Source organism: Medicago sativa, chromosome 2 (genome assembly GCF_051527215.1).
Source record: "Medicago sativa cultivar Bolivia chromosome 2, Bolivia_mono, whole genome shotgun sequence".
Taxonomy (NCBI): Eukaryota; Viridiplantae; Streptophyta; class Magnoliopsida; order Fabales; family Fabaceae; genus Medicago; species Medicago sativa.
This window is the reverse complement of record NC_140750.1, coordinates 77,219,670-77,283,650: the sequence shown is the minus strand read 5'-3', so window position 1 is coordinate 77,283,650 and position 63,981 is coordinate 77,219,670. Positions and strand designations below refer to the sequence as shown.

General features: G+C 32.6%; 4 protein-coding genes and 3 long non-coding RNA genes across 9 annotated transcripts; 3 read left to right on the top strand and 4 right to left on the bottom strand.

Annotated features, from left to right (window-relative positions):
• Positions 1–11,464: 11,464 nt before the first annotated feature.
• Positions 11,465–16,190, bottom strand: LOC146950949 (putative serine/threonine-protein kinase PBL9). Of its 3 annotated transcripts, none has more exons than XM_085746904.1 (7): positions 16,028–16,190; positions 15,867–15,924; positions 13,272–13,558; positions 12,815–12,950; positions 12,577–12,719; positions 12,328–12,454; positions 11,465–12,147 (listed from the first exon to the last, which is right to left on the bottom strand). In XM_085746904.1, the coding sequence occupies exons 2-7, from the start codon at positions 15,916–15,918 to the stop codon at positions 11,825–11,827; spliced, it is 1,068 nt and encodes a 355-aa protein (XP_085603030.1). In that variant the 5' UTR covers positions 15,919–15,924; positions 16,028–16,190; the 3' UTR covers positions 11,465–11,824. The 3 variants fall into 3 exon arrangements, with proteins under 3 accessions (XP_085603030.1, XP_085603031.1, XP_085603029.1); XM_085746905.1 differs by having other exon boundaries at positions 16,061–16,161; XM_085746903.1 differs by lacking the exons at positions 15,867–15,924; positions 16,028–16,190 and adding an exon at positions 13,645–13,903.
• Positions 16,191–28,006: 11,816 nt separating this feature from the next.
• LOC146950948 (putative serine/threonine-protein kinase PBL9) lies at positions 28,007–30,930 on the bottom strand. The gene is made up of 7 exons (XM_085746911.1): positions 30,846–30,930; positions 30,655–30,736; positions 29,922–30,247; positions 29,280–29,415; positions 29,044–29,186; positions 28,806–28,929; positions 28,007–28,720 (listed from the first exon to the last, which is right to left on the bottom strand). The coding sequence occupies exons 2-7, from the start codon at positions 30,704–30,706 to the stop codon at positions 28,278–28,280; spliced, it is 1,224 nt and encodes a 407-aa protein (XP_085603037.1). The 5' UTR covers positions 30,707–30,736; positions 30,846–30,930; the 3' UTR covers positions 28,007–28,277.
• Positions 30,931–40,919: 9,989 nt separating this feature from the next.
• Positions 40,920–42,016, top strand: LOC146950947 (uncharacterized). Its single transcript, XR_015027742.1, has 4 exons — positions 40,920–41,077; positions 41,177–41,256; positions 41,775–41,811; positions 41,956–42,016. It is a non-coding gene; the product is annotated as an uncharacterized LOC146950947 (long non-coding RNA).
• Positions 42,017–42,035: 19 nt separating this feature from the next.
• On the top strand, positions 42,036–44,125 carry LOC146950946 (uncharacterized). Its single transcript, XR_015027741.1, has 3 exons — positions 42,036–42,197; positions 42,270–42,850; positions 44,022–44,125. It is a non-coding gene; the product is annotated as an uncharacterized LOC146950946 (long non-coding RNA).
• Positions 44,126–44,872: 747 nt separating this feature from the next.
• On the bottom strand, positions 44,873–47,490 carry LOC146950945 (uncharacterized). The gene is made up of 3 exons (XR_015027747.1): positions 46,575–47,490; positions 45,584–46,384; positions 44,873–45,507 (listed from the first exon to the last, which is right to left on the bottom strand). It is a non-coding gene; the product is annotated as an uncharacterized LOC146950945 (long non-coding RNA).
• Positions 47,491–52,450: 4,960 nt separating this feature from the next.
• On the bottom strand, positions 52,451–55,337 carry TPI (triosephosphate isomerase). The gene is made up of 7 exons (XM_085746910.1): positions 55,215–55,337; positions 54,601–54,676; positions 53,920–54,043; positions 53,609–53,693; positions 53,341–53,473; positions 53,073–53,167; positions 52,451–52,898 (listed from the first exon to the last, which is right to left on the bottom strand). The coding sequence occupies exons 1-7, from the start codon at positions 55,251–55,253 to the stop codon at positions 52,689–52,691; spliced, it is 762 nt and encodes a 253-aa protein (XP_085603036.1). The 5' UTR covers positions 55,254–55,337; the 3' UTR covers positions 52,451–52,688.
• A 6,032-nt stretch (positions 55,338–61,369) lies between these two features.
• LOC146950943 (outer envelope pore protein 16, chloroplastic) lies at positions 61,370–63,649 on the top strand. The gene is made up of 6 exons (XM_085746909.1): positions 61,370–61,625; positions 61,708–61,759; positions 61,980–62,011; positions 62,823–62,856; positions 62,947–63,014; positions 63,335–63,649. Exons 1-6 carry the CDS (start codon positions 61,512–61,514, stop codon positions 63,473–63,475), a joined length of 441 nt encoding a protein of 146 aa, XP_085603035.1. The 5' UTR covers positions 61,370–61,511; the 3' UTR covers positions 63,476–63,649.
• The last annotated feature ends 332 nt before the right edge of the window (positions 63,650–63,981 follow it).

The window sequence follows — 63,981 nt, the reverse complement described above, 5'->3', positions numbered from 1 at the left end:
TGATTTCATGTGTAAAACATATGAAGATCAGCTCAGGTTCTTATGTCAGAAGCTACAAGAAAATGTAATGAAAAACCTTTAAGTAATCATGAAATTGCTCTTGAAGATTTCATTATATCTGGCATTGACAGAAGCAGAGTAGCTTCTATGATTTATAGCATTTACAAGAACAATGGCAGAGGAATTGGTTTTCCAGAAGTGAAACTTGATAAAACCAATCTAAAGTCTTGTTGTGAATGCATCAAGGAAGGTCTGAAAACATTCTTTGTACCAGAAGGGGCTGAATTGGAAACTGTTGTTCAATCAGAACCTGAAGCTTCTAGTTCTAAGGCTAAGATTACTTCAAAGCCAAAGAACTCTAAGTCAAAGGCTATGATCAAATCTGATTCCAAGACTTCAAAGGTTAGGATCCTGAAAAGATCAGAACCTATTCCTCAGAGTCTGGTGAAACCAAAATCTGGGGTTCTGAAGTCTAAGTTTCAGAAGAAGACAGTTACTGCTTCTGAAGTACCAAAACCTAAGGTGATGGTTAATCAGAAGCAACCCAACTCACAGCACAAGGTACAAGAAGTGAAGAGTAAAGCCTTAAGTACTAACCTTCCAGGACCCATAGAACAATGGGTACCTAAATCTAAAAATGTCAATGATGCAGGTATGTCTAAGAGCAGCGCCAAAGCAAAGATCATGGTACCTAGACATCGGTTGCTCAAGACACATGACAGGAGACAAGTCCATGTTCCTCAGCCTAACAATGAAAGAGGGAGGAAATGTGAAATTTGGAGGCAACCAGTCAGGCAAGATCATAGGTACAGGAACTATTGGTAATTCCTCTACCTCAATTAATAATGTATGGTTGGTAGATGGTCTTGAACATAACCTTTTGAGCATTAGTCAATTTTGTGATAATGGTTATGATGTGCTTTTTGAAAAACCCAACTGTACAGTAATCAACAAGGAAGACAAATCCATTGTGTTCAAGGGAAAGAGAGTTGACAATGTCTATAAAATCAATTTTTCTGAACTGGATGATCAGAAGGTGATTTGCCTACTATCAGTGAATGATAAGAAATGGATGTGGCACAGAAGGTTGGGACATGCTAACTGGAGGTTAATCTCTAAGCTTAGTAAGTTACAACTTGTGAAAGGGCTACCAGACATTGACTATCATTCAGATGCACTCTGTGGTGCATGTCAGAGAGGGAAAATTGTGAAATCATCTTTTAAAACCAAAGACATTGTTTCAACCTCAAGACCTTTAGAATTACTCCATATTGATTTATTTGGACCAGTGAGTACTGCATCCTTATATGGAAGTAGATATGGATTAGTCATTGTTGATGATTACAGCAGATGGACTTGGGTGAAATTCATAAAGAGTAAAGATGTTGCGTGTGATGTATTCAGTAGCTTCTGCACTCAAATTCAATCTGAAAAAGAATCAAAAATTTTGAAAATCAGAAGTGATCATGGTGGAGAATTTGAAAATGAGCCATTTGAAGCTTTTTGTGAAAAACATGGAATTTTCCATGAATTCTCTTCTCCTAGAACACCACAACAAAATGGGGTTGTAGAGAGAAAGAATAGAACTTTACAAGAAATGGCCAGAACCATGATTCATGAAAACAATTTACCAAAACATTTTTGGGCAGAAGCAGTGAATACAGCATGCTATGTTCAAAACAGGATCTATATTAGACCTATTTTGGAGAAAACAGCATATGAACTCTTTAAAGGAAGAAAACCCAATATCTCCTACTTTCATCAATTTGGATGTACATGTTACATTCTGAACAACAAGCTCTACCTAAAGAAATTTGATGCCAAGGCCCAAAGAGGAATCTTTTTAGGTTACTCTGAAAGGTCAAAGGCATACAGAGTGTATAATTCAGAAACACTCTGTGTTGAAGAATCTATGCACGTTAAATTTGATGACAAGGAGCTTGAAGATAAAACTTCAAAGCAAGGTGAAAGTTCTGCAGAGATACAGGTTCCTGAAGCTACTCCAGAACCTGATCAGATAGCTGAGTCTGAAGATAGTCCAGAAGCTGAACCCACATCAGAAGCGCAAGATGAAGCTGCTTCTGATGAAGCACAAGATGACTCACATCAAGAAGATCCTCCCAGAAACACATTCAAACACAAGTCTTCACATCCTGAAGAGCTAATCATTGGAAACAAAGATAGTCCAAGAAGAACAAGATCACATTTCAGACAAGAAGAGTCAATGATTGGACTAATCTCAATGATTGAACCTACAACAGTTGATGAAGCACTTTCAGATGATGGATGGATCCTAGCTATGCAAGAAGAGTTGAATCAATTTCAAAGAAATGATGTGTGGGATCTGGTACCCAAACCTCAGCACAAGAACATTATTGGAACAAAATGGGTATTCAGAAACAAGCTGAATGAGCAAGGTGAAGTAACAAGAAACAAAGCCAGACTTGTTGCACAAGGGTATAGTCAACAAGAAGGCATTGATTACACTGAAACGTTTGCTCCAGTTGCAAGATTGGAAGCAATCAGGTTACTTCTTTCCTATGCAGTTAATCATGGCATAATATTATATCAGATGGATGTCAAGAGTGCATTTCTCAATGGTGTCATAGAAGAAGAAGTGTATGTTAAGCAACCTCCTGGATTTGAGGATATTAAATATCCTGACCATGTTTTTAAATTGAAGAAATCACTATATGGCTTGAAACAAGCTCCCAGAGCTTGGTATGATAGACTAAGTAATTTCTTAATCAAAAATAACTTTAAGAGAGGACAGGTTGACACTACACTCTTCAGAAGGACCCTTGGGAAAGATATTCTTGTTGTGCAAATATATGTTGATGATATAATATTTGGTTCTACTAATGCATCTCTTTGCAAGGAATTTTCTGAGTTAATGCAGGATGAATTTGAAATGAGCATGATGGGAGAGCTGAAGTTCTTCCTGGGCATTCAAATCAATCAATGCAAAGATGGAGTCTATGTTCATCAATCAAAGTACACAAAGGAGCTTCTGAAGAAGTTCAAACTTGAAGATTGTAAAGTGATGAACACTCCAATGCACCCTACGTGCACCTTAAGCAAAGAAGATGAAGGAGCTAAAGTAGATCAGAAGCTGTATAGAGGTATGATTGGTTCTTTGTTATACCTCACTGCATCTAGGCCAGATATTTTATTCAGTGTATGCTTGTGTGCAAGATTCCAATCAGATCCTAGAGAATCTCATATGACTGCTGTCAAGAGAATCTTCAGGTATTTGAAAGGAACAACCAATCTTGGACTCCTTTATAGGAAATCCTTAGATTATAAGCTAATTGGATTCTGTGATGCTGATTATGCTGGTGATAGGATTGAAAGAAAGTCAACCAGTGGCAATTGTCAATTTCTGGGTGATAATCTTATATCCTGGGCTAGCAAAAGACAAACAACTATTGCTATGTCTACAGCAGAAGCAGAATACATTTCAGCTGCAAGTTGTTGTACACAACTACTTTGGATGAAACATCAGTTAGAAGATTATCAGATAACTGCTAACAGTATTCCCATTTATTGTGATAATACTGCTGCTATTTGTTTGTCTAAAAATCCAATTTTGCATTCAAGAGCGAAGCACATTGAAATCAAACACCATTTTATCAGAGATTATGTTCAAAAAGGAATTTTAGATATACAATTCATTGATACTGAAAATCAATGGGCTGATATATTTACTAAGCCTTTAACTGTTGAAAGATTTGATTTTATAAAGAAAAATTTGAACATGCACTTTGTATCTGATTAAATGCTTGCTTGCTCCTGAATAGGATTTTAGGTTCTGAAGTTAGTTCAGAAGCGGTAGTCCATCAGAAGCTCTTTATTGAGGTTCTGAGGAAAACTCGCTTCTGATGATGACGTCAGCATCTGAAGTCCAGAAGCTGGATTTGTTGCTTCTGAATAGTTGAATTAGTGGAAACGTTGGAAGTTACCTTTTAAAAAGTAACTTCTGGCCCACTAACTTGGTAGTTACTCTGTGAACTTCTTACGTGGCCTGTATGTGTTGGTGTATAACTAAAAGGGCAATGATGATTTAATAGCTTTGAAAGTACTTTTCACGCGCCCCCAATTTTGTCATTAATGTTATGTTTGTTTGTCTCTTTTGAATTGCAATCGTTTTACTTCTAACACTTTGTCAATTCACACACTACTCACTCACAACAAACACATTTGCTCTCAAACCTCTTGCGAAGTAAGCGCATTCTCTCAAACTTAAAACCCTAAAATCTTCATCTTCTTCAAATCTTCGTCAATCATCAAATGGCATCATCAAGCTCAAAAGTTTCAGAATCTACTTCACGGATGGTCCCTGAATTTGACTACAAAGGAAGAAGCATGAAATTGGAAGAATGGGAACTACAGGTTCAAATAGAAAATCCGGTGGATTTTGAATCACTCGCTTTCCATGAGTGTTGGATCAGAAGCTACTATGAAGAGCAGGAACTTATTCATTACTTCAAGATGTTGAATGGACCAACATACGAAGCATTGGTAAGACACTTCTGGGTAAGGGCTAAGGTTTATGACAAAGCTGCGTCCATAACTGAAGAAAGTCAAATGGTGTTGATTTATCCCGAACTGGAAGGGAAAACCAGAGAAGAAATGGGACTTGAGCCATTTACAGGTATTGAAATCAGGTCAAGTATTTGTGGTATTCCAGTGAGAATTGCGGAATGGCAGATAGAAGCTGTACTCTGTAGAGAGGCCTCTGGAAAATACTCTGGAATTGATCTCTCAAATACAACTGAAGAACGCCTCTGGAAGGAAAAAGTAAACTTGGCACTGTACAACTCAACGCAAGCAGGAAAGTATGCTGATCTAAGCATGGATAAGAAGCTGCTTCTGAAGATTCAGAATGAGGACTTACTTCCATGTGGTGGTAGTGAGAAACCCAATTTGGCACAAAAAGTCTTTCTTCAACACTTCATTAAGAAGGAGTAAGTGAACGTGCCAAAATATATGTTCAAATACTTGATAGAGTGTCTGAAACAGAGTCAGCTGCAGAATAGAACCTGGGTACCTTATGGAAGACTCTTGTCAGAAATATTCTATCAAGGAGGAGTCTTGGACAAGCTAAGCAGTGCTGAAGCCTTCACAGATGAGCTGCTTGATACTAAAACTGGAAAGTTCATTAATGCACAAACCCTCAAGAATATGAAGTTGATCCCTGCTGTCACCAAGCTTCATACAGATTTGAGTGAATCACTTGTTAAGTCTGATCTTATGAAGGACTTTCCACCCATCTGCAAGAAGGATCCCATTGAAGTGCAGATGTACTATATCAAAGAACATTTTGAGGCAACCAATGAGAGAATCAGATTGGAAGATATTCCAGAGGAAATGTATGGTGGTGCTCTGCCACGAGCCAGAGGCAGAAAGTCAAAAAGGAAGATGACTGCAGAGCAATATCTAGAGGTTGAACAATCTGTTAAAAAGGCAAAAGTTGCTACTAACAAGCTCAAAATTGGTAGTTCATCAGTACCTTCTATTGAAGAAGCCATTGAAGACATGGATTCCAGGATGATCATGGATGTTGGCATTACTCTTGATCAACCTGCAATACCAAAGAAGAAAAGGAAGCAAGCAGTAAGGAGGACCAAGAACTTCCCTCATGTTCCTAAGAAGACTGAAGCTGCTACTATTGTGTCAGAAGCTATTGGAAAAGCTATGGAGATTGCTGCTGAGCTACAAGAGTCTGTAGTTTCAGAAGCCAAGCAACTGTTGCTGATGACCAGTGAGTCTGTTAAAGAGAATTCTGATCCTGAATCAGAGAAGGTAATTAATATATCATCAGATTCCGCATCCACACCATTATCAGATTCTGATGATTCTGATGATGATATACCCTTAACCCAACTCTTTCAAAAACCAGTAAAAAGCAAGCCAACATCAACCAAAACCAACAAAAAGCCCTCTCAGTCAACTACTTATGAGCCAGTTGGTCACATAATTAATGAGAAGTTGGCTGAAATAGCTGTGCAGAGAGAAAAAGTCATTGAGACTATCTTTCGCCTTAACCCTCAACCCCTTAACATTCCACCTCTCAACATGATTCCTCCAGAAAATGTTGAATCTACTTCAGAAAAGGCCTCTGAAACAACTCCAGAAGCAGCTGCTTCTGAAAATGTTGTTTCAGAAAACCCCCATCAACAAACACCTGAACCACAAAAACCCACAACACCCCCACAATCACCAATAGCCATCATTGACCCCCAACTCAACAATCAAACATCAACTTCACCACAACAACCATCAACTGAAACTGCCTTTCAACCTTTACCTGAACAATCTCCAGAACCAACTCCCATGGATGTTGACATCTCTCTAGTCAATGTTCAAGCCTCAACCTCTACCACTCACATTGCCTCTGACCAGCCTTCATCTTCAAACACACAAACACACCTTACCTTTCCAATTCCTAACCCCATTCAAGATTTAGAAATCAGTGATTCTGATCTTGAAACCCTTGATCATCCACCCACAAACATCCTGGAATCTGGATATATCAATACTGAGCTTCTCACAATCCTGAGTCAGATGCATAATCTGGTGGATCAAAGAAGGACAATTGATCTCACAGGTGCATATGAAGACTCCTGGGCATCTCTTCAAAACCGGGCAGCTGCGGTTATTGAAGAAATCAAGGCTAAATGCATCAGAGTCAAGCAAGCTTCAGTCAGAAGGCTAATGGAGCAAGTGAATCAGAGTCTTAGAGTAAGAAGTTCTACACTGCTTCTGGCAAACCAGCCTTTCTTCTTTGAATCGGATTACTTGACCAGAGAAGCAAGGCTGTGTAAGCTTCTGAAGAAACAGATGGCACAGCAGCAGCAAGAAGCTAGAGAAAGGGAACAAGCTCTTCTTCAGAGGCAACAACAACTTGAAGAACTGTTGAAGAAGAAGATTGAAGAAATGGAAGAGATGAAGAAACAACAACAAACCAACCCTTAGTTGCACACCCTTGTGTTTTTTTTTTCTTTGTTTGTTGTCTGTTTTAAAATTTCTTAGTCCTTGCTTCTGAAACCATCTTGTCTTATTTCTCTTGCTTCTGAATGCTTACTGATTCTGACTGTTTAGCTGCTTCTGACAATTGATATACATGTTCATATATTTTGCTCTGATTTATTTAGTTCACTTTCTTTTATACTCTCTCCTGTTTGAGTTTTTCTCATATCTTTTTGTCTTTTATGCTTAAATTTTTTTTGATAATGACAAAAGGGGGAGTATATGTGACAAGTATTTAAAGGCTCTGAGCCCCATTAATGGCATTTGAATTTTTTGAAAAACTTTCTATCATTTTTTTTACCTTATTGGTATAAGCTATGAACGAACGAAGGAGTATCAAAATTCAAGTAAAATTAATTGAACCATTCTTCTTATCTATAAGTTAATTCTTTCAATGATTCAATTTTGTTTTTAAGCTCTGATAATTTTATTGCGCGAAAAATGAATTTAATTAACCTGGATAGAACTTAGGGGGAGCTTACAAACCTCACCTTAAAGACTATCAGACTCAGGGGGAGTTTGAGCTTACAAACCTCAGATTCTGAGCTTACAAACCTCAGAACCCCAAAGTCAACTTGTTAATTAGATTAACAACAATTGATCAATTTTAAATATTTTTGTTTGTCATCATCAAAAAGGGGGAGATTGTTGGAACAAAATGTGTTTAACAATGAACCTTAAAGAGTTTTGATGATAACAAGGTATTAAAAATTGTAAATTGGACTAGCTAATATTTGTTCAAGTGTACAGGACCATAATTATAAAGTTACATCATCATTGGTTCTGAATGAGCAAATAAAGAGCTATGGAAACAACAAAAATTTGAAGCTTGGACGCTCCTGAAGGCAACTTGCTACTGAAGAGAAAAAGCGCTCCTGAAGTCAAGCTGCTCCTGAAGAAATAGCGCTCCTGAAGTAGGCTGCTCCTGAAGAATAGTGCTTCTGAAGACAAGAGGTCCAGAAGCCACATCATCAGAAGCTGCAGAAGTCATATCATCAGAAGCTGCATCATCAGAAGCTGCATCATCAGAAGCCATTTCACCAGAAGCTGAATATCAACTGGATTTGCAAAGAATCAAGAATTGAAGAATTATCAATGCAAAAGCTGTCTATTGGATTCGAAAACACAAACAAAGGATTAGTGGAGTTTGCAACGGTCATTTCAAAGGTGTTTGAAGGCGTGTGTTTGCAATTTGGACGAAAGCGTTGACATTGTACTTTGTACGAATTGTACAACCACGTTCTCCACTACTCTGTTTTGTGTCCGCGCTACAGGACAAGAAAACAGCTCCAGAATACGGTTTCGCCTGCATAGATGTTCCTTTGGATAAGGAATGGATTTCAAATTTGTTCTTCATAGGACAACAGCCAAATCAGGCAAAAGATTATTGGTGAAAGATCAAGCTTCAACAACGACTCTTTGGTGTGCTGGCAATTTCACAACGTCTCTCTCACACCTCTATATAAAGGAGTGAAGACCTAGAGAATTGGTAATGCAAGAACGCTGAACGAAAGACTCACAAGATTTTCACAAGTACCAAACCTCTGCTGAAATTGTTCTGCATTCACTTAGAATTTCTGTGTCTCAAAGTCATATCTTAGAAATTCTTAAGTCCATTGAGTCTGTATCTGATTTGTATTGTGAGCACCTCTGATTGTATATCAAGTGTTCAACCTTAAACAATTTTCTGTGTAATTTTGTTTAGTTAGGAAGTCTCTTGCAGTTGTGCTTGAGCAGGAAGTCTCTTGATTGTGTTCTTGAGCAGGAAGTCTCTTGATTGTGTTCTTGAGCAAAGGAAGTCTCTTGCTTGTGTGCTTGAGCATTGGAAGTCTCTTGCTTGTGTGCTTGAGCATTTGTAATCAGATATTACTCATAGTGAAATCTCCTTGGAAGTGCAAGGGGGACTGGACTACTTCCGGATTGTGGAAGGAACCAGTATAATTGCTTTGTGTCGTTCTTCTTCTCTCTCTCTGTTTTATTCCGCTGCATTTAGATTCTGATTATCACTTCAGAAGCTGTCTCGCTTAGCTTCTGATCAGTGTGTTCAGTTTTTAGGAGAAACGAAGAATTTTTCTAAAACACAATTCAACCCCCCTTCTTGTGTTTTTCTCACCTTCAGTGTTGTGCTGACCAAAGACAGAGAACATGGTTCTCACGTCGTCGTCGTTTGTGAGTTTCATCCGGCTGAAGCGAAGAGATCCGGCTGAGTCGGACAATGGACATCGATATTCAACACCGACCACCCTCCTCGTGTCTCTGTGGTTGAGTTGACGGTTGATTTGATCCAACTCATCCTTCAGCCCGGAGAGGGTGACATCATCGCGAATCCTAAACAGATGGGGTGGTGTTCAACCGTTGTAATAGACTGCCGCTAGCTTGGTGTTCGGATCAAAGATAGGGAATTCCATATATTTTTTTCTGGTGTAGTTTACTTGTAATGAAATCAGGGACCCCTATTTATAGAGGTATTTGGGCGCTATGGACCACCAAAATTGTCGGTGCAATGTGGCCCACATAGAAGAATATACAATGCTGAAGCAATCCAGATTATAAAATCCGAACCAACCCTCACCATACACAAAGGCCGAAGTTTCCCTTTGGTACACATCATTATCGTCTTTTTCCGGAATGTATGTGCATTCCGGATTGCACTAGAAGCTTTTGGCCGGTGGTCTGCACCACAGAGAAAACGTTTTTCAAACGTTTTGGGCGGTGGTCAACGTGTAAAAACGTGTTTTTACATGTTTTTTGACAGTAATTATGAACTCCCACACGTTTTTTAACCATACATTCCCTATAAATATGCTTCATTTTCTCAATGCAAGTCACACCTTCTTCTTTCTCCTTTTCTCCTCTTCTACAACGATGTGTTTCCATCGTTGGCCTTTCATAGAAAGAGGCCTCTTTGGAAATCCATCAGGGGTCATATGATCGGTCAATAGGGAAGGGGTCAGTCCATAGTTTTAAAACCCGGCTTGGACCGGCCAGTCCGACCGGTTGGACCGTGAACCGGTGGTGTAACCGGTTCGAGTCTATAATTGGATCGGTTATGCAGTTGACCCGGTGTGAACCGGATGACTCGGCTGGTTTTTTCAAAAAAACCGGTAAACCGGAGGTTACTCAGATAGGACCGGGTCAAGCAATTTCTAAAAAAAAAAAAAAAAAAGCGTAAAACGACGTCTGCACTATATCGCAGCTTCACCTGAGAAGAAAGACAGAAGAGAATATAAAATAACCCAAGCAGAAGAGCAGGAGAGAACGAATTAAAAAGAAGAAATGAGTAACAGCAGCAGCTTCAAGTTTTGGTGTTAGTGATATGAGTGTGATTCATAACTAGGGTTATTATGCATTGGAATGATGGGCTTGGGCTATTTTGTGTTTTCCACTTACTATTTTTCAAACGCCCAACTATATGTATTTTTAGTGCATCATTTATTTATTTGGGTGGTACGGCATCTTTTAACATTTTTAAGTATTTATTCATATATTAAACTAATAAAAGAAAATGTTAATATATATATATATATATATATATATATATATATATATATATATATTAAAAAATACGTCATTTCTTTCAATGGGACATTCGTATATAACATAAATTTGAAACTTTTAAAAGGAAGATGCCAAAAAGAATTTAGAAAATTGGGAATTTTTAATTACATTTAATATTGATATATTGATATATCCAGTTTAATTACATTTAATATTGATATATGCATATAGTATAAAGACCGAGTCATCTAACCGAGTCATCCGATTTAATCCGATTCAGTCATGCGGTTTGACCAATGTCTCAGTGGTTCGACCTGTGACTCAGTGACCCAATGTCCTTACCGAGTCGATGACCGAGCCGGTTTTTAAAACTATGGGTCAGTCTGAGTGTGAGGTTGGTTTGCCTGGGATGTTGACCATCATGGTCTCTTGTTCCCTAGAGGCCCCTGTGCCCCCTCTGTCTCCCCACCAACATCATTTCTTCTTCCCCGCCATCTTCTTTCCTCCCACCCTCTTTCCTCTCCACCAGTGGCTGGAGCTGGAGCCACTGGTATAACTTATGTAATAGGATAGGATTATAAATAGTTTTAGGATGTAATAAGCTTAAAAAACTTGAAAATTATTGTACTGTATTGTTCATATATTAATAAAATGATTTCTTTTTATTCTTATGCCTTTTTTTTGTTTATTATTTTTATTCGCATTTTATTTTACGAACTGTAAAGCTTAAAATTGCAAAACTTCTGGTAAAACATTATTCCGGATTTTAAAATCCGGAAAAATCTGCAAAATTCTAACAATGTAATCCGGAAAACGTAATCCGGATCAGGGGCAAAATTGGAAAAAAAAAATAGGACGCGCGAGGAAAGACATAGGGTGGGAAAAGTAATACTCCACACAACATTCACTGATTACAGTTTCATATGATTATATATCCAAAATTTGTATCATATTCCAAATCAATTTCAACTGTTCTTTCACATAACAATAAGAAGAAGGGAAATCTTCTTTCAAAAAAAAAAAAAGAAGGGAAATCTTGGCCAATGTTTTGGTCTATATACACATGAAAGAAAGCATGAAAGAATCCAGTTACTTTTACTAGTTACAAACACTTGACAGAACTCGGATTACACTCGATATTATTTGTCGCTGACATCGGCAATCTCAGGTAGAAATGTTAAGAGAAGCTTGGTTCTAAATAATATTAGCTACAGCCTACAGAGGTGCGTGTATTCAAGGACAAATTCACGGGCAAATCATGCATGGTACTTTTTATAGTCTGGCCACAGGACAGTCAGTTCTGCCTTGTTTGAAGTTTGTGCACCAGCTGCTCCAAAGTGCCAACAACTTCATCCATGTTAGGCCTGGAAATTTTTTCTGATAGGCATTTCAAAGCAAGGGAGGTTACCTTATAGGCTTCAACTGCCGAACACTGCCCTTCAAGCCGAATGTCTAACACCCTCAAAACCTTGCGTTTGTCAGTGAGATACGGCTTAGCCCATTGGACCAAGTTGTGTTCTCCATCTGGTTTATTCTTGTCAATTACCCTCCTACCACATACCATTTCAAGCAGGACAACTCCAAAACTATAGACATCACTCTTAGCAGTAAGAAGACCTACAGTAACAATGTTTTTAGCTATTAACCTTAATCTTGAAAAAAATTCAAGGCTCACAAAGAATAAAGATAAATTAGTTTTAAGCAAGGCAACTAAGCTGAATCTAGAATAACTTAAAAAATCAGAAAAGGAGAAACGCGAAACAAAAATATGGTTCGGGAACATGAACCGGAAAATACCTGAATCTACATATTCAGGAGCAGCATATCCATTATTTCCCACTAACGTGTTGGTGAAGATGTGACTTTTGTCACCTGTTGGACCATCCCTTGCCAGCCCAAAATATGAAAGCTTTGCATTATAATCCTGCAACCAAATCCAGAAATATGTATAAGACGTGTTATCCAAATAATCTCTTAAATTTATCGATCCTATTTCTTTCTTTATTTACCAAAAGCAAAAGACTAAAAGTTTACAATTCTACATACAGAATCCAACAAGACATTTGAAGTCTTAAAATCTCTATATATCACTTTATTTTCAGCATTGTGCAGAAATGCAAGCCCTTTGGCAGCGTCAAGAGCAACCTTCAGACGGAGGCTCCATGAAAGAGGTTGAAAATATGATCCTCCTGTTTCAAATTTCAATAATATTGCTAATGTTAAACAAACTTCTTCCGAAGTTAAAAACAAAGGGAAAAGATGGGAAAGGAATAATAACACTCACTTCTGAACAAGTGACTCTCCAAGCTTCCACGAGGCATAAACTCATAGACGAGAAGACGATGTTCATTTTCAAGGCAATAACCGATCAATCTCACTAAATGAGGATGAGAAAACCTTCCAAGGTAGTTGACTTCAGCCTAGAAGTGAAAACAGAAACATAGTAAGGCAAACTTGTATTTTCTGCACACCCAAAAATAAACCCTCCAAGTTTTCCAATCATAACTAATCACTAACATAGTAACATAGTATTATTGAAACTGTGGTTTTAAATGTAGGGGTGTATACTAATTCAGCGAGGTTAGAAGAACAAGGATGAAACAAAGCAACTTGAGATTTGCTTCTTTGAGTCATTGATTAACCATAGTACCTTGCCAGCTGACCAAAAAATTGATAATTAAGAAACTATCTGCTTCTTAATTATCAAAAGCAAATGATTTAAACAAGTATATTAAACTAACCAACCACTCCCTGTGACCTTGGAAGCTTTCTTCATTAAAACTTTTGATAGCAATAACAATGCCAGTGCCAGGTTTGGCAGCAACCAATGAATTCTCATCAATCCAACCCTTAAAAACTGCTCCAAAACTACCTTCTCCTAACACATTATCTGGACGAAAATTTCCAGTGGCTGTCGAGAGTTCTGCATAGGTATAGCTCTTTAAAGTGGATGACGGCAAGATCTCACCCTCACTTTGAGCGGTCTGAGGTACTGATACAGCGGAAACCTTATTGTTTGAATTTAACCCTGCCAGTTAAAACTTCCATGAATATCACATGAAAAGTAATATACATTATTGAGCTATCAAACTAGATCTTCAAGTGTGTTCATACAATGAAATACATCGAATTTGGCGTCTTGAGGGAGAAAAGATTCAACGTTAAGCCTCATGAACACCACGTTATGAAAGTACTATTACTATTGGAGCCAATATCTTTAGACAAAACAAATTAGCATCAAACTTAACAAGGTAAAGGAGGAATGATCAAACTTGGAGAAAATAAAAGGAAATGAGTGGTGATACTTTGACTCTAGGAATAACTTACATGAATCACTCAACAAGTCATTATAAACAACTATGAAGCACAAACTTTGACACAACACGACACATCGACACCCCTAATGTATAAAGCAGAAGACAACGACACCGCTACATACAAATTGATCAAAATAAGATATACATCTCTATTACAAACATGTTGATTTTTCTGTTTTTTAGTTATCTACACCTCAAAGGATGCAGCAACAACAAATGATTTTATTTATTATATTATATTTTTTCTTCAACAACTGTGATTTCTTTGATTAACCGGTCGAACACTTCCTTCACTGAAGACAATATGTCCCTGTTCAAGGATGTTTCCCATTGAACTTGAAGGAATATAATTAGATGACACAAGCGAAGGATCAATATGCAAAACAGCAGATTTCTCCATGACATTGTCCTGAGATGCTATGTTGCGTGCTCTATGCTTCTTGATGTCTATGTAGTATCACTTGAATAGGATTTACCCCTAGAATAAGTAAAAAAACAGTTAAATATAACAAGTATAAGGTTTGTAAAAACAAGTCTTTCGGATACTTGTCTTAGTTTGACCGACACGTGCCGTACGTGTGTCATGCATGTTTCAGACACTGATTGAAAGAGAGTGTGAAAAGGAAGAAAAAACAAATTTTGTTGGGACACTTGTCTCAAATTTCTAACAAATGTCGGACATATATCATACGACTCGGACACCGACACGTGTCAGACAATATGACAAGCCTGATCCTTAAGGTGTTTGTGCATCATAGATAAACAATGAATTTCATTGATCCAACAGTTTATTATTGTCACAACATATTAATACTCAAATACACTGTTGTGAATTCAGACTGAAAACTCACACCAATAAACTTAGATGAGTGGAGCAAAATGAAGTACTAACCGATATCAAAGTAGCCTCAAGCAACAACAACAATAGCAATAGCAGACCTATATCTAATCTAGTAACCAAGTGTAAAACACAAACCATAAGAAAAAGATAAAGAGAGAGGAGAAATCAACACACAAAGATTTGGTCATCTAGTTCGTCCCCACAATGACCTACGTCTTATCTTGCGTAGGTACGAATACGGTACCTGGTACGATACGGGTACCGGTACTAGAATACGGCAATTTTAGAAAAAGTAAGGTACCGGTACGTCAGCAAAACCATAAGTTTTGTTATAGAATATAACATGAAAGAGTTAAATTCTTCGATTTACAACAAAAAAATCACAATAGAAGTTTAAATAGTCGAAATTTAAAGTTGGTTACAGTAACAAAGAAACTCAAACGCACAAATAATATTATATTGCCATATTAATGTATAAGAGAATGTCATAAATTTCACTCACAATACAATAATGCGAAAAAAAAATGAAGTACCACGAGTACCGTACGCGTACCCGATACGGGTACTTCATTGTTTTACAAGTACCTGTGCTTCAAAGCCTACGTTGGGAGGAGAGAGATCTCTCCACTTCACTAGCAATGAGTTCTTTACAAAGATATACAAAAGGGTTGCTAGAAATTGGCTTCAACAAGCTCTCAAAAAAACAAACCTAATTTCTACCATTTTCCCGAATCTTTGCCCATGATCAAGATATTCAATGAATTTTACTCACTAAGGTGTTGACAATTATTTCCCAACCCAAGAATCTCACTCAAAACACTCAATTCTTAGCTTCTAAGTTTCCTAAATAAACACTAAAATTTTAAATAAAAATATTACTTTCGTAATTTTTTTTTTTAAAAAGGCCTCATTTTCGAATTTGCCTAAAGCCTCAATATCTATTGGGCCGGCCTCGACAACATGCTCCCAACATCACCAAATCGTGACACGATTGCTTCAAATCACGCCACAATTTTCCAGAACTTCCAACATCAATTTTGAGTCACTTTTCTAACTCATACAAAATTTTATATAAATAAATATGAAATTGGATTGAAACACAATTAAATGGTACACAGCAAATGAGAATGGAAGGGAAGGAAGCACACAAGAGGAAAGAAATGGAAGAACATACATACCAGTGTTACAAGGAAGTTCAGTTTTAACTTGAGCGCTCAAACAAACTCCCATGTTTAACTGCAAAAACCATGAAAGTTGAATCGAATAAATGAAAATAAGAAGCAAAATGATAAGGAGTTAAAAGGTAAAATATGCATGCATGAAGGAAAAGGGTATGAACATTTTTATTGCAGTCTGTGGAGAAGCAACTAACAGAGAGATGTGAAGATGAAGATTGCTTCTGGGCTAAGTAAATAAATAAACAGAGAGATAGAATTATTAGGTAATGCCTTCACGCGGGAATGACTTTGTGGACTTCCAACATTTTGCTCCATTATTTGATACACCCTCCGAGATCACCGTTGTAAACAAAATTTAACATTTGCGATCTATATTAAAAACTACGTACATTATTTATTGAATAAATGAATTTTTACTTATAATAATGACAAGAGGTGTACTAATTTTGTCTTGCCTCACCACCTTCTTTTTAATTAATAATGACATATTTAATATTAAATGCACATGTTTTTATACAAATTTTTTTTTGAACTTTTTAATATATGAAAATTTGGACGTGATAGATAAACTCTTAATAATAATAATAATAATAATAGAACTCTCATGAACTCTTCTATAATATAGTAATAGATTAATATTCTCGACTTGTTGAGTCTAACAAAAATTGATGTAAAATCCTAATTTTAAATCAAATATATCAAATTTTATTCAAACTTTTTTTATATATACTCCATCCGTTTCAAAATGAGTGTCGTTTTAGGTGTTTACACACATATTAAGAAATGCAATGATTAAAAGAAAGAGAATGGTTATTTTACCAAATTATCCTTATTAACTACAGTAGAAACTCTTTGAATTAATACTCGGTAAATTAATAAACTCTCTAAAATAACTAGTTTAGAGACCCGGCGTTGCCCGGGTTAGATATTAAATAAGTTTTATAAGTAGAGACCTAGCGTTGCCCGAGTTAGATATTAAATAAGTTTTATAAGTTTGTGTGCACGAATACACGTGTCAGTATATTAGATTGAATTTCTTTAAATTTAAAATTATAATAATATCATAAAAATAAATATAAATGATGAGATGAATGTCCAATGCAAGAATAAAAAGTGTAACAAAATCAATAATGAATTAATCCAAGTGGTAAGAGTTTTGGGTCTCATTAAACATGTGGTCATGGGTTTGTTTCGTGGCTCATGCGTATGAGGGAGAAAAATCAATTGAAAGGGAAGAAAGTGATTGATATATATATATATATATATATATATATATATATATATATATATATGAGAAATAATAAAATTGGTGTTTGGCAAACCTGAAGAAGGAAAAATGTTAGATGAAAAGAAGGTTTGGGGTTTCTGCTTGTGCTCAAAATATGTAAATATGTGATTAACGAAAATTTATTTATTTATAGTTAACATTTGCATTAGAATATGCTGCTAAAAGATAACATAATAACTAATCGAACCTTTTTTTTTCCTCAAACATAAAAACTAATTGAATGATATAGTGCTAAAAGATTAGTAATAACTAATTGAAGCTTCTTTTCCTAAAAACAAATAAACAAATTGGAGCTTTTTAATCATAAAATAAGATCGTATATGTAAACTTTGTTGAAAGTATTATGTGTAGTTTGTTGAGATATTTCTGCTACATAAAATATTAGAAATTCAATAAAAATTTAAAGAAAATATTGAATGGATAAGATCAAAATGTTGTTGAGATATTTATGTTAAATAAAATATTGGTTTATAAAAATAGAAAAAATAATAAAAATATTGAGAATGAATGTGGAAGTGACACGTGGCATAAAAAACCTTACTTTATATATATACTACTAGTTTAGAGACCCGGCGTTGCCCGGGTTAGATATTAAATAGTAAGTTTTATAAGTTGTGTGCACGAATACAAATGTAAGTATATTAGATTGAATTTATTTAAATTTACAATTATAATAATATCTTAAAAATAAATATAAATGATGAGATGAATGTCCAACGCAAGAATGAAAAGTGTAACAAAATCAATAATGAATTAGTCCAAGTGGTAAGAGTTTTAAGTCCCTTTAAACATGTGGTCATGGGTTTGTTTCGTGGCCCATGCGTATGAGAGAAAAAAATATATTGAAAGGGAATAAAATTGGTGTTTGGCAAACCTGAAAAAGGAAAAATGTTAGATGAAAAGAAGATTTGGGGTTTCTGCTTGTGCTCAAAATATGTAAATATGCGATTAAAAAAATTTATTTATTTATAATTAACATTTGCATTAGAATATGCTACTAAAAGATAACATAATAACTAATCGAACCTTTTTTTTTTTATCAAAAATAAAAATTAATCGAACCCTTTTTTCCTCAAACATAAAAACTAATTGAATGATATGGTGCTAAAAGATTATATAATAACTAATTGAAACTTCTTCTCCTAAAAAAAAAAAAAAAGAAGAAAAAAGGAAGATTTAATGGATAATATTGAAAGTATTATATATAGTTTGTTGAGATATTTTGGTACATAAAATATTAGAAATTAAATATAAAATTAAATAAAATATTTAGTGGATAAGATCAAAAGTTTGTTGAGATATTTATGTCAAATAAAATATAAAAAAAATAATAAAAATATTGAAAAATAAACGTGGAAGTGACACATGGCATAAAAAACCTTACTTTATATATATATATATACTATACTATTGATTGATTGATATTGATAATTATTTAGAAATACAAACGACTGTGATTGGTTTGTTATTTAGAAACGACTATGTATTCCTATACACTATTGGGTTCACGGTGTCCGCTATATTGGCATGCACCAGTTATGAATGGATGCCAATATCTATTGCTATAACGGCACACACCAATTATGAATGTCCGCTATACTGGGTTCATGCACAAAACAACATAAAAGTTCGTATATGTAAACTTTGTTGAAAGTATTATGTGTAGTTTGTTGAGATATTTCTGCTACATAAAATATTAGAAATTCAATAAAAATTGGAGCTTTTTAATCATAAAATAAGATCGTATATGTAAACTTTGTTGAAAGTATTATGTGTAGTTTGTTGAGATATTTCTGCTACATAAAATATTAGAAATTCAATAAAAATTTAAAGAAAATATTGAATGGATAAGATCAAAATGTTGTTGAGATATTTATGTTAAATAAAATATTGGTTTATAAAAATAGAAAAAATAATAAAAATATTGAGAATGAATGTGGAAGTGACACGTGGCATAAAAAACCTTACTTTATATATATACTACTAGTTTAGAGACCCGGCGTTGCCCGGGTTAGATATTAAATAGTAAGTTTTATAAGTTGTGTGCACGAATACAAATGTAAGTATATTAGATTGAATTTATTTAAATTTACAATTATAATAATATCTTAAAAATAAATATAAATGATGAGATGAATGTCCAACGCAAGAATGAAAAGTGTAACAAAATCAATAATGAATTAGTCCAAGTGGTAAGAGTTTTAAGTCCCTTTAAACATGTGGTCATGGGTTTGTTTCGTGGCCCATGCGTATGAGAGAAAAAAATATATTGAAAGGGAATAAAATTGGTGTTTGGCAAACCTGAAAAAGGAAAAATGTTAGATGAAAAGAAGATTTGGGGTTTCTGCTTGTGCTCAAAATATGTAAATATGCGATTAAAAAAATTTATTTATTTATAATTAACATTTGCATTAGAATATGCTACTAAAAGATAACATAATAACTAATCGAACCTTTTTTTTTTATCAAAAATAAAAATTAATCGAACCCTTTTTTCCTCAAACATAAAAACTAATTGAATGATATGGTGCTAAAAGATTATATAATAACTAATTGAAACTTCTTCTCCTAAAAAAAAAAAAAGAAGAAAAAAGGAAGATTTAATGGATAATATTGAAAGTATTATATATAGTTTGTTGAGATATTTTGGTACATAAAATATTAGAAATTAAATATAAAATTAAATAAAATATTTAGTGGATAAGATCAAAAGTTTGTTGAGATATTTATGTCAAATAAAATATAAAAAAAATAATAAAAATATTGAAAAATAAACGTGGAAGTGACACATGGCATAAAAAACCTTACTTATATATATATATATATATATATATATATATATATATATATATATATATATATATATATATACACTATACTATTGATTGATTGATATTGATAATTATTTAGAAATACAAACGACTGTGATTGGTTTGTTATTTAGAAACGACTGTGTATTCCTATACACTATTGGGTTCACGGTGTCCGCTATATTGGCATGCACCAGTTATGAATGGATGCCAATATCTATTGCTATAACGGCACACACCAATTATGAATGTCCGCTATACTGGGTTCATGCACAAAACAACATAAAAGATCAACATATGCAAAAATACCTATTGCTAAACTACGGAACTGGTGAAATAATAATAATAATAATAATAATATTAATAATAATAATAATAATAATAATAATAATAATAATACAAAATAGGAATGGATGCCACAAACTCAATTATGAATTATGAATAAGAATGGAGAGAAGAGCGGTACTGTTGAATCGGAAAAAGAAAAAAAAAATAGTATATGTGTTAGTTCAAGGACCTGAAACAGAAACAATAGTATAGGTGTTAGTTCAAGGACCTGAAATTCGTAGGTGTTTGTAATGGATACCATAAACAATAGTTCAAGGACCTGAAAGGAAAAAGAAAAAAAAAACAATCTAAGCATAAGTAGAAGAAACGATAGTATAGGTGTTTGTCAAATATGAAGGAAAAAAAAGCTTAGATCAAAAGAAGGTTTGAGTTTCGGTTTCTGCTCAAAATATGTGATTTTGGTGATTAACAAAATCTCATTTATTTATAGCTAAAAAAAAACAAACCGAAACCTTTTTTTCCACAATGAAAAAACTAATTGAATAATATGGTGCTAAAAGATTATATAATAACTAATTGAAACTTCTTTTCCTAAAAAAAAGAAGAAGAAGAAGGAAGATTTAATGGATAATATTGAAAGTATTATATATAGTTTGTTGAGATATTTTGGCTACATAAAATATTAGAAATTAAATATAAAATTAAATAAAATATTCAGTGGAAAAGATCAAAAGTTTGTTGAGATATTTATGTCAAATAAAATATAAAAAAATAATAAAAATATTGAGAATAAACGTGGAAGTGACACATGGCATAAAAAACCTTACTTTATATATATACTATTGATTGATTGATTGATGTGTAGTTTGTTGAGATAAAAAATACTGAGTGCATAAGATCAAAAGTTTGTTGAGATATTTATGTTAAATAAAATATTGGTTTTTAATAATAGAAAAAATAATAAAAATATTGAGAATGAATGTGGAAGTGACACGTGACATAAAAAACCTTACTTTATTTATATACTATTGATACTATTGATTGATTGATTGATGTGTAGTTTGTTGAGATAAAAAATACTGAGTGCATAAGATCAAAAGTTTGTTGAGATATTTATGTTAAATAAAATAGAAAAAATAATAAAAATATTGAGAATGAATGTGGAAGTGACACGTGGCATAAAAAACCTTACTTTATATATATACTATTGATTGATTGATGTGTAGTTTGTTGAGATAAAAAATACTGAGTGCATAAGATCAAAAGTTTGTTGAGATATTTATGTTAAATAAAATAGAAAAAATAATAAAAATATTGAGAATGAATGTGGAAGTGACACGTGGCATAAAAAACCTTACTTTATATATATACTATTGATTGATTGATGTGTAGTTTGTTGAGATAAAAAATACTGAGTGCATAAGATCAAAAGTTTGTTGAGATATTTATGTTAAATAAAATAGAAAAAATAATAAAAATATTGAGAATGAATGTGGAAGTGACACGTGGCATAAAAAACCTTACTTTATATATATACTATTGATTGATTGATGTGTAGTTTGTTGAGATAAAAAATACTGAGTGCATAAGATCAAAAGTTTGTTGAGATATTTATGTTAAATAAAATAGAAAAAATAATAAAAATATTGAGAATGAATGTGGAAGTGACACGTGGCATAAAAAACCTTACTTTATATATATACTATTGATTGATTGATGTGTAGTTTGTTGAGATAAAAAATACTGAGTGCATAAGATCAAAAGTTTGTTGAGATATTTATGTTAAATAAAATAGAAAAAATAATAAAAATATTGAGAATGAATGTGGAAGTGACACGTGGCATAAAAAACCTTACTTTATATATATACTATTGATTGATTGATGTGTAGTTTGTTGAGATAAAAAATACCGAGTGCATAAGATCAAAAGTTTGTTGAGATATTTATGTTAAATAAAATAGAAAAAATAATAAAAATATTGAGAATGAATGTGGAAGTGACACGTGGCATAAAAAACCTTACTTTATATATATACTATTGATTGATTGATTGATTGATGTGTAGTTTGTTAAGATATTTCTTCTACATAAAATATTAGAAATTCAATAAAAATTTAAAGAAAATACTGAGTGCATAAGATCAAAAGTTTGTTGAGATATTTATGTTAAATAAAATATTGGTTTTTAAAAATAGAAAAAATAATAAAAATATTGAGAATGAATGTGGAAGTGACACGTGGCATAAAAAACATTACTTTATATATATACTATTGATAAATTTGTCCGGTCCCAACTTGGGCCAATGTAAAAAATTGAAAAACTCGATAAAATAATAAGATAATAATTTTTCGGGAGATCCCTTTATAATTTTCGGTCCCAAGAAAATCATAAATTAATAATTCATAGAAAATGAAAAAAAAATATATTAAGAATACATTGAACACATTTGTTCCTCTTGTTTACATTTACTGTACTTCAAAAGTCATTATTGATTTCCAATGCATATGAACACAGTAGTTACTAATTTACGTTGAGTCTCAAGGTTCGCTGCAACGTAATTCTAAGAGACATAGACTAATTTGCCTTTTTGTTTGGTATGTATAGTATAATTACTTAAAAACTCTTTAAATTAATAATTATTAATTTATCGATAAATTAATAACTCTCTAAATTAATAAATTTCTCCGGTCCTGACATTATTAATTTATACAGTTTTAACTGTATTGGTTAGTTTTAAAAGTAATACTTTGGAAGTAGTGTGGAGAGTATTAATTGGAGGGTACAATTGAAAAGAAAAAGTTATTATTGCATTGGAAACTGAAAGCGACACTCATTTTGAAACAATTTTTTTTGGCTAAAGCGACACTCATTTTGAAACGGATGGAGTATCTTTTATGGTAGTCGGGTTTGAGAGAGTGGGGCTTTAAACAAAAAGAGAAAGTGAGAGGGTCGTGTTTTTGGGGTTAAATTCATAAAAGGTTAAGATTAGAAAAAGAGTTGGAAAGGTACGAGGAAGGTGAGTGTGGTGCTGTGACATGCAGATTTAAATCATAGTAGCTAGCATTCATGAAATGGGTAGAAAAGCTACTACGAACCTGCTTGGTGGTGTTGGAGAAACTATACTCTGATGTGCAAAACCTTTAACTTTAAGACTAATTTCCACTGTTTCACTATGCTGACATACTTGGACCCCATTAATATTATTTTGAAAATTGCTTTTTTGACATTGAATATTTAGTATTGACACAAGTAAATGATAGTTAACTGTCTCTCTCTGGTATATGCGTCGGCAGTTAACTGCCGCTGGCTCCTCCAGAGGGCTTTGCTGCTTTTTATTGTAATTTTACTCGTTTCGGTCAAATAATCAAAATAAATCGAAACTTATTCAGAATTCTACAAAACTTTACAGACCCTCTATATATTTTTTTTAGAGTTGTCTGTAAAAAACCAGATCAAAATTCAATTGCTAGGTCGACGTTTTGGTTTCTTGAGTTATTGGCGCATTAAAAATTCATATTTAATCCATCCGTTGTCGAAAAATTCTAATTCTTTACGAGAAATGTTTTTTTTTTTATGTTCTTAATATGTGTACAAAAAATAATGAAAAAATTCAACCTCTATATAACTTATCAGGACGCGCAATTGGAAAAATATTGCAATTTTACGCGTTTCAGTAAAAAAATTCAAAATAAATTGAGGATTACTCGAAATACTAAGAAAATTTGCAGATCCTCTATATGTATTTTTATAGAGGTGTCTGCAAAAAAAACAGCTCAAAATTCAATTTTTAGGTTGATGTTTTCGTGTCTTAAATTTTAGGCGCGTTAAAAATTCATATTTAATCGGTCCCGTTGTCGAAAAATTCAAATTTTTTGTGGGAGATGTTATTTTTTTTGTTCTAAACATGAGTGCAAAAAAGCGTGAAAATGTTCAACCTCTAGGACACTTTTTCGGACTCAAACTTGAAAAAAAATTGCAATTTTGCATGGTTCGGTCGAAAAATCAAAATAAATCGAGACTTAGTCGAAATGCTACGAAACTTTATAGACACCTCTATAAAAATACAAATAGATGATGTGCAAAATTTCGTAACATTCCGAATGTGTCGATTTTTTTTATTTTTTCAATTGTGATTTTGCGCGTTTCGGTCGAAAAATAAAAAAAATCGAGACTTATTCGGAATATTACAAAACTTTTCACATCATCTATATATATTTTTATAGAGGTGTCTGTAAAGTTTCGTAGAATTCTGAATAGGTTTCGATTTATTTTAATTTTTCGACCGAAACGCGTAAAATCATAATAAAAAGCAGCAAAGCCAACAGCAGTTACGAAGAATTCTGTAAAGTTTCGTAGAATTCTGAATAAGTTTCGATTTATTTTGATTTTTCGACCGAAACGCGTAAAATCATAATAAAAAGCAACAAAGCCAGCGACAATTAACTGCCTCTGAAGGAGCCAGCGACAGTTAAGTGTCGGCGCATATGCCCGAGACAGTTAACTACCGTTGTGGGTAATTTGGTCATTTACTTGTGTCAATAGGAATTATTCAATGTCAAAAAAGCAATTTTCTATTATTTTTCGTTGAGTCTTAAAATATTGCTTGTGATGGTTAAGATCTAAGGAGAGGATTGCTTCTTCAAGCTCCATAACTTATTTTCAAACAATCTCAAACTCCACATCAGCACACTCCCATGATAAAAAACTTATTATAAGGGACCAACTACGATAATTCTGCTTGGAAGATGCTCTAACATTCTTCTTAAATACGGCAGACTTCAATATTAGTATGGATCTTGTTAACGAGTGTCTTCGAGGCATTCTTTAAACAACCCAAATTTAGAAAGGCAAATGTTAACTTGTGCCTTCAAGGCACAAGTTAATGATTCAAATATAGAAAAAATTTATTGGAATGTGTGCATTGCATTTAATAATTAATGATAAGTCATAAGTTACTTGTACTAGCTTAGAGAAAAAGCTATAAACTAGTAAAAATAAGTTATAAGTTCGTGACAAAGTGACAATTACTAAATGGTTTTTTCTAGTCAAATAAACTTACAAGACATAACTATAAGTTATAAGCTCAAAATTATGTGTTATCAAACATATCGTATGAATATCTAAGTACTTTTGTTAAAAAAAAACAAAAAAAAACTAAGTACCGGTATATGTTATCCTCAATTTTAACCATAATAAATAAATAAATACATGGTAAAACTGAGGAGATCAAAATTGTTGATCGATCAAAATAGAGGGACAAGAACATAGTGTATTATATGAAATGTGATTCAAATAGGACAAGAACATAGTGTACTAGTACTGGTATTTGTTATCCTCAATTAAGCCTAAAATCAATGAAATATGATTGAAGTATTATATATATGACCAATTATCATATGTAGCTCGGTTAGCAAGGGACGTTGAAAGAGTCTTAAGAATGAGGTTTTAGACTCCTTCATCGGAAACAAACATTCCCCCCTCCCCTCTATCAAATATATTTTAAAATATAGACTTAACCTTCCAAAATTTTCCAAAATTATAGCCCCAACATACCCTAAGTGCTGTGCATCTATATTTTATTTTTATTTTTTATAAGAAATGATTTCAAATTATTTCATTCATAATTATTGACGCACTACCAAGTGGACTCTTTTCACCAAAAGAAATAACATAAGAATTTGATAAAAAACACAAGACCAGAATTGAAAGTTGTGTTTCTAGCTAGAAAATGACCTACACCATTTGCTTGTGTCGGAACACAACTTACACTAAAGTTGGGAAAAAGATAAGATCTCCAAGCACAACTTAATGATTGCACCAAACGCATAAATCTTATTCGTTGGCTTGTTGATATGGTCGACTACTACCTTCCTACCAATCTAAAAAAATGACTTGTTTCCCAAGTCTCTCACAAGTCGAGAGCACCAAGAGGACATGAGGCCTCGCCTTCCGATGCTGTAGAATTATACGGAAGAAAGTTCATTCTAGCAGTGATAAATCTGCTTAAATGATCTTTAGAACACATACCGAAAGAAGTTTTACCATCTTGATGGAAAACCCTGCATCCACATTGCATTTGTATGAACTTGGAGGTGGAGGAACCCAGTTTTGAACATTATGATGCCATGCCTCATGCAACCTTGTCATGTATAATTTCCCACAAACATGTAGCTCTTCAACTTGCTTCACTAAAAGTGCAAAGCACAAGGACATGCACAATGGTTGGATGAATATTCATCCATTGAAAAGTTAATAATAGATGGATTATATGATATTTATGTTTAACGGATGAATTTGATTCAATTGATTTTTTTTAATAACTTTTATTTGATTATAAATGGATTAATTGATTGTTTTGATCCATCAATTACAATGAAGTTCAAATCCATCTATTTTACCACCCATATTCAATAATTTGAGTGGTATAATATAAGCCTTGTAATTCAGAAACGATATCTATTAAAAGTGATTGGAAGAAAAGCTGCATGTACCTACAAAATAACCAAACCCTTTTCTCACATAAATTTGTATTAGTCTCAAGCTAATTCGTGAGAATTGATGTTTTTCCAAAATTGTCGATGCCTAAAGACGCTAGGAAAAAAATACTTATTGCTGATAAACCAAAAGAAGCTTAAAAAAATGGTGTTGTGATCATGGAGACGCAATGTAGTATACTTTGACTTAAGCCTGCTAGAAAGATGCTTAAAACTGTTTTAACTCTTTCTCCCCTTGTTACTTCTTCCATCTTCAGAACTGTATAGTAAAAAAAAAAATCTCTCATCTCTCTTTTGATATCTCCCAAGAGTAATGCTAGCAACACTCTCTTTTGAACAATCTATCTAATACTGACTCTCTTATTATACTTCTATCTCTCTTTTTAGTTTTTGTGTTATAATATCAGCCGCTTTTCATGATAATTATTTCAGTGTCTGAAATGTCAAAATTTTAAATTATCTTGGAATGTATGGCCACCACCACTATCAAGTAAAGACGAGTTTGACAATTTCATTGGCATTTGTCAAAGAGAGAAAGGTGTACGGCTTGACAAATCTCAAAAGGGTCCAAATTAATAAATAACAAAGAGAATCATGTGGAGTGGGAGTACTATCCAAAGTCAAAAGATTTTGCAACCACATAATTATCTGGTAGGGCAAAGGTTCTTGACTTAACCGTCACTCACTGTACTTGAAACACAACATACAGTGAACTACAGTTACATATGTTTTTTCTCTCGTAAAAGTTACATATGATTATCTATCCAAAGTGTGTATCGTTCCAAATCAATTTTAACAGTTCCTTCACATAATGATGCAAAGAATTCTTGGCCAATGTATTCATTTATATTCAGTATTATGCATACATCGAAGCATGCATGGAAGAATCAATGCAAATAGAATATAGCATCAGCCCTTAGATGTTTAGTACTATGAGGCTGTTTGGTACAACGTTTAAAGGCTATTTCTCGCGTCCCGAGGCAACTTTGAAGTGAAAATAAAGAAGCTACAAAAGGCAGCTTCACACAAAACGTGGTTTTCTTTGTTTTCTACCGCTTCAACAAACACACTATATATCTACCATGGCAACCATGTGTTACAAAATAGACAAGGAAAAACGACACCACCCCAATACAGACACCAACAAAAATGAGCTAACCATAGCAATGATACAAAAGTACCTACATACCCAAAACCTAGGAAGGAAGCATCGATGACACAGACAGACACAGATAATATTAGAAAATGGAAAGAAAAAAAATGAAAGTAACCACATGCCGGATAGCCTTTAATGCAAAGTGTCAATGCTACATAGGTCAAAATACACTATTAATTGCTGAACATCAACAATCTCACCTAGAAATGTTAAGAGAAGCTTGGTTTTGAATATATTAGCTGGAATATGATATGTACAGTATAGAGGTGCTGGTATTCATGACAAGATCACCGCCAAATCATGCATGGTGCTTTCCCTAGCTTGGCCACAGGACATTCAATTCTGCTAAGTTGAAAGGTTATGTGTATCTGCAATTTCAAGTATAGAGAGGAGACAACGTGATACGTGGATAAGATGAGTGAGTCTTGGCACTAGCACAAGATGTGTGAGTCCTCACACGGGTAACATCATCAGCACTTTTTCTCCGAGCACGCTTACGATTTACATTCACATCAGGAACCTTGAGCTGCTCCAAAATTCTAACAACTTCATCCATGTTAGGCCTGTACCTGGATTCTGTTGATAGGCATCGCAAAGCAAGTGTGGCTACCCTGTAGGACTCATCTGATGAATACTGTCCTTCGAGCCGACTGTCTAACACACTGAAAACCTTACGTTTGTTAGCGAGATAGGGTTTCGCCCATTCCACCAAGCTGTGTTGTCCAGATGGTCTATTCTTGTCAACTGCCCTCTTACCGGATAACATTTCAAGCAGGACAACTCCATAACTATAGACATCGCTCTTAGTAGTAAGATGACCTACAGAAACAATGTTTTCAGCTATTAACCAAAATAGCTAAAAACCTGAAACATAAATGGTTCAGCAACAAGAACTCAAAAATACCTGTAGCTAGATATTCAGGAGCTGCATATCCATAGGTTCCCATTACCCTGGTGGAGACGTGGCTTTTATCACCTGTTGGACCATCCTTTGCCAGCCCGAAATCAGAAAGCTTTGCATTATAATCCTGCAATCAAATCAAGAAATGTGTTTCAAACATGTTTTCCGAATTATCTCTTACAGTTATCAACCCTATTTCTTTTATTAATGATTGAAAGTAAAAGACTAAAAGTCTACATACGGAATCCAACAAGATATTTGAAGTCTTAAAATCTCTATATATCACTTTATTTTCAGCACTGTGCAGAAATGCAAGCCCTTTGGCAGCGTCAAGAGCAACCTTCAGACGGAGGCTCCATGAAAGAGGCTGAAAATATGATCCTCCTGTTTCAAATTTCAATAATATTGCTAATGTTAAACAAACTCCTTCCGAAGTTAAAAACTAAGGGAAAAGATGGGAAAGAAATAATAACTCACTCCTGAACAAGTGATTCTCCAAGCTTCCACGAGGCATAAACTCGTAGACGAGAAGACGGTGTTCATCTTCAAGGCAGTAGCCGATCAATCTCACTAAATGAGGATGAGAAAATTGTCCGAGATAGTTGACTTCAGCCTAAAAGTTAAAACAAAAACATATTAAGGCAAACATGTATTGTCTGCAATCCCAAACATAAACACCTTTGTTTTTCCATCATATATAATCACTAACATAAGCACATGCGATTGTTGCAATCATCTTATGACATATATATAAGCTTATAGAAACAACTGTTTTCAATTTATTTCCATAAACATTCCTGGATAGCTCATGAAGACGACTTATAGCTTATATGAAAATAGTTTGACTTTATTTTATCTTTTTTTCTTAAAATAGCTAATACATAAGCTCTTATAGATTAGAGTTTATGCTATAAGTGCTAAATTAAATTGTTTATCCAAACAGACCTAATGCGGAGAGCTTAGACGAACAAGGATGAGACAAAATAACTTGAGATTTGTTTCTTTGAATCATTAATTAACCATAGTACCTTGCCAGTTGATCAAACAATTGATAATTATGAAACTATCTGCTTCTTAATTATCAAAAGCAAATAATTTAAACAAGTAGATTAAACTCACCAACCACTCCCTGTGACCCTGGAAGCTTTCTTGATTAAGTCTTTTAACAGCAATAACTATGCCAGTACCCGGTTTGGCAGCAACCAATGTATTCTCATCAATCCAACCCTTGAAAACTGATCCAAAACCACCTTCTCCTAACACACTATCCGGTCGAAAATTTCTAGTAGCCGACTTAAGTTCAGCTAAGGTATAGCTCTTTAAATTTGATGACTGCAAGATTTCTCCCTCACTTCGAGGAGTCGGAGGCACTGATGCAGCTGAAACCTTACTGTTTCTGCTGCTCAGATCATTTCCAGCTGAATTTGAGTTCTTCGAATTGAACCCTGCCAAACCGATCCATGTTCATATATTACAATTAAACCTTTATGAATATCACATGAAATGTAACATACATTGAGCTATCAAACCGGATCTTCAATTGTGTTTATACAATGAAATGAAATGGATCAAATTTGGCACCTTTATGGAGAAAATATTCAAGTTTGAGCATCAACTACACCACTTTATCAAAGTACTATTACTATATAAGTCAATATCTTTTAACAAAACAAATTATCATTAAAACAAAGCAAATGAACTTTTTTAATATTGAAACTGAGAAACTAAGGTAAAATTCTCCATGTCTTTTTTAGAAAACACATAAAGGTTCAAACTTTGAAGAAATAAAAGGAAATTAAGAATACCTAAAAGCAATAAACATCAAAAGGATGAAAATTGAAGAACATTATACCAGTGTTAAAAGGACTTTCAGCTTTGATTTGAGCACTTAAACAAACTCCCATGTTCTCTGAAGATTGCAATATTAAGCAAAACTGCAGAAACAACGAAACTTGAGTTGAATAAATGGAAATAAAAGGAAAGTGAAAAATCTAAGGTTTTAAACTAAAAGGGGAAATATGCATGAGGGAAAAAGCAAAAAACCTGTTTATTTTAGTGGTGGAGAGAGAGAGAGAGAGAGAGGTCAGGTGAGATTGTTTTTGGGGTAAGTAAATAGAAAGTTGGGACTAGAAAGAAATGGAAAGGAACAAGAGAGGTGGGTATGGTATGGTGACAGACTCACATCACAGTGACATTCATCAAAGGAAATTGCGCCATTGGTTATTCATTATTTGGTTAAAAACCTCTATTTTTGGAGTATCTATCTTGTAGGATTAAGGCAGAATCGTATACTCTTTTCCGTCTTATTCTTTTTTTAGATTTATTGAATAAATAATGTATTTATTTTACATTATAGTTCAGATACATTATTAATTTAATGAATTTAAAAAAATATTATTCTCTTATATTTAGGATTGAATGGTGTATTTTGATAACATAAACCTATCAAAAAGTATTTTTCGATCGGTTTATTTTTAGAGTTGAGTAACTTGAAAAGTAAATCATTAAATTGGTCTTTATATATTTTTAAATTAGTCATTGACTCTATTAATACTTCAAACAATTTGTAAAAAGTTTCTCTCAATTAGGTCTTTATCTTTATATTTTTGTCACATGAAGAAAAACCTAATTGAAAAACTTTTTACAAAATCAAGAATTAATTTAAAATATTAATAAAATTATAGACTAATTTAAAAATGACTTACAATAATAAATGATCAATTTGATAGTTTACTTTTTCAAGCAACCTTCATCTTGAAATGATAAAATGAAAAGGACCCCCTCTTTTTTATTGAGTTGTGATATTTGTACAACTATATCTAACAACTTTGATGACAACTTTTATTTACTCTCTTCCTGTTGGTCCAAAACAATAGAGAAAAAAAACGAATAGATAGATTAAGAATATAATGTAAGTATGAGAGGAAAAGTTATCAAAAAATGGATGTACATATATCATTTCTCTTTTTATTTGTCCTCCTATAGACCTATAACATTTACTCTCTTCATGGCCCCTCTACAACTAAAACTCTCTTCATCAAAGTCACCCAACAAGTCTAAAGGCAGACAATCTTGGTCCCACAATCTTATCTTGTAGCATTAATCTATATAAAGTGTACTACCTCCGTCCCAATTTAATTGACACAATTTTGTTTTTCACACATATTAAGAAAAATGTATAAATAAAGGGGAAAGTGGAATATATTGTATTGGGAATGATAAAAGTAGTACTCCCTCCGTCCCGGAATGACTGACCCATTTTCTAAAAAAAAGTGTCCCAAAATAACTGACCCATTTCAATTTTCAATACAACTTTCATCATTCCCAATACAATATAACACTAAATAATAGTACTACTTTTATCATTCTCAATACAATATATTCCACTTTCCCCTTTATTTATACATTTTTCTTAATATGTGTGAAAAACAAAATTGTGTCAATTAAATTGGGACGGAGGTAGTATTATTTAGTGTTATATTGTATTGGAAATGATGAAAGTTGTATTGAAAATTGAAATGGGTCAGTTATTTTCGGACACTTTTTTTTAAAAAATGGGTCAGTTATTCCGGGACGGAGGGAGTATTGTTTAAACACAAGAAACCAACATCGTACACATATACCGTATACAATGTAACCTACATAAGTGTTTGATGTTAGGTTGAAAGAGAGAAATAAATAATTTAAAAAGGGAAACTGTATGTCTATATGATATATGTGTTGGTTTATGTTTGAAAAATAGTTTCATAATTTATATTAGGCTTAATTGCACTTTTCCCCCTATCTTTTGCTAATTGTGCGATTTTGCATCCCCTCTTTTTTTTTGAGCGATTTTGCACCCCATCTTTTTGCCCCCTTTTTGATTTTGCACCCTATTTTTGTGTTCAATTGCACTTTTGCCCCCTATCTTTTTGCTAATTGTGCGATTTTGCACCCCCTCTTATTTTTTTGAGCGATTTTGCACCCTATCTTTTGCCCCTTTTCCCCTCTTTTAATGATGATTTTGAACAAAACACAATTGGCAAAAGATGGGGTGCAAAATCGCTCATAAAAAAAGAGGGGATGCAAAATCTCACAATTAGCAAAAGATAGGGGGGAAAGTGCAATTAAGCTTTTATATTAATGTAGTCTAGGTTAGATAAATGGTTAGACATTTCGTTTACGCTTAATTAAGATCTAAAATATTGCAGTCAATACATTATATATAGATTATATCGTAAATCTTCAACAAATTTGTTAGTTATCACCGATAAGATTTGAGTTTAATAGAAAAATTAGATATTCAAAACGCGATGATTCAAAGTTTAAATTTCAACAAAAGATTTATGTTTAGTATCCGACAATATCTCTAATATAATTACCCTAAGTTGATAATTTTGTCCGACCTTTTATAGAGATGATGTGCCTCTGATACTTTCCCATAAAAAAAAAAAATACCAACTTCCTTTTGAATATTGCACTTATGCTGGGCATTTGGTGTTTGGTATTCTTTCTATTTGTTGCTTTTATATGCAATTGTTGCTCCTTGGCATTTTTACACTAAGACATTAGCTAGCAGCTAACTACCAACTTTATGGTCCCTCCCTATGTATTCGTCATATATTATGTTATTTTCATTTCTACTTTACTACTAGTATTATTTAGTATTTATTATTACCACTGCACCTCTATCTTGTCCTTTTCTTTTTAATGTTTTCTTGTTCACACCTTATCCTTATTCTTTTTTTTTCTTTTTTTTGAAAGACCTTATCCTTATTCTGTGTCTTGTCTTTGCTCTATATGTAAGTGTGTGTGATGTGCCTTTCCTATTTCCCATTTTTGTACTTGAATAAAGATAAAAGTTAGATTTCTATATTAGCAGCGTCAATAATAAAACAAGGAGTCAAGGATATAAAAAAAAGGGTTTGACACCTTTAATTTTCTAATATTTGTTGAATATTTGAATACATGATGCTATCATTATTTAATTTAATACTGTATGGCAAACGATTATTCTCTTGCTTTTAATATGATTTGTATATGTCTATGATATGATTCGAATGACGGCATACGCACACCGACAAATTTCAATTCAGAAGAGATGGAATTTGACTATCTTACGTATGTCTTTCTGAACCTCCCTCATTGTTGAGATACAAAATAATTTAGCATTTCCCGATCAGTCTTCACAAAAAATACTCCATATTATTAAAATTAAAAAATAAGAAATTAATATTAAAAAAATAAAATATTAGCAATAAAAAACCAATTTCACTCTATAAAAAACTGAGTGTTCAAGATAATATTAAAAAGATAGTATTTCAAGCACTTCTATTTTTACAAACACAGACTCATTTAAATACCCACTATATTAGATGATTTTTAAACAAGAGTGAAAAATCGCTAAAAATTGTCTTATAAATTATTATAAAAACCGGAGTTTGTATATAAAATTTAATTTTTGGATAAAACTTTTTCAACAAGATAGACAATATATTATATGTAGATCTAAAACAGTTAAATAAGATGTTGAGAGGTCTCTTTTAGTTTAATTTGAAGCTATATGGATTTGAATTTAGCCCTTAAAATACTGCAACGTTGATCTTTTGAGAGTAAGAACATTGTCACTCATGCCGTCCTACTCTTACCCAAGTCGAGAGATTATTTATTTGCCATTGTGCATTGAGCACAAAGTTCATGCCAAAAAAATTGTTCTACTCCCTCCATCTCATTTAAATTGTCACTTTTGCAAAAAAAAAAATCTCAAAATAATAGTCAATTTAGAATATTGATACAACATTTTTATTTTTTCTATTAATACTTAACAATTCTACCAACTACAATTAAAATAGGGTCATGCTAGCTTTTTAAATTAAAGTTATAAATTAAAAATGATAGTTTTCAAACTTTTAATAGGATCATATTACAATTCTTTAACTGGTGTTTTTTAGCATCTCCAATGAAAAGTCTTTTACTTAACAAAGATCAAAAAAAAAAAGATAGGTACACATTAGTTACCGACAACTATATAATAACTCTATTTCTCCTCAACAACTAACAGATCTTACAATCAAAATAAGAAATAAAATATGTATATGTTAGTCCTACCTTTCAAATTTATGTTATTCTTGCTATCTACTCCCTCCGTTTCAAAATGAGTGTCGTTTTAGGTGTTTACACACATATTAAGAAATGCAATGATTAAGAGAAAGAGAATGGTTATTTTACCAAATTATCCTTATTAACTATTGGTTAGTTTTAAAAGTAATACTTTGGAAGTAGTGTGCAGAGTATTAATTGGAGGGTACAATTGAAAAGAAAAAGTTATTATTGCATTGGTAACTGAAAGCGACACTCATTTTGAAACAATTTTTTTTTGCTAAAGCGACACTCATTTTGAAACGGAAGGAGTATAATTTATTTTTAAACTTTTTTTTAAATGCACACATAAATTACACAATACATATGGACTTGGTGGAATCTAGTTAAGAACTCTCCATTAAAGTCTCTATTAGTGTATTATCATTAAAGTCATTATAATTAATAAGTATTTTTATTAAAAAATTATAATTAAATAATGTGTACCTATCTCCATATTAATTTACTACGATGTTCTTAGCATTTTTTATTAAAATAGTAAGACAGAGAGAATATGTCGTGTCACGCCTCACGTATGCAGCATGACCTGCGCATTGATGTAGCGGGGTCCAACAAGGTGCAAGTTGGATTTAATCAGTTCGAAGGTATCTTGTAGACTTGTACTATTCGTGAACCTTCTTATTAATTTCACGTGACATTAATTTCTTGTATACCAGCAGTACTTGATTCTTTTTAGGGGATCACTTCATGATTATCTGATAATTTATGGACTACATTACATTGCATGCCTTTTGTTTTACCCAATTTAGTATGGATTACATGCTGTTCGTTCAAAATATTATGCTTTTTTTTGTTAAGAAAAGTTTATATAGTACATAAAGAAGATAAATCTTATATCATGCACAAGTTTGTTTCAATCATTATATCAATAACTCTTACCATTAAATAAAATGAAATTGAAATACGAATATATTTATTTATCAAACAGTAAAAAATAGACCTATGCATAATACAAGAGTAACTTACTTGTATATTTAGACAAAAAATCACAAAATATTACTCCCTCCGTCCCGGAATATCTGACCTATTTTCTAAAAAAAAGTGTCCCAAAATAACTGAGTCATTTTAATTTTCAATACAACTTTCATCATTTTCAATACAATATAACTCTAATTAATACTACTTTCATCATTCCCAATACAATATATTCCACTTTCCCCTTTATTTATACATTTTTCTTAATATGTGTGAAAAACCAAACTGGCTCAGATAAAACGGGACGGAGGGAGTAGGCTCTTGCATAGAAGCAAAATTGTGTATGCATTTATTCAACCAAAAAAAATCACGAGAAAAAAAGAGTGTGACAGGATCCATCTTTTCCGTTTACAAACCTGCGTACGAGAAACAATAAGGTAGCTGTCCAACTTTTCATTGCCATCATGTGTGTGTGTGAAAGGAACGGTAGCGTTTGGTATGGACAAATGCAATATTTGTGCACCATGCACAAGTTGTGCATTTTAAACCTAAAAGCAATTTTGAACCATTGATATATTAATATTATAAGCCAACGGTTCAGATCTGTTGCTTTAATTGGACAAGTTACCTGCTGTTGCAATGCTGGTTTGGTACATGCGGCCCCCACCATATGAATAAATCATAATATTTTAATGGTTTTTTTTTGTAAGCTTTTGATTGGGCTTATATGTATCAACAAGGTCCAAGATGTTGGTCTGATTGGTATACAAATGATAGTGATTAGATTTTAGAACATAAATCATAATATAAATTCAATCGAATTTTTTTTGACAATCCTTAAATCATAGTTTTTTTTTTACAATCCTGAAATCATAATATCAATTAAATATACAATAGATCATATTTATTCATTAAATCGAAAATGAATAAAAATTTAGTAAAAGTTGTTGAAGTAAATTGAACGGTTTAGAATACGAATAATTTGTTTTTTTTTTATTTTCGAAATCATATTTAATTATTTCATTAAATCGAAATCATATTTATACAATAATTGGATTTTTTTATTTTTCGAAAATTTAGAATATGAATAAATTGGGTGTAATAGTTGGGTAATAAATAGACAGTTTAGTCACTGTTGTAAAGAAAATATAACATGTTAGGTTTATTTAATAAATAATGTGTGATGTATGTTAAGGACCACATAGATTAATTATTGAATAAATATAAAATGTCAAGTTTTGCTTATTTTGGTGACCAAGGTGTGTACATTATTGTTGGATGGGTCAAAGTAAATGGACATTAAAATACGCAAAACATTTTTTTTTTGTATTTTTATTCTTGAGTTTATTTAATTAATGTAGTATTATGTTATTTTCATTACAATGTTAAAAATTTGTTTAAATAATAATAACGATGAAAATAATTAATTACAATGAACGTAGTGAATATCTTGATTAGTCAATTAACATTTACCCAAGTACTTTCCCTATAAGATTATTCTTGTTAGAGTAAGAGTTGTGGGTTTGATTAGTCGTTGTGACCTCTTGATCTAACTATTAGAAGTCTTCCAAACAGTTTAGGTCGAAGACTATTGTCGTGAGGGTTAGAGTTACAAGCTTGATTAGGCGTTAAAAAGTATGATTAGTCATTGAAAGTTCATGTAAATACTTTGACTCCAAGATTCTTTCAGTTAGGGTAAGAGTTGTGAGTTTGATCAGTAGTTTTGAAATCTTGGAAGTAGTTCAGGTGGAAGAATCTTGTCATTAGGGTTAGAGTTGTCATTAGGGTCATAGTTGTAAGCTTGGTTAGTCGATAACAAAAGTTTGATTAGTCAGTGAACGTTCATCCAAGTACTTTGACTCCAAGATTCTTTCAGTTAGGGTAAGAGTTGTGAGTTTGATCAGTAGTTTTGAAATCTTGGAAGTAGTTTAGGTGGAAGAATCTTGTCATTAGGGTTATAGTTTTCATTAGTGTGAGAGGTGTAAGCTTGGTTAGTCGATAACAAGAGTTTGATTAGTCAGTGAACGTTCATCAAAGTACTTTGACTCCATGATTCTTTCAGTTAGGGTAAGAGTTGTGAGTTTGATAAGTCGTTTTGAAATCTTGGACGTAGTTTAGGATGAAGAATCTTGTCATTAGGGTGAGAGTTGTAATTAGGGTTAGAGTTGTAACTTTGGTTAGTCGATAACAAGAGTTTGATTAGTCAGTGAACGTTCATCAAAGTACTTTGACTCCAAGATTCTTTCAGTTAGAATAGGAGTTGTGAGTTTGATCAGTCGTTCTGAAATATTGGAAGTAGTTTAGGTCGAAGAATCTTGTCATTAGGGTGAGAGTTGTAATTAGGGTTAGAGTTGTAAGCTTGGTTAGTCGATAACAAGAGTTTGATTAGTCAGTGAACGTTTATCAAAGTACTTTGACTCCATGATTCTTTCAGTTAGGGTAAGAGTTGCGAGTTTGATAAGTCGTTTTGAAATCTTGGAAGTAGTTTAGAACGAAGAATCTTGTCATTAGGGTGAGAGTTGTATTTGTGTTTAGAGTTGTAAGCTTGGTTAGTCGATAACAAGAGTTTGATTAGTCAGTGAACGTTCATCAAAGTACTTTGACTCCATGATTCTTTAAGTTAGGGTAAGAGTTGTGAGTTTGATAAGTCGTTTTGAAATCTTGGAAGTAGTTTAGGACGAAGAATCTTGTCATTAGGGTGAGAGTTGTATTTGTGTTTAGAGTTGTAAGCTTGGTTAGTCGATACCAAGAGTTTGATTAGTCAGTGAACGTTCATCAAAGTACTTTGACTCCATGATTCTTTCAGTTGGGGTAAAAGTTGTGAGTTTGATAAGTCGTTTTGAAATCTTGGAAGTAGTTTAGGACGAAGAATCTTGTCATTAGGGTGAGAGTTGTATTTATGGTTAGAGTTGTAAGCTTGGTTAGTGGATAACAAGAGTTTGATTAGTCATTGAACTTTCATCCAAGTACTTTAATTACAAGATTCTTTTCGTTAGCGTAAGAGTTGTGAGTTTGATGAGTCGTTCTGAAATCTTGGAAGTATTTTAGGTCGAAGAATCTTGTCATTAGGGTTAGAGTTGTAAGCTTGGTTAGTCGATAACAAGAGTTTGATTAGTCAGTGAACGTTCATCAAAGTACTTTGACTCCATGATTCTTTCAGTTAGGGTAAGAGTTGTGAGTTTGATAGGTCGTTTTGAAATCTTGGAAGTAGTTTAGGACGAAGAATCTTGTCATTAGGGTGAGAGTTGTATTTATGTTTAGAGTTGTAAGCTTGGTTAGTCGATAACAAGAGTTTGATTAGTCAGTGAACGTTCATCAAAGTACTTGGATTCCATGTTAACTGTGTTTCTAATGTGATAGTTTTTCAGATCGACTTACACCGATAATTAGTTAGGCTTCGAAGTGATTAATATGAAAAAATAATGATACATAGGGAATTAGTTAAGTTTGGAAGATAAACAAAAATATATATACTATATAATAATTTTCAAAAAATGAATAAATTAGATTTTTTTTTTTGTAAAATGACGATTGAATCCATAAAATTAAGATTATGAGTTAAATCGAGGATAATTATGAATTTTTACTAGAGTAAGATTTTCTTATTTTATTATTATAGTAGTGGTAATTGTAGATTAGTTTAAAATTAAAATTATTCCAAAGATTAGGGTTGGAATTTATTAGATCTTCCTTTTCAAATTCATTACTTTTTTAAATTCTATAATTTTACTCCTTCTACCAGGGTTGGACTTTATTAGATCTTCCTTTTCAAATACTTCATTTTTCTACTTTTCAAAATTTCATTCCTTCTAATAGGTTTGGACTTTATTTTATCTTCTTTTTTAAATTTATCATTTTTTTCACATTTCATTCCTTTTACTAGGGTTGAACTTTATTTGATATTCCTTTTCCAATTCATGATTTTTCTAAATTCCACAATTTTATTCCCTTCTATTAAGGTTGGACTTTATTAGATCTTCCTTTTCATATTCATCATTTTTCCTAATTCTACAATTTTACTCCTTCTACTAAGGTTGGAGTTTATTTGATCTTACTTTTTTAAATTCATCATTTTTCTATTTTTCACAATTTCATTCCTTCTACTAGGGTTGGACTTTATTTGATCTTCCATTTTAAATTCATCATTTTTCTAAATTCCATAATTTTATTCCTTTTATTAGGGTTGGACTTTATTAGATCTTCATTTTCCAACGAGTTAGAGATTAATTTTGTCCGCAATAAAAAACAAAAGTGATTTCGACATTTAAATAATTTAGAGATTTTATGAAAAATTATAATCTATTTTGCATTTGATTACCGTAGTAAAAATCATTTGATTACATAAAACGATTTTTTATTACAAATAAATTCAATCTATTTTTTGAGAAGTTATTCTTAACAACTTCTCGTTGAAGTTGTTTTTAGTTATTTTTTTAAATGCAGTTTTTTTAAAAAGCAGTAGCAAAAAGGTGTAATATTCTTAAAAATGATAAAAAAAATTTATAATAAACGGGCTCTAGCTTTTTAATACAATGGTTTAGAGATTAATTTATCTTCGATATAATACATTGGAGAACAATTTAAGTTTTATTTTTTGGCAAAGACTAAATTGACCAACAATAAAACTACACAGAAATGAATTGAGTTTTTACTAAAAAAAATAATCTCAATTTCACTTTAACCACTTTTTGTTTGGCAGAATTTTTTCACTTTCCCACTTCTCCCAAAATAATCTAATTTAATTTCCCTCCTAATTTTTGTCAAAAACAACATTTCCCTCATAATTTTTCCCTCCTCTCCATTTCATCTCTAATATGGCTCCAAAATTTGAATGGCTCCAACATTTCACCTCATCTAATTTTCAAGAAATTCCAAATTCAAAGTGACAAGATTTTCCATTATTTTTTATTTTTTCCCGAATCAAACCCTAATACACTCATTTCTCTCCTTTGATCCTTCTCTGTCGTTTCTCCCAAATCTGAAACTTTCTCTCCTTTCTCTTTATATTCACCTCGAAACCACCTCACAAACTCAATCAAACCCATCGATCTCTCAATCAAACCCATCGATCTCTCAATCTCACAAACAATCGAACTCTTAATCTCAAAACACAAAATCAGATATGATTCATTCCCCCAATCGCATCCACCATCGAACCCTTCTCTCAATCCCGTCGATGACGCTAACATTCGATGATGGTTGATTCTTTCAACGATGAACTTGTATGCTGTTTTATTTTTTATTTTTTGGGTAATGGGTGTTGATTGATTTTGTGTTTTTGTTAGTGGTTTTTGATCGATCTTGAGTTATGGGTTTTGCAGGAACGTGAATCGGAGGAACTTCGGAGTATGGAACCTTCGTAGCCTAAATTGGTAAAGCTGTTGGAGAAGACCGTGAATAGGTAAATCATCTCACCATCATCTCACCAGAACCCGTCAAACTCTCACTCTCAACAACTCGTCCTCTCTCCCGTCTAAATCAATGGAACCCAGTACCCATAGAACTCATCAAACCCATAGATTGAACTTAGAAATCCTTAAACCCATTTGAAACCCTAAGATTTGATTGAACCCAGAAAGTGGTAATGCACTAACTCGTTTATTCCTCTTCGTTCATGTTGCTTCTGAAAGTTTATATTTTTCAATGAAATTTAAGGTTGGGTCAAACTCTGATTTATAATTTTTTTTTATTTTGGATTCAAACTTGGATCGATTCAGGTATTGTGTTCATGTGATTTGTGAGTTAGTTTGTACTTATTATGTGTGATTTGTGAGTTAGTTTGAGCCTATTGTGTGTGATTTATGAAGTGTTGTTCTTGTATTATGTTTTATTTTGGCTATTTCTTGAACTTTTTCACGATAAGAGCTTTCTAACATCAATTTTATAACTTCATAACTCTATTTTTTGTTTAAATCTCAGGTGAAGTGTTCAAGAGGGCCTTACAATCACAACAAATGTAAGTCTAATTTTGCTTCAATTTAGTTTTGTGTTGATTCAATTCAGTTTTTGTTTCATTTTTGTTCATACCTTGTGATTTATATTAGGTAAAGTGCCACAAAAAAATGAATTCACTTTCTAAATGTATACAACGTTGATTCAGGGTCACAGTGTAATGTTGATAACATTCTGATTTGTATGTTTTTTCCCCTTCAACTCTGAGCTTTACATTTGACATCGAGCTTCACGCTTGTTGACTTTCACTCTTTCTTCATCTTCATAATCTCTGATCGAAAGAATGTAAACCAGCTGAGTCGAAAGAATGTGTCCCATCTTATATGATTTGTATATGTCAAAACGGGAAGGGTCATTTGAAGCTACTCCGGAGAAATACAATCAGTCAAGGTGGCTATTTTTTCATCACATTCCTTAGATTTTACTTTGGCTATTTCAATGACATGGTATCTCTTGTAACAGTTGGCTATTTCAATGACATGGTATCTCCTGTAACGGTTTAAGTATGTGGCTAACCTGCCTTCGCCTCTGCATTTACCGAAGTATCTGTTTTAATTTGAGCGAGGGAGTTGGATGAAACTTGATTATTTTCTGATGTGGTTCAATGATTGGATGGAGCTTAATATAAATTGGCTTTGCTTTTTGATTTCCTTTAGTTTGTTAGATTTGAGATTAATGGCTGAATGATTATTTTGTTACAGCTACCCTTATTTTAAGCAGCTAGCATGATGGATATATGAATATGCATACAAAGGTATAATGACTCATTGGCTGTTGTTTGTTTATGAACGATGCTTGATGCTTAGTTTTATATAAGTTATTTTTTGAGAAAATGAATTTTCATGGATTTAGTACTAATTTTGGAATCTACTTCTCATGTGGAGAATGAATATGAAAATGATGCACAAGACTTGTTTAATTTTTGAGTCTGATTCATATGGTTTGGTGAGAATGGATGCGAAAAAGAAGCTGCATTTCATTCTTAGTGCAATCTAAATTCCTTCAACTTCGAGAATATTGAAGGACAGAAAAGTGATGCTGAGGTAATTTCTTCTTTGGATGCTGTGGTGCTGTTATGCTATAGTTCATACTGTTGTGCTTAGTTTTCTTTAGCATGGTAGGCAGTTGTTTAGGTGCCTGCGTGGGATGCCTTTCTGCCCTTGTAATCTCGAGTTATTGCCACTGCCTTGTGGTTTGTTCTCTTTTTTGAATATAATTAGTTGTTAAAAAAAAAGTAGTAAAGTCTGAATATTGGTGAGAGATAGAGTTTAATTATATTATATATGATTTTTGTGTATCATATGCCTCCAAATAAAACTTTAATTTCACTTATTGTGTTGACTGTTAAGGTATGTATTTGTGTACTGATATAGATGATATATAAGTTCCAATTCTGATGTAGAGAGGCATTATATTCTAGTGCATAAGCTTTATGACTTTAGGAATATGGTTTTATTTCTTTTATATATATATATATATATATATATATATATATATATATATATATATATATATATATGATTTCAGGAGTAGTGACATTCTGATATAGAAATTTAAATATGACTTCATGTATGAATGTACTAGCTATAAGATTCATATATCATATAGGAACATACGTTCTAATTTCATTCTGATTTCACTTCCTGTACATAGTAAATAGGTAGTGCAGCTAGATTTCTCTCCTGAAATACACTATGATCCAAGTAGCTAATATATGTGAGGTTATAAATATTTATGTGGAGAGTACTCTATAGGTATGGATAGTTCAGTTGATTCATCAGAACACTAGTTAATTGTGTTAGTGGTAAAAGAAAAAGTGCAAGCAGGTAGTGCTGAGATAATTCATCAAGATATGATATAATAGCATTAATGTATATATGAGAAAGATTAATTAAATTTTGGCATATCCTAGATTGTGACATCATTTCTTCAAAAATTAATATCCAGTTCCTATGTTAGAATTATGTTTGCTTGTGTGGCGGTTAAAAAGAATTATGTTTGCCTGTGTGGCGGTTAAAAATAAAGAATTATGTTTGCCTGTGTGCCGGTTAAAAAAAAAAACGGGTATTACAGATATGGCAATGGTTGCAGTGAATATGACAATGGTTCTGTCTAGCCAACGCTATTGCTATATCTTGGAATTATTTGGTTGAAGGCATCGATGGATTTTTTCCCTTCAAATTAACAACCTTTTTTGTTTCTCATGACATGAAGGTGGGCAGCGCAGTGTTGGTTGACAGGGTGGTGGACAACCCATATGCTTCTCATGACAGAAATCTTCTGCAATTTATCAGTTTAACTTTTTTTCTACATTTTTTTTGTTCTTTTTTTACACTGTTTCTGCATTTTTTGTTCATTTCAGAGATATTTTTTAACCTTGTTACTTATTTATATGTTGACAGGGAATTGGTACTGTAGATTTGGATGGGGCTTGAATTGGTCATCTTATCCTAGGTGTAGTGATGCAATGCTTTGCTGCTTTGGAAGGGATGTATTTGTGGCTTTGAGAGGATATAATTTAATTATAAGTAGCTTGAGTTAGGAATATTGTATGCTGTCATATTGTTTGTAAAAGTTGGATCAATGCTTGTAAAAGGGATTTACGTCTACTATAATGTAAAACTTTCTTATTAAATAAATTAAGTGACTTTTGTTCTGGAAATTGAGGATATATTTATGGTTATGTTCTGAAGTTGAACAAACTGCCGCGATAAATTAAGTGTCTACTATAATGCTTAATATGATAATGTTATGAAGTTGAACAAACTGCCGCTAAAACAGACGCACTATACACCAGAAACTAGGCCTACTGAAGTTGTTTTAACAGCAGAACTGCTACATGTTTCTGCCAAAAAACCAGAAAAAGAGAAGCAGCCATAACAGAAATCCAAAACACCACTGCAGACCCCATAACAAATAACCATCTATTCATAATTTGATACCAAATCTCATTGTGTTGTGCATCTCTAATGATAATTTCATAAGTACATTTGAGAACACTAAATCAAAGTATAATACTCAATCAATAACACAAGTCAAATTGTTTACGATTGTATCAAGTGCACTTTTTTTTTCTTTTTGTTGAATTGACAAATATCATTAACCCGACCCTTCGCAAGACGCAAATAGGCGGAGAAAGGAAAGGACTACAAGATGCCGCCTATAAGCGTTACATCATCCGACAAAAATAACACACCTACAACCAAGAGGAAATAACACCAAAGACAAAACACAATTGAACCCCAAAAGATGACCAAAGTTAAGATTCTGAAATCTAATGTTGATCATCAAAATTCAGAGCCATAGCCTTGCCTCAAACCGGACTACCAGGAACCCAAAAACCTCCCTAAACCTTTGCTTGGACTGGCGCAGACAGCATCATCAGCTGCTTGACCTGTCATGACAGAAGAACAGCAAAGCTGCCACGGTGAGACCAACACTGCTGGGACGGGAAAACAGCAGCACAGCAGCAAGGCAGCAACTAGTTAGCTCAGGAGGCAGAGACGTGGACACCAACTCCACTCATAAAACATACTTGCGATGTTGAAGTTCTACCAAGTAACCACCTCCATGACAACACATTCACCAATAAGCTAGTAAAACTAGTGGTACCAAATGAGCTTAAAGTGGCATTATCTTCACCAAAAGAACATAAAGTAGCATTATCTTCACCAAAAGAACATAAAGTAGCATTATCTTCCTGCATAAACATTAAAGATATTTAATCAGTGAACATTTTTTAGTTCATTCACACACTCCAATTGCTATTAGCTTACCATGAAAGGTCTATTGTGTACATCATTGAGCCAGATAGCTCCACTTGTGTTGAGCACCTCGTATTGCATTTGTGAATTACCTAAATCTCCATTTGTGCTTTTTTTTGGCAATTTTTACCCTTCTAACATTGTTCTATGAAACCTTTGAGACGTTTTGTACCTCTTCTTCCTTCTTTTTTTTTTTTTTTAAAACCCTTGGCTGGTGTTGAACCATTAATGCTGCTTTCGATCTCTTTAATTTTGCGAAGAAACATATCCTCTTGATCAATTATAGAGTTACTATTAGAAAACACAAACTTGGGTATACTATTAGAAAGAAAAATAACACATTCAATGCCAGGAATGTAAGTGGTCAATTTATACTATCTAATCAAGCACGGTTGTCAATTTATAATATCTAATCAAGATCACACGATTCACGTTTTGACTTTATATTTTGAATCCATTTACCAAAGTTAGAATGTAAGTGGTCTCGTCTTGATCAGACAATCGGTCAAAATTTCACGATCGAGTCAAATGGATGATTTCTAGACTAATATAGGTTAAACAAATTTATATGCATTGATGTATATATTAGAGTGAGATGTCCCTGAGCAAAATTTGCTAAAACAAGAAGAGGGAAAGTTCCAAGGATGAGTAAAGAAACCCTCCATTCAACAATGAAAGAAGTGAGAAGAGATGTCATGTTCTGTAATATTACTGATATCCTCTCAGCAATGGCGGACTTTACATTAGAGGCATCAGTGGCTAGGCGAGCTGCAACAAGACTCAAGTTGTGCTCTTCCTCATCGAACCATCCAACTTCATTCCTCAAAATAGGTAAAGCAAAAATAACAATTTCAATATTTACAAGACTATATTGTTTTGAATAAATGTTCGAAGAAAATTGTACGAATTTTCAAGCACAAAAACACTTGTTTAACCATTTGTAAACTATTTTCCAAACATTCTTAATAGTTGATATTAATTAATGAAGAAAATAAGTCATTACCTGCAAGCATCATTCTTCCAGCACCTGTGTATATGAAAACATATTCCTTAGTTTTCTTCTCCATGGATGCATAGTTTCTATAGTAAAACACCTCAATCATATTGCTCATAACAATAGCAAAAGTTGGACCAATGAATCCAGAAAGAACAGATCCAACTGCTCCCATTATCGAGTAAGGCCACTCGGGCGCATTCATTTTGAGTAATCAGATGAAATATCCATCTGGAGTAGGATTTTTCTTATTCGAGATTATCTCAATTCGACCATCGGCTTCAGTGTTGTATTGGCAGCTCAAGTTCCTTAAGCTTCCTGACCTAAGGCTTAAAGATTTTGTTGAAAGTGAATGACTCAACCGTGACGAGCGATTCCGGCGAGTTGAAGGGTTCGAGAAGTCTCGATTACCAACCATTTCTTGGAATCTAATCCTCCAGTGCAAACCAACACCGCCGTGTCAAAATTGCGTACGGTCGTGCGTTACTGAAGAACAACAAATCGAAAATGGGGAACACTGAAGTGTATGCTAGGTTGAATGGTGACCAGCTTGTTCAAAAAGCATTTCAAGTATACATACTATTTCAGAAATCAACCAACAGCTTCAATCAATCCAGATCTAGAAACCAAACTAAGCTGCAATCTCCAAACTTCAATGGAAAGTGAAATAAAATTGAACAATCTTGTTGAAGAAGATGAAATTTAAGTTAATGTGTAGGTTGATGGTGAGTAACAATTTCTGAAAATTTGTACTTCAATGGATAGTGTTGTATTTTCATGGTGCTTCAATGTGAGATTCAAGTGAAGGAAGGAGGGAGAAAAGGAGACTGAAGTGAGGACCGATGTATGTGGGTGTGTATGTGTGAATTGCTCCTCTCCATTTTCAGATTTGGGGGGTGTCTTCAGCAGAAACAATAAAACCAATATTTTCTATTATAATATGTTTCCTTTTTATTAATGATTTTTTTTGTAGCAGGTAATCCAAGGACCAAACCCGCCAGCTGTCCATATATTTGTTGTTTGTGCATGGTGCACAAATCTTACATTTGTGCATACTAAATGCCACCGAAAGGAACTAAGCTCAATTAAAGAGAGGGATTTGTTCGTACGAAAAGGAAATGACAAAAAAATGTCTTTAGTGAAAATGGAAGACAAATGAAGAACCAATTAATTAACCATGACGGTAAGCGAAAATTGAATTAGTATCATACATTTGCCTTTTAAAATATTAATTTTGGTGAAATATTAATTGTTAATTATTTATTATTGTAACATTAGTTACATGTTTAGTTAGAAAAAAGACATTAGTCACATTTAATTTTTTTAGGCATGTAATTATGCTTAAGTTTGCTTTTGTAAAAAATAAGGGGAACAAGCTTATGGTAAAAAGCGGATAAACTAGTTGATAACTGATAAAGTAACATATGAAATTTGTAATATTTGATAAAATTAGTGGAATATGCGCTCAAAGCAATAAAGAACTAAAATTTGAAACGTCCTCGTGAGCTTAACTCAGTTGATAAGGACAATGCATAATATATGCAAGGTCCGAAGTTCGAAACCCAGACACCAAAAAAAAAGAACTAAAATTTGAAACACCAAATGCCCTTGACACCTTCCACTATATCTCATAGTTCACACTCAAATGGTTTGTGTCCTTGTTGAGAAATCATTGAAGAAGAGGATGACGACAAAGTTGAAGTCTTATTTAAAGATGAATGTCTTATTGATCTTCCTATCAGTGGCATTACCAATTTACCATGTTGGAGGAGAGAGAGCGAGGGAAAAAAAATTACCAATTTAATGTAATTTTTTTTTACAAGACCAGTTTAATGTAATTATTGTCCATGTAGATATCTTCGTGAGCTTAGCTCAGTTGGTTGGACAATGCATTAATATAAGGGTTCAAACTCCGGCTACTACAAAAAAAAAAAAAAAAATTGGCCATGTAGATACCAATAGTCGGGTGGATTTGATTTACATTTTTTTTTTGAGGGAAAATTTGATTTACATTTATAATTTCAAAAATTGATTTAAAATATTGATAATATGAGAAGTTATATTTATACAATTCCATTCTAAAAAACAATTTGTACGATTTTAAGCATTAACTTAGAGATATTCACTCTACGATTATGTTATCAAATAAGAGTAAGGAATCATAAGCACCAAAATATTCCCACATAAAACTAAACATTTTTTTTTGGTATTGTCATTTTTTCGGTTGACCGTTGTGTTAGTATAACATAAAGTAAAATTTGACTAAAAAATATGGTTCATTCAAAAGAATTGTTTTTTGATGAAATTTCATAACCACTTGACTCAAAAGTCAAATCACTTAGTTGTTTAAATCAATGATATGAAGTAAAACAAAGTGAAGTGAAATAACATTTAAAATTTAATTAGTTTATGTTTTTTTTACTCTAATTTTTTATAATAAATCTTAGTACCTCCGTCCCATATTATTTGACACAGTTGACTCTGACACACATATCAATGCATATTTTTTATCTTTAATAGCTTCAATTCTCTATTAGAAAAAATTATGAAAATTTAATATTTTAAAAATACTCATCGAGACGAATCCAACAATATCTTACATGATACTGTTTATCTTTGTATATTAGTAGAAAAATAAGGTCAAAGTATGTTAAATCAATATTGTATATTGTCAAATAGGTCATCTATTGCGGGACGGGCGGAGTAGTTAGTTTGTTAGGAGATGAGAGAAATGAAAATGATTGTGAAGCACGAATATTCCTCGGATTAAATGTTAGTTTCATGTTCGGTGTCCGTGACCGTGTCCGTACTTCACAGGGAAATGATTTTGACTTCAAATAACTTTACAGATCATGAAATTCAAACAACCCGTGATTTGGAAATGCAATGTACAAAATGTATATCCAATATGTTGATGCTGCATCAAACAGTGCTATTAATGAAATTCTCTACTTATTGAAGAAAAAAATGGATATCCATGCATGCATTCATAACCGAAATCTTACCTTTTACGAAGTCAATTTTCAATCTAAAGAAAACTAGCCCAACGTGTGTCTTTCTGGCTAGCAACTTTACAAGATTTATTTCAGTATTCACATGTTACCATTATGTAGTGGAAGGGAAGGAAGGAATCAAAGGTAAGGCAGTTGAGATTTCCACAGAAAACTGAGACCACATATTAGGTTTGTATGCCATATTTGAGAGTTACATAGTAATATATAATATGTTAATAAAGAATAACCTTCTAGAAAATTGTTGTCCATAGAGTTTCAGTCCAACCTACTTCAACATATTTTCACTTAAGGGCATGTTTAAAGTGAGACAACGAAGCACGGATATGGACACGGATATCGGACACGATACGGACACTGACACGTCGACACAGCTAATAAATTGAAAAAATCACATAATTCAGTATAATTACAAGTGTCGGTGTCGGACACGACACATGTCCGACACAGGGACACGCCTAATCGGATGAGTGTTTGTGCTTCATAGGATAAAATTAAATGGAACGAGATAGCATTAATATTATAAAACTTTATTAGCTTAGCTTTTTTTATTGTATACCATCATTTCAAAACCTTAATATGTGTGGTAGGAATTAACGAAATTTATTAGCTCATTTAATTATTCAAAATATTTTCAAAGGATTTTAAGCCAAGAAAGTTTGAGCAAGGAATAATAGCAAATAACTTTACAGATTGTGAAAATCAAACAACTCGTGACATGGAAATGCAAACTAAAGTGAGTGAAGATGGATTTGATTTAACCAGTCCAAAATCATGCTTTGACCTGAATAATGCATGTAGTGGGTTGTATAGGCGTTGCGTGACCAATTTTCTTTTTGTGGATAGGGACATCAATGATAATTTTGTATCTAATTTGTTGTCTACAATTTTAGTTGACAATGATATGATATAAGATCGAAGGATTTGTGATCAAATAAGGAAACAAAGGAATTAGATCAAATACTTTTCTACTGAAAAATGATCAAAATTATGATCTAATCCAATTTGCAAACACCTCTATTTAGTTCATCCCATTAAGACTTGAAATGGAAAAGCTGGGAGTAAGTAAGTGGTATAGTAAGCTTTTTTTTTTTTTTTTTTTTTGAGAAAAAGTGGTATAGTAAGCTGTAAAGTATTATCACATGCAGGCTAGGCTGCCAATAGATGAGTGAGCCTTACATTATTGCGACCAAACCAGCGTCCAATAATTGGCCGCCACAAATTTCTAAGATATGAACCATATTCAAGAATTTTTTTTGTTGATCAAGTAGTCTAATATGACTAGAGTTACACATATATGTGTAAAGAAATAAGGAATTCGGGATTTGAATCCGGCCCTATCATAACAATGTCTTTGCAGCTTATTCAAGATTATTTTACCAAAAAAACATGTACTTGTGCATAATGCTTGGACTTTCCGAAAAATAATTCTGCTAACCTGTGTTGCACTGCAAGGGCATTAATGGGTTGATAAAGTATAAAAAAATAAAAAAAAATAACTCTTATTTTGAGAACATTAATTAGCTTTTGCTAAAAAAGAAAAACAGAAATCCATATACACGTACGGACTGTGAACAAGCATTGAGAACGTTGTTTCTTTTACTGGTTTGAGAACGTTGTTTACAAGGGAAGCAAATGGGTGAATTAATGTTAATGGCAATATTAATGTATATTGTCCGTTAATTTCAATCAAGATTATATTTCTTTCCACAATCTGAGACGCACATAGAAGCTTCAATGCTTGGGCACGGATAGGTGGTGTTCAAGTTCGTTTCAAGTTTGGGCACCACTTAATGGTTTGTTTGTTGGTTGTGTAACTGATACTTTGTTCCTTCAGTAATTCTTTTGGCACAGCTTGTGCTAGAGGGTTGGTTTTTGTGGTTAATATATATATTCCATTTTTGCTTGTTCAAAAAAAATATTTCTTTCCACTAATCGACTCATCTAATACCTCCAAGACCAAAATGCCGAAATTGCTAAGTCAGAAGTTGTGATTGGGATTCGAACTCTATTTATTTACTTGTGTGTGTGTGCGTTTGATGACTATTGTGGACTAATTGTTTTTAGCTTATTTTACATATGTACATTAATTAAATATTTTTTAATCTACGTATACATCAAAACTTGTGGAACGAAGAAAGAGTCGATCTATCTCTATGGAACTCGTAACTAGAATTGGATAGTTTGTTCATTCATGCATAAAATAAAAGGAGTAAAATTATCAAAACCCATGATATTATTTGTTTTCTTGGGAAGCAGAAAAACTTTAAAACAATAGTTATTACAACAAAGACTTTGGTCCGTCCATAGAATCTAGTTCAACCGACAATCAAAAAATTGTTAGGTTGAACGTCTTAACCCAAGTTTAAACCTGAAACCTCGTAATGTATAAGTTGAAGTGGTGTTTACCACTTCGATTTTTGTTAAGAGAGAGATTTACTTATGAATTAACGATTTTTGTCATAGGTATCTTCCCACTCCCCTATTATATTTGTTTATAATAATAGTAATAATATTAAAAAAAGAAAACAACTAGAACTGTTGTCATGTCATAACGTACTACATGCTAGCTCTTTATGGAAGAAAAACAGAATTTCCATGAACAAAAATAACCCTTGATCAATGGGTTCAGCCTGTCCGTAACCAACCGGTCTGTCGCCAAATTGATTCAATACACTTATAAGCTATAATAATGATCCCTAGAACATTGTTCAGCAGAGAGTCCTTTCTGTGATGACGACAATTCACTTCCGGTTTTAGTAAAAACAACTGCATTTCTTTTTTCTCATCTCAAGGGTCCAAATCCTCAAGACATAACACAATCCAAACAACACAAGTATCATCAGACCTAAGACAATGGCGATAAACGTACAGTTAAGTAAAACACGGGCGTTCGGCATTATTACTAACCAAATGTTATGGCAGTCACGACTTATCCATAGAAACTTAACAAAAATCCAATTCATCGCCCACCGATGAGGTAAAGGGAAAACATATTTATTGAGTACTAAACACAAGTTCAAAGCATTGGTCACAAAATACAGAATCGAAACTCAAACAGAAATTTCCGAAGCAGCTTGGAAAGCAGCATATCAATTACTAGCTACAAACTTCAGTTCTTCTTCACTGTGGCAGAGTTGATGATGTCAATGAACTCTGGCTTCAAGGAAGCACCGCCAACCAAAAATCCATCAATATCAGGCTGAGATGCCAATTCTTTGGAGTTTCCTCCGTTTACAGAACCTCCATAGATAATCCTTACAGAGGCAGCAACTTCAGCACCTACGTTGTCGTGAACCCATTTCCTTAAAGCAGCATGGACCTAGGCAAAAAACCATCAATATTATCAAGACAACACAATCAACAAGTTACTTCTACAAAAAGAGAATGAGCAACTAGATAGTAGAAAGAATGAGATGTATCAACAGGGTTAATTTGACTCGAGTAAAGATATGAAAACAATGAAATTTTAAAAACAGTATATAGGTAATACTACCTCTTGAGCCTGAGCAGGAGAAGCAACCTTTCCAGTCCCAATGGCCCAAACTGGCTCATATGCCAAAACAACATTATCCCAGTTTGATACTTTGTCTGCAAGTAAAATTGAGGTAAGTAAGAATGTTGATTGCCAGCAAAACAGCAAGTGATGAAATAAATCAAATAATGGAAATATGTAATGTGATTAAGAGCGATTAGAATTTTTCTTTTTGTGAGAACATCAACTCACATAGAGTAAAGAAAAAGAGAGTGTGAACATAGAATACCTGCAATTGCCTTTGTTTGCTCAGCAACAACAGCTATTGTAGTACCAGCTTCACGTTGTTCAAGAGTCTCCCCAATGCAAGCAATGACTTTCCTCCCTAGTGAGAGTGCATATGCAACTTTGTCTCCCACAAACTGTAGCGGATGATAAAGCAGTAAAATGGGCAAGTATAGTTAGTAAAATTTAAACTTTGCAAAGTAGAAGTCATACACAGCTAGCACAAAGGGGAATTTCAAAAATATACCCAGAGACAACAAAAAAGTTTGTACCTCATTTGTTTCATTTAGAAGCTGCCTTCGCTCAGAGTGGCCAAGAATAACCCAAGGAATATCCAAATTAACAAGCATTTCAGCACTGTCAACAGAAAAGACATAACAAACACAAATTAAACGATAGGTAGAAACTTCAAGATCATGTGCCACACTATTAATAAACCACTGATACAAAACGAGAAAGAAAACCAAACAGTTCTGACACATGATTCAATCGGATACGAAAAGACCGAAACCCTTGCGGCAGTGATGATAAAAACTAAATGCAAAGCACCAAAATAAATCGAAGATCAGTACGGATAACATACCTAATCTCCCCGGTGTAAGCACCACCTTTGCGAACCCAAGCGTTTTGAGCAGCAACATGGAAGTCAGAGCGAAGTAGACTTTTCACAAAGGGAAGGAACACATAAGGGGGGCTCACAACAACCTCTGTAGAACCAGAAAAACATTTGTCAGCACATGCAAATATTGGCAACATCATCATCAAGACGTCAATAAAAATAATTTTTGTTGGACGACACAAAATAGTATGAGAAATAAATACAGAGATACAAAAAAAAAAAGGATATTGCAATATCAGTAAGGCAACTGCAGTGAATTCAGTGGTTGCCAGAAACTTGATATTTAGTTAAAAATTTAAGGGCCAAATAGATAAGCAAATTTCGTTACTAAAAAAACGCAGATGCAAAATACAAATCACATACATAGTGCAAGCATAGCAAGCACCATGCATGCCTGTATAATGAATTTAAGTCTCATTTTAATAATGCAAAGGGCTTTACTGCTACGTAAATATGCGGTTCCCTCTTGGAAAAAAATTTCTTATTCAAAACTTTCAAGTACTCAATAATTTTCTGATTAGAAACATAATCCAAATCAATACTGAAATTTACTTAGAATAATAGATCATTGACAAGAGTGAACTACGTATCAAATGTTTAACACAAAAAGAGATAAAAACTCAACAAGATTCCACTAAGACTCACCAACAACATCTTCTCCGGGAACTTGAGCCTCGTTCAAAGTACCAACGATTTTCTTCACCTCTTCAGTGGTTCCATTCTGCAACAAAATCAACCCAACCAATATGAATCACCAGAAATATATAGTCTATATACAATCATCTAACACAAAAAAAAAAAAAATCCTAAAAAGAAAAACAGTTCCACAAGGCAATTATGAATGCTAACATGGTATACTATACACAAAGTTCAGTTACATGCTTTGTTTGAGCATATCCTATATGGAATAAGGATCTATGTAGCACCAACACTTTTGATCCAAGACGACACTAACACATATGATTACGTTTAATTCTATGATTTTCTCAAATTATTACCGGTGTCAACATGTACGTGTCACTACAACTAAAAACTAACTAGATCGGAAAAAGGGTATCATAAATCAATCGATCCAACATGAATTTCACAGTGAAAACAAACTACTCCGATCTGATTTTTAACATAGTTTCAGAATTAAGATTTATAGGTTAGAATCAAAATCGATGATGAAAAGTGAAGAACTAGATATTACATTGAAATTAAGATCGAAACAAATTAACGAAAAGAGTGAAGAGAGTGAAAAGAGGATTGAAACATACGCATTTCCAGTTACCACCGACGAAGAATTTTCTGCCCATGTTTTTGATTTCGATGATTTCTACGAGAAAACTGAAAAACCCTTTTCTTCTTGTTGTTCTAGACTAGATGCAACTTATGTTAGTGACTGTCCTGTCCTGTCCTAATAGGCTCTTATAATGCAAGATGAACCAAAGAAGAATATGCTTTAAGCATTTTCTTTTTTCTTGAGCAAAAAGAAAAAGTTATTATTATTGGACCATTGGTAAAAATATCCATTAGAATTCTAAGGTAAAAAGAGAGTTTATTAAAAAAAGGTAAAAGGAGGGTTCACCAAGAAAAGTAAAAAGGTACTCCATTTTCTATATAAAAAAAGAAATAAAAGTATTTTCAACTTTTTATATTTACGAAAATAATTTTTATACAAGTAGAAACCAAAATCGTAATAAGCTAGAGATAAGGAGTTGAGGGTCTTCAAACTCGAATGAAGCAGAAAATAAATAATTTAACAATTAATTATTAAGATTGACCTTTCAATAATAAAATTCATTTTGACATGTTTGAGTATTTTTAAATATAATTAATTTAGATTCTAATTACTACGGGTTAGGGAAAAATAGATTTAATTTTGGTTTGGAGTTGAGATTTGAAGTTTTTAAATCCAAAAAATATTTTTAGTCTTCATGTTATTTTTCAAGTCAGATTTATGTAAACGTTTATTCGTACAAAAATTACTTTACATTAAAATCACTTTTAATCAAAATTTATTTTAACAATTAATGTAGTTGAAATTATTTTCATCACCATAAAATAAAATATTTGAAATAATAAAATATTTCTTATACATATATATTTGATTGCTCAAAAAAAAAAAAACATATATATTTGATTGAAGTTTTTATTTTTTGCATTTAATTATTTGGATTGAGGTTATTCCAATTTTTATACATGCTGGATTGTCCTTACCAAAAAATTTATAGACTAGTGTTAAGCTGTTTTACTAGTATTTTTATACAAAGATTCACCTAATCTAGAGTGAAGAGTTTACTTTAAAAAATAAAATAAGTAATAATAGTTAATTTATATATTAGCTGTTAATTACCAATATTTTTTTTGAATAATTAACAATATTATATACACGTGAATATTATTTTACTTTTTTTTGTTGACAATAGTGAATATTATTAACAACCCTTTTGGGTGACCGGTTAAAAAAACCATTTTAGATGAGTTAAGTTATTTACTTAACACAAATAGATGCAAAAGAAAAAATTGAGGAAACTTTTTCAATTATATTAATTTATTATGGTCATGCGTTTCCCTCTATCCGTTGGTTGGAGACTTGGAGCAGGGGTATTGTAACTCAGTGAGAGACAGTGACTATTATAAATTGGATCAACTTCATATTTTTTTTTTTAAAATGAATTAAAATTGTGGCTATTATAAATTTCAATAAATGAGAGACAGTGACTTCAACATGACAAATGGTAACGGTGAATTACAATAGTCACACAAATTCATATACAAATTTGGTTGTTTTTTAATAACAAATGTTTTTTTTTTGTTCGAGGATAAACTAAATGCATGAACTCTCATGATCAATCAAACTCAACCCTATGTCTCTTTCAAACCATCAAACCAGTTTATTACTCTTCAAATTCATATAAAAATATACACCCTTTACTTTGGCCAAGACATGGACGAGTATCTTCAAAAGTGACCTTTTTATTGATTCGTACCTTATCCTTTCCACATAAATTTGTGGTTTTTATGGTATGTCCAAAAGAAATATCCAAATTTTTAAAAATATAAGTGATATTTTGTGAATAGATCAATGGCAGCCACAAAGCATGATGATGATCAGACAATATCAAATAAAATACTGGTACCACCCACCACCACGCACGAAGGGAGGCTAGATTTTCCTGCTACATTTCAACGCTTCTTTTAGTCAGCAACTATGCACCAAATAATAGTTGGCATTTCCATGATCATGAAGGATAGGGCAGCAAGAGTATTTTCTTTTTGGGCACAAAAACGTTAAAAATTAGGTTAAATTAGATATTTGAATCTCTTAACTTATTTATGGTTTTATTTTGATCTCATAACTCATTGTTGTTAACTCTCTTAATTGCTCCTCCGTTAGTGAAGTTGGTTTGTTTCGATAAACTTTTTTAACTCCTATGTCTAAGATGAACCAGCATTAGTCCTATAAGCTCATACTATTTTTATAATTTGAACCATTTAATCTTTTTTTTTTTTTTTGTAAAAAAAGAAACTATTAGATCTTGAATGTCTATAAAATCTAGCGATAAATCATCAATGACAATCATTTATACTTCTCTTGTTCTTCCATCATCATCATCATTACCCCCTTCATGAAATCAAAAGTAAAATTCTCAAAAAAAAAAAAAATCATGTATCAGCTCCTTAATCAACTTTCACTCTCTTCGTCTTCTTCAATTAAAAAATCTAAAAATCTCAAATTAAAATTCTTATGGTTTAAATATGTCGATATTAAACTAAATATGGGTTGGAGCAAGTTTATTTGTTATTTTGTTTGTTTTTTTCTTTTTCTTATCAAGTAACCAAATGAGTAAACTCATGTGTTACAAGTGCAGAAAAATGGAAAATTTAAAGTTCAAATTTCATCCTCTACAAATCAATGTCCATAAAGTTATCAATCAAGCTACATTTGCTGGACAATAGATTATGTTTTTCTATTGATATATTAGCTGATGTTTGACAAAATTAGCACGCCATGCATATTTTCCTAGAAATACAAATGGCACGTCATGCAGCATGCTGATTCATTTATTTATTTTCTTATATGTTGAAGAGCATCACATTTTCTTAGCATGTCAGCGCATGACATGACATGTTTCTTTTTTTCTCTCAATAGGACGTCACATATGCTTAAACATTACAAATAGCTTGTTTTTATTTATTTATTTTTATTTATTATTTTTATATGAATTTTAATACACCATGTTAAAAAACGGCTTATGGGACAACCTGCCTGACCCACAAACGTAGAGAACTTACCTAATTAACCTAGAGGCAGTTAATTGCCACTCGTTACCAATTGCATTAACTTTCGCTTCCTCCAACGATAGTTAGCTACTCTCCTTATCAACGGCAGCTAATTGCCACTGGGTTTTGTTTTACAACAGAACAACCACAACGATTCTACCATTGTGTCTAAAAGAAAACAATTTTTCTTCCTCCAATCTCGAGTTTCATCAAACTCAAACAAATGAAGTTCTATTTCAACCTCAACTACAAGTAAGTGTTCATTATCCTTTTGCATCAGTATTTTTGTTTTGAATGTTAGGTTTTTTTTAGTAAAGTTGTGAAATGGTAGTTTTTTTAGGGTTGATGAAATTGTAAGTTTTTTTTGGATGTTAATGATCAAATTACTTACAAATTGGACTGCAAATGTTGATTAGAGTAAGTTTGAGTGCAATGTGATAGTTTAAAGATTGAAATAAAACAATGAATCCATAATGTAGAGATTGAGCTCCAAGTGTTTGATAAAATGTCAGAAAGGAGACAATGACCGAGTGCATGCAGGGAGAGGATGGCTACAGACCCTATTACTAAAAGGGGACGAGGACATAAGAGTGGCGTGGAAGGGACGTCCCGGACAGATGCGTCTCAAATATTGGACCCTAACCTGCACTATGAAGAGGACTCGTACTACTAGACTGCTTAGGAGCACTACACGCATCCTTAGGAGCATTATGATCAGCTTCAACAGTTTGAGGAGCCACACCACGAGGAGGAGGCTGATCCCGACCAACATGGGGTACCGAAAGCTCCACTCGCACCAGATTCTTTTCTCGAAAGCCCGTCTGACTTGTCACTTCTTTTGTCGTTCGATACACATGTCCCGTGCAGGCTTTGGAGCGACATTGAAGTAAGTATAATTATTTATTTTTAATGGTTGAAATGTTTAATTTAATTATTATATTTTTAACGGCTCAAATATTAAATTGAAATGTTTATTTTAAGGGCTAATAGGTCTTTACCCCCTGTAATATAGGGCAGTTTTGGTTTTACCCCCTGTAATTTTTTTTTTTTTTAGATTTCGTCCTCGTAAAATAAAGATTCTTCAAGATTGCCCCCCGAACCCTTTGAGTCAGCAAAATCTCTGGCATGGCAGCTACATGGCTTTTTCTTTTTCTATTTTATTTATTTTTTGATTGCCACGTGTAAAAAACAATTTACACATCATTAATAATTAAAAAAACTTAAAAATATGAAAATTAATTTTCAAAAATTATAAAAAACGAATTAATTAGGAAATAATTTTTTTAAGTTTAGAAAAATATTTTAAAAAAAATCTCAAATTTAATATATTTTGAAATTTTCAAAAAATTATAAAATAATTACGAAAAAGATTCTAAAATATCCAAATATAAATTAAAATTAAAAAAACTTCCAAAAATATAATTTTGTCTAATTTTTTTATTTTGAAAATTAAGCTCCAAATTTTTTTTTTAAATATTCCTAACTTCGAAAAAGATTTCATAAAAATTCAGGAATAAAACTGTAGAAAAAAATCTGAATTCTTTTCTAAATTAAAATTTTTTGAAAAAAAATACTGAAATTAAGATTTTGATTTGAATTAAAAAAGTTATATTTAGAATTTAAAAAATTAAAAAATCTTAAAAATTTTGTAAAGTCTGAATTCTGGAACAATATTTCAAGATTTTTTTAAAAAATCTGAATTTTTTCTAAATTTAAAATTTTCGAAAAAAATATGAAGTTAAGATTTTAAAAATTTAAATAAAATAGAATTTTTCCAGATTATTTAATTGGAATTTAAAAACATTTATATCCAGAATTTTTATTTTTTAAATTTTAAAAACTTTTTTATTTTGAAAAAAATCTGAATGTTTTTTAATTTTTGAAAAAAAAGATTTTTTTTCGATTTTTTTAATTTAAAAAAATAATTTGAATTTGTCAGATTTTATGAATTTTTTAAAATTTTTTCATATTTTTTTTTAAAAACTATTTTCGTTTTTTTGAATTTTATTTTATTTTATAAATATAAATGATGTGTAAACTATTTTTGAGATTGACTAATCTCTACCACCAACTTTACGAGGCTACCGACCCTAGAATAGACTTCATTTGTCAAATACTTGTCTCTACTTGAGACAGTGAGTATAACTCAATTGATAACATAATGTATTATAATATTCAGACATTGAGGTAACCTTAACTTCTTCATCCATTTATATGAGTGGATTTTAATCTTGATAACATAATGTATTATAATATTCAGACATTGAGGTAACCTCAACTTCTTCATCCATTTATATGAGTGGATTTTAATCATTCGATTACTTGATAAAAAAAAATTGATTGAAGTGTCTTGTAAGGAAAACAAATTCGTTCAGATCTCATCTCATCTCAATACATAGGTAATAGTTTAAGAAAATTTTGGACTAGACAATGTCTTTCCTAAGGGTGCGTTTGGAACCATGGTAAAATAAAGGAAAGAAAGGAATGGGAAAGAAAGTGGGTGGATGCAGTAACTTTCCACCCTTTGGCAACACCTAAAAAAGAAGAGGAAATAAAGTTTTGAGGTGGGACCCACGCTCAAAACCTTTCTGCACCTCTATGGACGGAAACATGGAAAAGGCACCCACTTTATGAGAAAATGTCCAAATTACCCTTGATGTAATATATTGTTAGCATTGTGCCATTTTTTTCAAGCCATATTCACGTTTTGCATCATGTATGTACAAGCATACATGTAAGTTATAATTTTGACACATAATTTCTTCACCCACTGGAAAAAAATACTTAAATTGTTATGTCTAAATTAAAATATATTTAAATGTATAGATAGAATATTTAATTTAAAATGACATATGTAATTAAATTTTTTCAAGGATGTAATTGTCCTTTTACAAAAATACACATCATTCTTTCCTTCCACTTTCTATTCACTTTCTCTTATACCAAACAACTAAAAAGATCTTCTCACTTTTTACTATCATTCTTTCCTTATACTTTCATTCCTTTCACTTTCTTTCCTTAAACTTTCTTAAGCAAATCAAACATACCCTAAGGGTTGTTGGGTATCATTCTATATTATTAAAAAAGCTATCCTCGTTTATAAACCGTCAGTTTATTTATTATTAAAAAATGTCCTATGCATGACAGGATTGCTTTTTCAACTTTCAATCACAACATCATCTTTTTGTGTGGGCAACCCCTTGCTAGCTAGCTAGATACTACATTCCCTAACACTCAAACTGTTAACTAAACAAAACAAGAAAGTAACAAAGAAGTGAGTGTGAAAAATGCCTTGGAGCAGAATTTCCGGGTCAGTGTCTTCTCCACAGGTGGATGTGGTTATAGACATGGGAAATCCTTTCCTTAATCTAGCTGTTGATGGTTTCTTGAAGATTGGAACTGTAATTTCTTAATTTTTTCAATTGTTTATCTTTCTTCTTTTATCTTAAACTATCTGAACCAACCAACCTTCTTCTTTTTCAGGTTGCAGCTACAAGGGCACTTGCAGAGGATACCTTTCATATTGTCAGAAAGAGTTAGTGTTTCTCCACTTTTGCTATAGCCCTTTTGTTAAAATTGTCAAAAGATGAAAAATTTGATTCTGGTTTATTATTGTTTATTTGTTTCCTTGTTTAGATTTGTGTTATTATAGACCAATATCAATGTGTTAAATTTCAGTGTTTCCTTTTTCTTTTTGAAGTATTGTTTTGATTTGTGAAGATCTTTGTCTGACTAACAAAACATGTCTGTTCCAGGAAGTGTTTCAAGTAATGATTTTGAGAAAACTGTAAGTTTGTTATTTTAAGTATTTAACATTGTTGTTATCATGGTTGATTCTTTTGGGGTGACTTTTAGTTCCTGAAAATCTATCCTGATATTTCCAGTTTTATACATTTCTAATTGTGAGTATTTTACAGATTGGTAATTTTTAACTGTGTATGATGCTTCCTTTTTCATCATAGCTTATCTAAGAGTAGAGTGTTGGGAGGTTTAGTCTTAGCTAGGGGAAAATAATGGCAGGGAAACCTCTAGATCTGGATTCTCTCATTTTAGGGAATCACACATTTGACGCAATAACATGATCTTAACTGTCAAATCAAAATTGGATGACCCGCGTTCAGACTTTGATAAATAGGTCCAAAATGCAAAGATGATGATACATGAGTCATCTAATCTTGATTTGTCAGTATAGATCGGCAGCTGTACGAGTGCATGAACTTTGAGAATCTAAATTCTCAAAAGGGCATGGGATTATGTGAGTAAAATAAGCATTTCGGTCTTCGGAATTGCAAGGATCGAGCAACTTAGTCCCTTTAATTAATGAATGTCAATCAATTTAGTCCCTCCTATCAAAGTCAATGAAAGACTTACATATTCACTTACATAGTCTTTTGCTACATCAAGACAACATATAACCTTTGAAATGTGGTGCTACACATAACCTTTCAATTCAAGGGACTAAATTTCTGTTTCGTAAATTTGAGGGGCTAAGTAGAACCAGCTTGTACAATTTTGAGGACTAAAATGCTGATTTACTTGATATTTTGTTGAGCACAATATGTTTTGTTCCTTGTTAATGAGAGATAGTCTTGTTGCAGCTGAAGAAGATGTGCAAGGAAGGTGCATACTGGGGTAAGACTTGTGTTGCATTATGTAATATGGCAAGTTCAACTAGTAAATACATTAGCTCTATTTAATGTATTTTCCTTTCTACGCTCACAGGAGCTATAGGCGGCGTATATGTTGGAACAGAATACGGGGTAGAGAGGATCCGTGGCACCAGAGACTGGGTAATTCTCTCAATAGGGTGGTCATTGAAATTTGAAAATTCTTTAAATAGACTTAATATTATCGTACATTCTGTGCTAGAGAAAACACTTTATTTTTGGACTTGTCGTTAACATGATGGCATCTAATCTCATAGATTTCAAGCTGTTATTAACAAGCATCATGTTTGGAAATGAATTTGTAAAAGCTGGGTGTTAAATGTGTGTACACTTTCTTTTAGACGGTGCAACATGTATTTTATAGTTCAATTTAAATTTTATTTTTCAGTTGAGAGTCTTACCTAAGGACCACTCTGTTCCCTTTGTCTTTTGATGTACTGCAGAAGAATGCCATGATCGGAGGTGCGGTGACAGGGGCTCTAGTATCTGCAGCCAGCAACAACAAAAAAGACAAGATTGCAGTAGATGCCATTACAGGGGCTGCAATTGCCACTGCTGCAGAATTCATAAACCACTTTACCTGAATGAACTGAATTGGATGTGTTTTTGCTATTATTACATGTTTGAAAAGGGGTTGAATTGTATTACTATTGGCCATTTAAATCATTTTCTAACCAGATCGTCCAATCCTTTGTTTAAAACAAACTTTATGAGGGTAATTATTTTGAAAGAAAATAAAGTAAACACTACAAAGCAAATGAGAAGGATAAAGAAGAATGCAAGTGTATTTTTATTATAGTTTACAACATGTTGCTACCTCTAGTCCTTCACTTGAAGGACTTCATCCAATATTTGTAGTGACAAACAAATACTCCCTCCGGTCACATTTATAAGCAAAAAACAACTTTTTAGATACATTAAATAGTTAATGTATCAAGTCACATTTATAGGTTAGATACATTGACTATTCAATGTATCTAAAAAGTTGTTTTTTGCTTATAAATGTGACCGGAGAGAGTATTCTTTACTCAGCCTCTCCAGGCTACTGAGGTACTCTTTATCTCAGTCTCTTCAGACCGTACCACCAGAC

What these genes read in the sequence shown, in the direction of transcription:
- LOC146950943 (XM_085746909.1), top strand. Translation starts at nt 61,512, where the DNA reads ATGCCTTGGAGCAGAATTTCCGGGTCAGTGTCTTCTCCACAGGTGGAT. An exon ending in GTAATGATTTTGAGAAAACT is followed by an intron (nt 62,012 to 62,822) that starts GTAAGTTTGTTA and finishes GTCTTGTTGCAG; the next exon opens with CTGAAGAAGATGTGCAAGGA. An exon ending in TCCGTGGCACCAGAGACTGG is followed by an intron (nt 63,015 to 63,334) that starts GTAATTCTCTCA and finishes GATGTACTGCAG; the next exon opens with AAGAATGCCATGATCGGAGG.
- TPI (XM_085746910.1), bottom strand. Translation starts at nt 55,253, where the DNA reads ATGGGCAGAAAATTCTTCGTCGGTGGTAACTGGAAATGC. An exon ending in TCGGTGGTAACTGGAAATGC is followed by an intron (nt 54,677 to 55,214) that starts GTATGTTTCAAT and finishes ATTTTGTTGCAG; the next exon opens with AATGGAACCACTGAAGAGGT. An exon ending in TCCCGGAGAAGATGTTGTTG is followed by an intron (nt 54,044 to 54,600) that starts GTGAGTCTTAGT and finishes CTGGTTCTACAG; the next exon opens with AGGTTGTTGTGAGCCCCCCT.
- LOC146950949 (XM_085746903.1), bottom strand. Translation starts at nt 13,702, where the DNA reads ATGAGGCTTAACGTTGAATCTTTTCTCCCTCAAGACGCCAAATTCGAT. An exon ending in GGAGAGTCACTTGTTCAGAA is followed by an intron (nt 12,720 to 12,814) that starts GTGAGTGTTATT and finishes AATTTGAAACAG; the next exon opens with GAGGATCATATTTTCAACCT. An exon ending in CAAATGTCTTGTTGGATTCT is followed by an intron (nt 12,455 to 12,576) that starts GTATGTAGAATT and finishes ATTTGGTTGCAG; the next exon opens with GATTATAATGCAAAGCTTTC.
- LOC146950948 (XM_085746911.1), bottom strand. Translation starts at nt 30,706, where the DNA reads ATGGGAGTTTGTTTAAGTGCTCAAATCAAAGCTGAAAGTCCTTTTAAC. An exon ending in AGGGTCACAGGGAGTGGTTG is followed by an intron (nt 29,416 to 29,921) that starts GTGAGTTTAATC and finishes TTTAACTTTTAG; the next exon opens with GCTGAAGTCAACTATCTCGG. An exon ending in GGAGAATCACTTGTTCAGGA is followed by an intron (nt 29,187 to 29,279) that starts GTGAGTTATTAT and finishes AATTTGAAACAG; the next exon opens with GAGGATCATATTTTCAGCCT.